This window comes from Phragmites australis, chromosome 6, assembly GCF_958298935.1.
Source record: "Phragmites australis chromosome 6, lpPhrAust1.1, whole genome shotgun sequence".
NCBI lineage: Eukaryota > Viridiplantae > Streptophyta > Magnoliopsida > Poales > Poaceae > Phragmites > Phragmites australis.
Window position 1 is genome coordinate 41,794,417 of NC_084926.1, and position 69,764 is coordinate 41,864,180.

Here is a 69,764-nt window from a genome sequence, read left to right on the forward strand (position 1 = left end):
CGGACGCTGTCCTTGGCGAACTCCCTGAGCGGGTCCACCACCGAGTCCATGGCGTCCATGGCTGCGCTTCAAGGCGGCGGCGAGGGAGGGAGATCTCGACGAGGTCTCTCTTCCGCTACTTAGAGACGAAGACAACGGCGGCGCGGAGGTGGCTTTGCGCGTGCTGTGCTTGACGAGGAAGTGGGCCGCTTGTTCTTTTTTAGAGGAAGTGGACTGCTTGGGCTTTTTAGAGTAAGTGGGCCGATTGGGCTTTTTAGAGTAAGTGGGCCGATTGGTCTATGAGAGCGGTAATGATATATGGGCCGTATTGGGCTGAAAAAGACTTTCTGGTTCTGCCTATTGGGCTATCAGCCCAGATTTGTGCGTCAGTCTAGCTCACTTGGTTCGGAAAGCCAAAACTCAGAACTCAGAAGCACCACTTGTGATTAATCGCACAATAACCTTGAGTAGTTAGCACGTGACGGCCGAGATCAAAACTAACGGTATGTAGCCGATGACCTTGAGTACTACACAGTAGAAGATGATGATTTGTGCTTGATTTCAATGGCCTTCACCTGACAGAATGATGAGATGATTGGTCGATCGTGATTCCTGAAGTGGCACACAAGTCAAAAAAAAAAGTTCAGATAGTTCGATATCTTTAGCCCACAGAAATTTATTTATTTACTTGTTAAACCTGCAAGTGCTAGTGTCACCAAAGAAGGTTAACTAAGGCGATGCAATGAATCATGCCTCCCCACTTGCAGATTAGTGCTGTAGTTTCTAAGTTAGTCCACAATTATTCAGACGGCTTCAGAGTGTTCAGAATTTCAGACACGGGAGCAGATGGTGGAGACGAGGATCACACCTTCATACTTGAGCCCGTTTGGTTCAAATGTTGCAGCAACAACATGGCGACATGTTCTTTCTGAATTTGTGCCAGTTGCCGTCATGTAATTGAAGCCGGCAACTTTTATTTTTCTTCTTACTAACAACCACATACGTATTTCACGTATATAAAATCAATAATAGAAAAAAATTATAGAAAAATAGTTAAAAAATAAAAATCTTATATGCACCTATATAGATGGAAGAAAATAATTATGTGTTAATGCTTTTTAATACTGATAGTGTCTATTAATTATGGATTTTTAAATTGATTGAAAGTTTCCAAATAATTGAGAGGCAAGGAGAAGAGAGATCAATTTTGATTGTAGAATGTTTGATCGTGTAAAATATATATGAAGATTGTTCGAATCTACTACAACTTGTCTATTTTATAGAAGTATAGATATAGATATAAATATAGATTATTATTGTAAGGATTTTCAGCGTGGCAAATATTCTTTGTACCTCCAGAGAACCGTGGACTTGGTTGATCACTCTGACTTGTGGTTTATGAAACAGTGTCAAGATTGATATCTTGAGGAGGAGCATCAGATCATGTGCCTAGTTTATTTCATTCATCAAAAGGTTGCTAAGAAGCACACAAATGTCCTGTTTGGTACAGCTAAAATTTATAGATTTTTGCTGAAAAGTGACTTTTGCTGAAAGCTGCTTATGACTTTTGACTTTTGGTTTTTGGTTTTTACGAGAAATTTTTAGATTCTCAGCATACCAAAAGTCAGAAAAGCCACTCTCAATCAGCTTATCAGCTTTTAGTTCAGTTCATCAGAAATCAGCTTTTCAAAAGCCAACAATAAGCTAACGTGTTTGTTTCAGCTTTTAATTTCTAAGAAATAAAAGCCAACAATAAATTAAAACAAATAGGGCCAAAGAAGCAAGAACAAACAGACAATATATGAACATTTCAGATTCCTCGTGTCTTTCTCCAGACTTTGCACTTTTCAGCAACAGTTCCCATATATAGCACCTCTATGCGGGAAAATTAAGGAAATACCACTCCAAAGAGTAGTGGTTTCAGAAACACCACTTCAAAGATTGCAATTTAGGAAATACCATTATATCTAGTGTGTTGTCTATAAAATACCATAATCTCTACTTTTTAATGTTTTCCTCACTTTTATAACTAAATGGACTATTTTACCCTTACATCCATCTCATCCACAACACAGACATATATTTGTTGCTCCCACCACCTATTTAAACAGGATGCAATATGTCATATATGATCATATAGAAAGTGCACCACATAATTAAACATATAGGATCATAATTTTGTCTCCATTCACACATATATTTGCATAAAACTTGACATACATAAGCAAACAAAAGAGGGGTCTTTAAATTGTTTGTAACCCACGAATACACCACACCCATTAATAAGTACATCACAAATGTACACAAAATAGGGTATCGCATCACAATATACCCACTACTAGATACAACACATCACTTCGCTAGGGAGGAGGATCGAGGGGAGGAACATCCGCCTCCGCCTGCATGCACGGCTGCTACAACTCCGCCATGGAGGAGGATCGAGAGGGTGTAGTATCTAGGATACTGACTAGAGAGGGGTGAATAGGTGATTTTAAAACTATATGCTAAGCGATCAAGAAAACTTGCCGAAACAAATTAAATATCACTAGAGTAATATGAAAACAACTAAAAGCTATGTCAAAATTTGCAATCCTAAGGTGACATGCAACAATTTATATTCTAGAAAGATAAATTGCATAAAGTAAATTTGCTCAAAGTAAATTACTCAAGGATGACACAAATTTTTTTTCCCGTGGTATCGGTAATTTTCCGATCACTCCTAATCCACGTTGAGGTGGGTTTAAACTACTAACCGCTTTTCTACCAAGTGTTCAATTCTCACAAGAGAAATGGCTCACACCGAGCAACTTGATCTTAAGTCGGAATAGAACAAGAACTACTAAATATCTCGATTCCACTAGAGTAGCATTTTGCCTCTCCGGCAAGGCGTGCTCAAAGTTTATCACAATCACCGACGTGGCTCCTTCATAATCTTGTTTGAATGGCTCAACAGCGCAACAACCTTCAAACCATCTAGGAGGCGGCAACCTCCAAGAGTAACAAGTCGATGACGCTTGCTTGAAGGATCACTAGTGTCGTAATGCTCAAACTCTTCAAAGTTATGCACTATATGCTCTCACACTCTCAAAAATGTAATCACTAAGCCAAGAGAAGGAGAGGAGGAAGGCAAGAGCTAAAAAGGGTTGTAATAAAATGCTAGAGATTCCTTGAACCAGCCAAACTGTTATTTATAGACCACACTCAAGAATGTGACCGTTGCTATTGATTTGACACATCTACGCACTGGGCGGTCAGAACGTAGCTCAATCGACAGTCGGACCTCCACAATTACAATGGCTACAAAAGGCGTGATGATGACACTAACACACGTCTGGCGGTCAGACCGCGACCCCTCACGGTCAGACCGTGAGTAGGGAACAGAGTGCCAAAAACTCTCTGTTCACAGGGCGGTCAGACCGGCCATGCCAGCGGTCAGACCGCCAGCCAAACCAGAGGGTCCAATCCCCTCTGTTCATTTGGCAGTTAGACTGGCACACTCCTCGATCAAACCGGGACTGAGATCTACTAAGCATTGACTAAGTTTATACAGCGGTCAGACCGGCCATGCCAGGCGGTCTGACCGCCACACATGAAACTCGAACAGTACTGTCTTTCCTTGATTTCTCTCAAACTAAATTTCCCACTCTATATGAAATGTAAGTTTGAATAATTATGGCACTATAGATATCTCAAGTAAACGCACATCACCCCTCTTAATAGTACGGCACTTATCCTATCAATCCGGTTAATTTCTATTCTCTAATCTCCTTTGACAGCAAAATAGAATGCCCTACAATTAGACCTTTGCAGCCATTTTCATGTTTTCTACTCATACATCTTCTAACTTCGCAACATCTTCGTGACTAACCTTTTCATAATTCATTCAAACATGTTAGTCCATAAAATACATATTATCATTAATTACCAAAACACGAATTAGGGGCCTAGATGCTTTAGAGGGGCCCGACTGCTGCAGCTACGCTCGCTTGCGCCGATGACGAGGACCCAACCGCTGCAGCTACGCCCGCCTGCGCCACCAATGACGGCCCGACTGCCGCTGATAAGGCTGCTTGCGCCACCAACAAGGACCCGACCGCCGCAGCTACGGTCGCCTGCGCCACCAACGAGGGCCCAACTACCGCTGATATGGCCACCTGCACCACCAACGAGGACCTGACCGTCGCAGCTACGACTGCCTGTACCACCGACGGGGACTTGACTGTCGCAGCTACGACTGCCTGTGCTCCCGACGGGGACTCGACCACCGTAGGTACGGTCGCTTGCACCGTCGACAGGGACCCTGCCGCCGTACCTATAGTAGGGTTCATCAAATCGATTTGGAAAGTTTGATCCATAGCCACGGGTCCTTGTTTGCCTACAAGCTTTTTAACTTTGGATCTAGAGGTAAAAACGTCTGTTCAAATGGTAAAAACCGGAAAAAGAAAGAAAAACAATGAAATATAGAGATCATAGTTTGTAGATAACACTTCGGATATAATTGTATTTTCTGAATTGTTGTATTTGAATTACTGTTTATGGAGCCACCACTCTTTAGGGTGGTGTTTCCTGAATTTCCCCACTGAGGACAGCACGGGCGCAGATGCATTCATTGCATTGAGACCAACCTGCATGTTGGGCAGAATCGGCAGCCCACAAGATACCTATTAAGCCTAAAGGAGTCTGAATTCCTTTTCTTGTGCACCGAATTGGATTGGACAAGTGAATAGTGGATGCAGATCAGTTCAATCCACTCCTGCTGTAACTGCTATTCGATTGCGGCTTGCATTAATCAGTTCGTCAGCTGCCTGCATGCATTGCAAGGTTCTTGTACCGTACATTATAACTGAAGACTGTTCGGAAGCAGGAAGTATAGGAAAATTATTCTGTTTCCTACAAAATTTCTGTAAACGATGGTCTGGTGGAATAAAGGAAAATTATTCTGTTTCCTACAAAATTTGTGTAAACAATGGTCTGGTAGAATATAATAGAATGTTTTTTTTTAAGAAAACAGGGGACTAGCCTACTTATATTTCTTCAAAAGGTTAGAGCATTGATTGGCAGGAACAATGATCCACATCTCTAAAACATCATTTTCAAAAGGGGATGTAAAATCAATGAAACCCGGACATGGGTCCTCAATCCTGCTGCCGCGGATGCATGATGGACTGTTGCATGGCATCTAGTACAATTACTTGTGTGATTAAGATTGATTCTTCGGTGTTGAGTCCTCCAGTGTCCCATCCATTCGCCGTTTACAGTGATGCTACAGCGCGTGCCTCGTCGGCAAGCTAACTGAGCATCACAAATAAGCCTTTTCCCTTTGTCTCCTCTCTCCGTTTTGGGTTTGGCATCTTGCTGCGACCTTTTCGGCTTTGAGCTTATCCCAGGCAGTGAGAGAGAGCAGCCGGTAAGCCTTCTGCCCTGTGGGGCACACCGTCAGCTCTGTTGGCCGGCACACTCATGGCAGTGGGACACGCACGCTTCGTCACCAATCCCGCATCGACGAGCTAACCAACTGTTAAAAACCATCTCCAACAGATACTAGATTACTATTAAAGATATATTAAATATTATATTATTATCGATTGAAAATTTTGATAGCTATAACTCATAGAAAGTTGCAGGTTACTTAGATTCATTATGTTAAGTCATATCATCCTTATTATCTAGCTCATAGATCACAGATATTGAGAAAATAAGGGACACGATTCTTAATTTTAAAATATCGTTTACTTTACTAAAGATAAGTTATGTAAATATAAAATCCTCCCTCACGCTCTCTCCTTTGTCTGAAAGCCGTCGTCCAAACTATACAAAATATTTAAAAATAACTAAAATAAACTAACATAAATACGTCGAAGACAGTCGAGACGTGCAACCTAATACTTCTAATTCTATTACTGATACAGGCTAGCAGAGGCAGCATCCGTGCTGCTACTTGACGTTTGCCAGCTCTACTGCTGGAGATGACCTAACGCCACTACGGCCTAAAATGAACTGCTAATAATGCTACAACAAGTCAAAGATAAGCTTGCTCTATGTAACCCAAATGGCTGATCATGGGATGTGCCTCTACTACTAGGCTACTACTAGTATTCTTTCAAATGCAGACTGTGTAATCTGTCTGTACAGTTCCGTTATCTAGTTGTGCGACTATATCTTCCGTGCATCGATACGTACTTCTTCGAGATCACACCGCTTATGGTTCGGTGTGATTTCTTGCCACTGAAATAACTTCGTATGTTTGCAATATGACCCATCTAACTAGTTAGCTACTCAAGCGGGTAACGTTCCCTTTTCTAAACCAACATGTATGCATGTTCACTTTTTCTATTATATTAGCAATTGGTCAACAAAAGAAATATGCTCTCTCGGTCTAAAAATTACTACATTAATTAAAGAAAAAATAAATCAAATATTCCTATACATATTTATAAATTACCCACAACTACTATTATAAAAACATAAACCCAAAATATCCATCTCAATGCTTCTCTATTACACACCTATGCCGTTATTAAAAAAATGAAGCCAAAGGCCATCCAAAAAAGATAATATAATTTGATTAGTGCATAAGTTTGTTGCACCCTATATGTATTTAAAAGTTCAAAGTTGCAGTTCAAATGATCTTATGATGTAAAATGTAATAGAAAAAAAATGAAACATAGCTCAATACGAGAGATGTAAAAAGAAACAAAAGGAGATAAGATATGATACAAGAGGATAGCTCGTCTATTAAGATCATGGAAAAAAAAATAAGCGTCCACTCAAAGAAAAAAAACAATGTAACATTTTCTTTCCCTCCCGGACAGCATATATGAGCTGGCAGTTTAACTAGTCAAGCTGGAAGATGTTGATGCTAAGGATGTCACAAATCCTAGCGGTGTTGAAGCATGAGACAAGCTTAGACCGTGTATCTGATGCCGAATGATCGAGGCGGATGCAGTGAAAAAGAGAGCAAGACATAGTCCGTAGATCGCTAATGGTGGAATCTTAACCTCTTGCAATGATAAGGAACGCCGACGAAACCATTGATCTATAGAGCAGCACACGAGAGTGAAACAGTATAGAAGGATATAGGGCAACGCTGCACTAGGTTTGAATAGTGTAGCTCAAGGTCGTGGCATTAGGAAGACAACAGGGAAAGACGTAGTCTACATGCACAGATTATGGAGTATGACCTTCTATCACAAACAAAATTATTTGATTGGTATAACAAAGAGATAACGATATAGTGCATGAATAGATAAAAACATTATTATAGTGGATCCAGATTCGAATTAGATCTATCAATAGTAGGTATAGTAGTGACATAAAGAAATACGATGGTAAACCAAATCACAAAGCAATGATAAAGCTAAGATGATACAGCGATACAGTTATGAGTCATCATACTAATTTTCCATTTAAACCGCCTATCGACGTCCACTCGTCACTTTGCTAGTTCTAAATAGGGAAAAATGCAAACCTCCCCTAAAAGTCACTTAGATTTTGACTTTCCTACTAAAAATTATTTTGTTGCAAAAAAATCCCCCCAAAAGTTTGATTTTGTTGCAAAAACACCCCTAAAAATTCAAAAAATATTAAAATATCACAAAAATTCTAAAAAAAACTAGATACAATTGTAAGATCTTTTGTGAATTTTTTTTTTCAAACATAATATCCTTTGCATCATATTTCATGGAGAGAAAGTTTGAAAAAAAGAAAAACGTGCAACTCATTTATTAATTCGAGTTAAATACATAGTTAATTATTTACTAATAAAAAAATCATGAAACCAATTTTTTAGTCTTCTTACATGATCCTATATCTTCTAAAAATACATAAAATCTTGAAATAGTTATTGTTACGTGCAGGATTGAGTAAATGTGTTGCAGATAGATTAATTCATAACTAATCCATAACACCCAAAATTAGTGAAACCACTTTTATTAGTTTATTTAAAAAATTATTTTTTAGGAGAAATAATGGTAGACATGATAAAGTTAAAATAACATAAGTTAATAAATGAGTACACATTTTTCTTTTTTTTTCCAAACTTGCTTTCCATGAAATATGATGTAAAAGATATTATTTTTGAAAACAAATTTCACAGCATGTCTTAGAATTATCTCTAGTTTTCTTTAGAATTTTAGTGTGATTTTTTTTATTTTTTTAAATTTTTGGTGTTTTTTCAACAAAGTTAAACTTTTAAGGGTTTTTTTCAACAATACAACTTCTGACGGGGAAGTCAAAATACAAGTGATTTTTGAGGGATTTTTTTTTATTTTTCCCTTCTAAATAAGAGACAAATGTCAAACACGTTAAAAAAAGGACCTAGCTAGTTGATCTGACACCAGACGACATTTCCCAAGTCAAACATGGTTGGTTGGCCCTAACGGTAATCCGATCAGAGTGTGACACGCTCGGTGTCCCTTGCAGCACCTGTACCAAGCCGAAGAGCTGCACGTGATCCGTTCGATCAGCCCAAAGCCCCAAACCAGGTAGGCAATCAAAGGAGGCCGACCAAATTAATCCCGTGTCAATTAAGCTAGGAGAGGCCATCAATTGCATTTGCTAGCCCTAATGAAGCCAGTCGAGCAGAGGGGACACGACCAACTGGGATGAATTGTGATCGCCCAACCAAGTGGACTGTCTTCAATCAGAGTCAGAGAGGCTCCAATTCAGCCGTGTCCGCTTCAGAATGGTGCAAAGGTGGATTGGGCAGGCAGATAGATTCCGTCTTCACCTTTTGTCACTGTTTTTCTTTGTTTTTTTAGATGCACTATTCTTCTTTTGAGAGAAAGAATGCTCCTGAATTTTTAAAATTAGAAATCCAATCCTGGATCGAACCCACTATCGATCGTCCTTTTATCCTTTTGTGTGTTTGTGTTGTGTAAGGTAATTGACCTTTCGAAATACTCTGTATTTTTTTAAGATGAGTAAATTTCATAAATTTACAACTATTTATATTAAAGTATTATAAAACTATAATTTTTGAGTCACCTAGGCCCATCCACTGAAAATATTGTAGCTTTGCAAAAATGTGTGGCTGATGGGTGAGCCCGAAGCAAAAGGTTATAGTTTTACGTTACTCGGGATATAAATAGTTGTAGTTTTGTGAAATATGACTTAAAAGTTATAATTTTATGATACTTTAGTATAAATAGTTGTAGGTTTATGAAATTTACTTTTAAAAGAGAAATTGTGCACTATGATTATTATTGTGACTTTATTTATGAAGGGATGTATCATATTGACAGCTGATAAAATAAAAATCTTCCCCTTCTTAATTGGGATTTTTTATTTAGAATGTTTTGCTTTGCTCACACAGATTATGCCTCTATTTATGCACATGGCAAATTTGATAAAAGCAGTGGGAGTGGGAACCCTTTGCCTGCCTGCATGCATGTGATGTTCAAGTTGTCATCATCAACAGTGGCCAAACACACTTCTACTTGCAAGAGTTGCTCCAAATGTGTGTAGGTGTCCCAAAGCTCACGGTATCCAAAAGCTCGAAAACTTCAAAAAAGAAGGCTCATCAGCTCATGCCTTTGTCTGAAAAACGATAGCTCGTCGCCTTTAAGAAAAAAAGTATTGGAGTAGGGAGAAGTAGAACAGGGGAAGTAACACAATTATTAAAGCATTTCTACTGGTCACATTCTGTAACTTTTTTAAGTTTGCTGTATGAATTCCATCAAATACCTTTCATGTAGTTTTCATCTTTCGAGTGGTACAGACGTTTACGAAAAAAACATTCGTCTGATTTTCTTGCAGTAATTGCAATGCATTTTCATGTTCCTAATGATGTTTGATCAAAACATTTGGTTATCCATTAATTATGAGTTCACTTTAGTCGGCTTGTGTTTGTGTACATCCATGTTGCATGAATAATCAATGTCATTTTAATTTGTGTGGTATATACTTTCATTTCAAAATACTTGTCACTTTTGATTTTCATATTGTAACTTTGACAACTATTTTTTTAGCAAATGAATATGAAAACAATTAAAGTGTATAACATGCTTAAAATACTTTGTGACAAATCTAATGATATTGTTTGTACTTTGCTTAACTAGATATTTTAAGAATTATAATCAAAGTTTAAACTGTAAAGTCAAAAGTAACAAGTATTGTGAAATGAAAGGAGTACTTTTTTAAAAAGGCAGAGAATATACATTAGCATGATAATAATTTTTGCAAAAGATATTGGTGAACATATTGAGAATACATGGATTAGTCGTTGTTTTTACCGTTTCCTAAAAACTAAATTAAACATATATAATACATATTATAAAACATTATGCTGCAGGTGGTTGCGCAGGAAAGCTCAAAAAGATATGCTATTGGATTAGTCTATTCAATCTGAGTTCTTCGTACTTACGAAATGGGCCAATTGTAGGCTAAAGTTTGCCGACGTATGCAAAAAGCCAAATAATGCTCGATCCACTTATGGAGATAATCTTCATGTTGCTTGCTGGATAATAACATGGCTGTAATTTATTTGAATTCTAAACAAGTCAGACTGCCCATAGATATGCTATAGTACCAAGCAAAGCTAAACACTGGTTGCTTTCCTAACTGATCGCCAGGCAGAATATCAGGTTAACATGCCAATGAAGCAAACCAAGGTGCCCTTGGAATATCTTTGCCGTAGGATCGATGGCAAATCATACTGTACTTTAGGAAAGGAATTGAATTCAGCTGCTTTACCAAAAACTCGCCAAATTAGATTTATCGATATGAATTAAAAATCTCACTTTGGCCGCCTTCTTTTTTCCTTTTCGATTTACAGCACTAAAATTAAATTCTTTTCTGCCGTATTTGTTATCAACTTATCATGTTTGTACCTTTACTTAATGAAACTCTATAAATAGGGGCCTAAACAAGTACATCCATTGCCTCATATTGCCATTTCTTCACCAGCCTAAAAAACTCCTCACCATCTCTCTCTCTCCGAGACAGGAAAAACGCAAGCAACAGAGACACTGAGCCTCGTGTCATTGGCATGCACTAAACTAAAAAAACATGTGGCCTGCCGGCGCCGAGCACCCCATGGCCATGGGCCACGGCCCGGCGGCATCGTCGCCGAGCTCGAGCGCGACGTTTCGGGCGCCGCACTCTCCGTGGCAGTCGCCGGTGCCGTACCTCTTCGGCGGGCTCGCCGCGATGCTGGGGCTCATCGCGCTGTCGCTGCTCGCCCTGGCCTGCTCCTACTGGAAGCTCTCCGGCAGCCTCGCCACCGGAGAGCCGGACGACCTCGACCACCAGGCAGGCACGGGGAGCCGGAGCGGCGACGGCGGCGAGAAGGGCTCGGCGGCAGGCAAGGCCGGGCGGGCCGGGGATCAGTGGCGGGAGCACGTGGTGGTCATCATGGCCGGCGACGAGAGGCCGACGTTCCTGGCCACGCCGGCTTCTGGCCGAGCCGACGAAGCGGCTTCGAGGTGCGGTGGCATCTCAGAGGAGGGGGTGTGCGTGGAGTGCGGGGCGAGCGCGCCGTCGGCTAGCTCGGTCGACGACGAGCTGCGCCGAAGTGAGCGCGGTGGTCTTAGTGGTAGTTCTGTAATTAGTAGGACATGAAAGCTAGTGAGAAGAACTGGTTAGCTCCTTTTCTTGCATTTTTTTTCTTTTTAAAATTATAGGTAACCTTATACATACACATATCACTACTCACGTACACCATATTTATATATAAGTACATATTTATCACATAATTATAGATAATAGTACTAAAAACACTCGTATATATATAAATTGTAAACATCTGAACTCTCACTTCTCCAACCCTCCACCACCACAAGAGTTGGTTCCCTCTTGCATCTTTTCTTCGTTGTGTGATTGCGCCTTCTCTGTGTATTCTTTTTCCTGATCGGTTGGTGTAGATTATTGAGACCATTAGTTGAACACATGATTCATAGACTGGGAACTAATAAGGGCCGAAAGACAGAAACGAGAAGGGTATGAAGTGAGATTGATCGGTGATATTTTAGACCTTTCAGCTGCCTGTTTGGACAAATACTGGAGTATTTTTTTTACCGGAAACAGTTCAATTCTAACGTGAATTCATCAAAAATCCCATGTTCCAAATATAGCCTGATTGTACTGTCTTACAGTCAGTGCTTATGAAGTCTTTTAAAAAAGCAAACTTCCGAAGGAATTTGATCATCACTCTTGAGCGCATTAATTGCTTATCTTTCCTTGTTCGTATTTACTATACTCCCTGCGACTGAAATCGCAATTTCTGCGGTCGACACTCTCCACGCCGCCAGGTTTGGGCCGTCAGGGTTGGGAGGTTCCATGATTGCCGGCCTTAGATGAGGCGGAGGAGTTGGATATGGGTAGTGATATAAGTTTTGTATTTTTTAATCATTTGATCGATTTCAAATTTAAAAAGCCAAGTTAAAGATTCACACTTACCCAATTAAATTAAAAAAATAAATTAAATAGTAATGTAGAATTACTCATTAAATACTCACTTGTATATTTAGATATGAGTGATCTTAGATAAGCCTATCTACGAGTAAACGTGTGAAAGCCACCAAAGCATGTGTCAGTGCCACACAAATGGCCAGACCATCTGACCATGAACAGATATACAGTGTTGCAGATGGATTGATACGTGGATAGAGGCAGACCTGGTCAACTGAGGTTAACGGGTCGGCTTAGCACGGACCCAACTAAGTACGTAAGGCACCATCCGTCAGCTTTAGATAACTAAATAAATAAGTCATATTGTGTCAGAGGTGTGGTTATAGCTAAAGATGTTTAAATAGGTTGTATTTATTGGGTTGGTCTGAGACACGATACTGTAGTTACGGTTTAGTTATGATATTAGGCCATGGGCCGTGCCTGAGTTGAGCACGTGGCACGGCACGACCCGGCTGAGTCGGGCCGGCACGGGCACGGCTCAGCCCAGGCGGCATAAGCACGGTACAGCCAGACACGTATGGGCTCGGCTATTTTCTATTTTGTATATTTTTTAGCTATGTTATCTATTTTCTATATTTTTTATCTCATTTTTATATATTTTATATATTTTTTAATTTTTAGCTATTTTTTATTTTATTGGGCTGGCTGTGCCGACAGGTCGCCCATGTTGCCTTGCTCGTCGTGCCTGTCGTGCCCACCAGGCTGGTCGTGCCGCTGGGCCACAATCGTGCCTAAGCCGGCCCGTCACGGCACGGTGACTGACGAGTCGTGCTGTGGGTCAAGAGGAAGCACGCGGGTCGACACGGTACGACCTATTACAGTAGCCGAGCCGTTCGGACCGTACTGTAGCCGGACCGTTCGAGTCGTGCCATAGTTAAACTGTATCAAGCTAGACCCGTGTCGGACCGTTTTAAGTGACCCATTTGACCATCTCTAACTATAGCATGACCTTGACACGGTTATAACACGTCGTGCTGTGACAAGCGATAGGGCGACGACAGCGAGGCGTAACTAGACCGGGCCATGCTGGCACCATACCGAGACATAACTTATTGTGTCGTGTCTAGCTCGTATCTACAGTACTAGCCACGTGAGAATTCATTTGTACAGCTTTAAACAGAGGTAGCTATCATCATGGAGGAGCATTATCATGGCCGTACGGACTAAAGCCGAGGGAAGTGGGTCTGACCTGGGACATCTTCTCAGTGAGCCGTCAGGTCAATTTTTGGCCACATCGATCGGTCAGTCGCGCGCGACATGCATCATGCATGCAGCTAGCTCTAGCATGTCGCACCCATATAGAATCTCCTGCACGTACATGCGCACCGGCACGTTTAAGTCTTTTTTGGAACAGAAGAATTGTACCGGCATGTTCCAAATGGGCCCTTAGGGAGGGAACCAGATGTTTCGGCCTGGCCAGGCCCTATACTGAATTCCACTGTTGTTCCCTGTTCTCTAGTACAGTGGAAGAGCACCCGAATCGTTGAGAATTCGTTAGTAGACCCACAGCTTGGATTAGATGCCTGTGCGCCCTGTCAACGCAGTGTAAGATTTTATTCTTGACAGAACCATCTCTCTATTCGGAGTATGAATACACCATCTGAGTGTTTTCTAGGCAAAGAAAATCACTATAACTCACAACACTTGGATGATTTTTAAGCGTCTTAATTGTAAGATTAAGAATGTAATTAGTTTCAGGAGAGTAGCTAGTGTGCATCCAATAATCTCTTTAGCTTAAATTAGATCAAATGACGTTCTTATCTTGTTATTCTTGATTATTCGTGTCACCTAGACGGTTTGGTGGCGTTTGGTCTTGATAAACTTCATAGTGAAGTGGTTATTGAAGCTCCAAGATGATCATATTCTAGTTTGGAGTCTACCAATCTGGAGTGGATAATGACAATCAATAGAGAGGGCTTGATCCCTTACGCGGGATCAAAAGGGAGCTATACCATTACACGAGTGTTCCAACAAGAACTATAGAGAGTACCAACTTCTCGATGCCTAGGAAAAAAATAGAGCCTCAATATCCATTCTTTTTACTTTGAGCAATTTAATTTCCTCATTTACATTCTTCTAATTTCCTTTACTTATGGTTTCTAGTGCTTGATCGAGCTTGCATGTTTTCTACCTATAAGCTAGTACACATTTATATTAAGGTTGTTATTTTTCTTACAATAGTTTTTAGAGGTAGAAAAGTTTTAGAACCTAATTCATCCTCTCTGGGCATGTTGATCCTTCAGCCTATAAACTACTTATTCATAAGGGAGTTGCTAATTTTTAATCATTGAAAACAAGAGTATGTTTCACTCGACACCAACAACTGTTGGATGAAGATCTCATGACTAATAAAAAATTAATTCATAAGTGAACAATATTTTTTTTAGCAGTGATATAGACAATTTCGTGGTGCGTACTAGACAAATTGGTGACTAAGTATAGATCAAAGGACAAACACGTGATCGGAAGATTGGACGGATAACGCGTCGAGTAAAACAAAACTACGATTTTAATCGATTGAAACATAATAAATCTGCATTCATAATACGAAGAGTAACCCTGATAAAGAATGGGAACTGACACATTCGGGGAGTGGGAGAGAGAGCGGAGAGAGGGAGAGAAAGATTGAGACGGCCGGGTATCCAGTGAAGATTGTCAATCTATTAGAATCGTATAATCATAACTACTAGATCGTACAATCTAGATTCTACTGACTATCTAGATTCTACTGACTGAAACTGTAAAATCGGTCAAATCTATCTAGATCGAAAACCGTAGAATCGCACAATAGAATCTAGTTACAGGATGGGTATCGATCCGGACGATGACAATCTACATCGTAGGGATCGATCGATCGGAACAATCAAAACCAAAGGCAACAGTTCGATCAAGGTTTTGACTATCCAACCGAGAACTGGGGTAGATGATTTTATATTCATCCTGAACCATTGGATCAAAGGCTGGAATGACAAGTTGAATTGCGTGACTGGCGAGCGGCTTGTTTCTAGTTTTAGTGCAGTCCGCTGTACGGAGCTTCGATTTTCCATGTACAGCACCTGCATGCAACTTGCAAGAGATCGAGGACTTTCCAAATATAGCATAATGCATCATTTAAAGAGACCGTCAGATGCTAAGCATCCTTCCGGTCCAAAGTCCACAGAACACGAGGCAGTACACGCTAGCCTTCTATTTTCACCAAGGCTAGCCCAAAACGGGTCATAATCACCCGCCAGAACTCGCCGTTCTAGCAAACACGCGCCCATGCAGCATGGCACGCACGCACGTACGGGCGCGCGCGCGCTACACACCAGCCGAACCAGTCGACCAGCTCAAAAACATGGCATGCAACGCAACAATCAGACAGCGCGACACGAAAGAGGCGAGCGCGCGCGGCGAAGAGCGCGTCAGAAGGTGGGCACGACGCGGTAGCCGGCGAAGTCGAGCATGTAGGCGTAGGGCGGCGGCGGCGGCGCGGCGGCCGCGCTGATGATGTCGGTGGCATCGGCGTCGGCGTCGTGGTCGTCCGCGCGCCTGGCGAAGCGGCCCTTGACGCGCGGCCGCGATTCGGCGTACGCCTTCCGGGACGCGTACCGGATGGTCTTCTCGAACCGCCGGTTCTTCCGCTTCTCGCGGTACCGCATCAGCCGCGCCTCCCTGCTCTCCGCGGTCGCCGGCGTCGCGACCCTGCCGCTCATGAAGCCGTCGCTGCGCTCCGGCACCGCCCCCGCATCCACAGACGACACCTGTTCATACCAAAATCAGGTTATGACCGGTGCATATCCTAGCTAGCACGTGCTCCACGTCTCGCCTATGAAGAGTAGGTTCTTGCAGCTAGCGCAGGGCACAGGGTCTTACGCTGTGGCTAGGAGTTGCGGCGTACGGCAGGTAGGCCGCCTTGGACTGTGCGAAGTCGAGCTCGATGACGCCGCAGGTCACGCTCCCGGCGCGGCCGCAGATCGCGTCCGGCACCAGGCCGATCTCCGACGACGAGCCCTGATCAACCAAATGCAAAGCGAAAGGAAAATTAGCTTCTAGGAAGGCACGCACGAGGTGGAAGCAGGACTCCTTGAAGCAGACAGGACAAGGTAACTAAGTAAGCACTTACGCTGTGGCCGAGCGACGACGCCGTGTAGGAGCCGTAGGACGGCTTGGCGGCGACGGCGCCATCGAAGTCCAGCTCCACTGCGCCGCCGCTGGATCCGTTGTTGGGCACCACGCTGTCAGCGTGCGGGAAGCGCGCAAGCTCGGGGCCGAGGAAAGGGTCCATGAAGTCAGCGAACAGGAAGTCCAGCTTCGCGTCCTTGGCGTCGACCGCGCTAAGCATCCCGGCCGTGGCGTCCTTCCCGCCGACGCCATCATCCCCCGCCGCGGCGCCGAACAGCAGCGCATCGGCCGCGGCAGGCACGGCGCCGATGGGCTGCACGGGCACCCGCTCGTGGCGCCGCGCCAGCGGGTTGGCGTCGTGGATGTCGGCGTCGCACGCGGCGCAGAGCGCAGCGGCGTCGGCCCGGCACGTGACCGCGGCCGGCGCGCGCTCGCACACCTCGCAGACCCACACCCTCTCGTGCCCCGCCCGCGCGTGGCCCGCTTCGCACCCCGTGCACAGGTACGCCCCTGCCCCACCAGCGCACGTCCGGCAGTGCACCGCCGCCGGCGACCCCGCGCACGCCCCGCACCGCCGCCCCCCGACCCCCCAGTACTGCCCCAGCCCCACCTCCATCATCTCACCTCACCGAGCTGCAGCCGTGCTGCTACTTACTTACCACTAATGGCAGTGTTACCAGCAAGCGAAGCGAAGCTGGATCAAGCTGCGACTATTGCTTGCTTTATAGAGGAAGGCGGAAGCGCTGGTCGTGCTTGGTTTCGCGGGTGGGCGCGTTTGTTTAGTCCTGGGGGATGATATCGGTAGGTGGGGCAGGGGCGGCGACGGTGACGGTGACGTGGTGGGGCGGGACACGTGGGTGGACACGACCAAACGAAAAAATGGAAAATGTTCGTCTCGTGGATTTTTGGGAGGAGCTGATGGTGGTGGGTGGGGGGGGGGGGGCGTCGATGCCGGTCATGTGAGGCGTGGGGCCCGCGCAAAGATGGAGAAGACGCCAAAATATTTTTTTTCATATCTCTTCCTATTTTAACAACTACATATACTTCACATTTTATATTCTACTCTTTTATATTTTAGTAATATCTTATCCACTCTTATGAAAATATTCTACAATTCAGATTTTTCGCAAAATTGACATTATAAATGGAGTGGACGCATAAAGAGGTGTGTTCCTTCAGAGTCATTTGGTCTGAGTCTGAGTTCTAACCAACGGCGAGCATGTAATTTCCCAACGACGACATCAGCCTCTCACTTCTCGATGATCCTCTTGGACGACGCCCTGATGGCCGCCATGGCCTAATGCTCGCTACTAACTATGACAGACGTGGAGTGTAGTCTTGGTCTGGTTCTTGGAACAGTGGAACAGCTTTCAACGGCCGTATGGCCGTGGCCGCTCCTAGCCTAGAGCATATGAACGTTTTTTTGTCAGAACTCAGACTGGATCGAGATAGCGCACCAATTAAAATGGCATGCATCGGTTGATACAAAATGTTGGAACCTTGTTCTTTAAAAAAAAAATCAAAATGGCATGCACGATGAGGCTCTCCTGGTGACATTTTTTTTTTGTCATTATGACTATTCGCTTGGACAAAGGGTGTAATGGCTATGCTATTAAACATGCTCTTATAAGTCCTTCAAAGCTCTTCGACGATATACTTAAATGTTAGCTATAAAATAAATTCATATCATCTACAGATAATACAATAAATAATTTTTTCAATAAACTAGCTATGGAATTTCTCTAATTTAATAGGGATCCACATATAACAAGATATTAAAAATCTGATGTATCTCAAAATGCGTTATAGATTGACTACACATTAGTATCTAGCTTTTTTATTCCCTCACATTAAATCTCCTCCCTGTAGACACAAATATGATGTGGACATCTTATACATAGCTGACATAGATGGTTAAAAATGCCACATCGATATCGTCTGGGAATTATCCCTGACAATAAATCCAGGGTATATCGGACGATAGGCATATTAATCTATATTTCTTGTGGGTGTATATTGAACTGGATCTAAGAACACAAGGATTTATCTAGGTTCAAACTCTCGTAGAATAATATCCTTATATTATATGTATTATTTTATGAATTAGGTGAACTTGTTACAAAGTATGTTTTGTTGTCCTACGAGCACAGTCTTCATCATTTTATATACTAGGGAAAAAGATGTTCATACAAATTGTCTATGCCAAAACAGGAGACAAATATACTCCTTACGAAGCCTAGCTATTCATAGCTCATCACGACGGTGGGTAAGCACGCTCACCCCACTTTGGTCGTCATGCACACACTATACCATCATCGAACGCCATCATGCTCACTGTAGCGAAAACGATCATATTAGGCCATGATTACGATTTGGGTGATTAATGATAATATAGTTATTGGGACTAACATTTTGTAAAGAATATATGTGAGTAGGTCTTATGTATGCAATACATCAAGAAGCCACCGCAGCCGGGATAAAATTTGATTGAATTGGATAAGTCACAGGTGAATTGACCTCATCGGATAGTCCGGTGCAGTAGAGTTTGTACACACCGGAGTATTGTATATAGAGACTGATAGCCTCGTCAGATAGTCTGGTGCTATGTGTGTTGAACTCACTGGAGCATTTTTTGACAAATGGGAGAAAGCTGAGGACCTCACCGAATAGTACAGTGATCTACACAGGATAACACGGGAGCATCTTGCAGAGAAGAATACAAGTGCAGAAGACTTAAGATCAACCCATTAGAAATCTGGTGCTTGGTTTGTACACACTAGAGTATAGCACATGAGCATTTCTTACAGAGGCGACTGCAAGTGTTGTAAAATAAAGATTAACTCACTGAATAGTCTGATGATTACAGAGATAGTTGCATCGGAGTATTTACAAGGAAATGAAGAGAAAATTTAACTCACTGGATGGTTCGGTGTGAATAGAATGAACACCAAATGAGTGCACCAGAGCATTTTACAAAGAGACACTGCAAAGGCTCGAATGACTCAAGATAACTCACTGGAAGGTCCGGTTATGAATTCGAAGGCACGCCAGAGTGTCCGGTGTTCACATAGGATTTTGAGTGGAGTTCCAACGGCTAGCTTCTGAGTTTGTACTCACTGAATGATCCGGTGTTGGTACTACTATTCTCACTGGATCATCCGGTGTTAATAGCTTTTCTGAGCTGTTGGAAAATGGCTAGTTAGCGGGTTTGAGGCTATAAATACCCACCCACTCAGTCATTTGATGTGGGACATGCTGCTGGAGTCTAGAGGAAGTTTATACACACTTGAGAAGATATTCAAGCCATCAAAGTGCTTAAAGTGATTATCTAAGGTAATTAAGCACAAGATTAGATAGTGTTTAGTGCTTATAGGTCTAGAGTGAGTTGTATTTAGGTACTGCAGCTTGAGAATGGGATCAAGGAGTGATCCTAGCTTGTACGGAGTCGTGTGTTGGTGCCTTGAAGTCTTAGTGACTCGATGGCATCTTGGGCCTTGGTGGTTCAAACTTGTTGACGCTCTGACTTGGTATGGAGTGACGGTAAGACATGTGTACAAGAACGTGAAGACCCTTATCTTGGTGGCTCAAGCTCTGAAGTGATCACGACGGCAAGGGACCGGAAGAGAGGCTTGTGGTGAGGTCTTGCTTTGGTGGCTTAGTGGCTCATCTGGGTTGAAGTCTTGCCTTTGTGACTTGATGACTCAATAGCTGTGATTGGGTGACGATCGAGAGCATATCCTTGGTGAAGCTCCAACGTGAACTAGGGGTGGTATTCATGCCATCGATATCACGGAATAAAATTTTTTTGTGTCAAGTTTGTCTCTCTACCTTATTTACGTTTCTGTATTTACTTATTTGCAATTTACCTTGGTAGAGTAGGTTGCAATCCTCTTAAATGGGAGAGTAGACACACTAGATAAACCTAGAGTATATTTAGATAGAATTTAGATAGGTTTATATTGTGAAGTTTTTGGAGTCAAATAGTTTTCAAGTGTCCTAATTTACCCCCTCTTAGGACGTCACCGTTTTTTACAATTGGTATCAGAGTTTCGTGCTCTTGATAGGCTTAACATTCTAGAGTTGTAACGTCTGAGATTGGGATGGATACCCATAGGACTCTACTTTTCAATGATACAAATTTCCCTCATTGAAAAATTCTAATATCTTGTTTTTTGCAAGTCTGAGTCTGGATATTTGGAGGATCACCGAGGAGGGATGGGACCTCGCATTACCAATAAGGAGAGACAATTAGATGCATTGGCTAAGAATATCATTTATCATCTTTAAATATTGGTGCATTTAATCGTGCTTATTCTCTCACCAAGACACATGGTATTTGGAGTAGTCTCATTGAAGTACATGAAGACACAAAGGATGTGCGCAATGAGAAATATCATGTGATTGTTACTAAACTCAATAGCATCGAACAATTTACCCATAAAAGTGCTAATGGCATGTACTCACATTTGAATATTCTTGTCAGTGAGATATATGGATTAGGTTTAACACCAATTGACGAGGATCAAGTGGTGAGAAGAATACTTCAAGCTCTTCTTCTAAAATACAAATTGATAGTTTTCATTATCTACAACAATAACGACATCAAGAAGATAACTTGAAGTTAAATGCTCGGTAAGATCACCGCCCATAAGATGACCATAAATATAGGGGTGGAAGCCTCTTTCTCATTTGACACCGAAAACTTTGCTCTCACAAACAAGCAAGCATCATGCTCACACATAAAGACGAAGATGAGGAGACAAGAGAAGAGTCAAGCTCAAGCGAAGATGATGAAAATGAAGATGAAGATGAAGATGATGAGCAAAGCACATCAAGTATGAAGAGATAGATCTTGAAGTCATGAAACTCATCTCTCAAGTGGAGAAGAACATCAAGAAAATCAATACCAAGATTGATCATCGAATCTCCATGAAAGACTTGGTCAAAATAATTGATCACATCAAGAAGGAGAAGAAAACCAAGAGCAAAAGGGAGACAAGGGGAAGAGCTAAAGCATTTGCAAGTGTGAGAAGATGGGTGAGTAAAAGTAAAGATTCAACCCTAAGTGATGAGAGCTTCACCACCCACTCCTCCAAGAAAAGTTCTTACTCAAGTTCGTCATCACGTAAGCCATCATTACACAAAAAGCTTATGACCAATGGTGTGGAAAACGATGTAAGTGATGATGAATCCGATGAGAATTCTCTCTCCTATGATGAACTCCTTCATTTAATCAAAGAGTAACTACTACAAACTCAAGAAAACAGGAATATAGCAAGGTAGTTGCATAAATAGTTGAGAGAAATGACCGGAGGTGGAACCAACCTATTTAGGTACCTAAGGAAGTCATCACCAATATGAAGGGACCATAATCGGTTTGGGTTCTAAAGAAGACTTTAAGCCCGAGGCGGCTATGGGGATTTGGAGACTTAGCTCACAAGATAAAGTGAAGGTTCAATCGAAGAAGCCAAGTACATACGTTTGGGTGCTTTGATGAAGATCGTGATCATCATATACCCAAATCTCTATCCAAAGGTAAAGAAGGTAAATATTAGTTAGACTTTAGTTCATTTTTTTGCATCTAGTATATTTACCTTGTCTAGGATTATATGTGCATATTTCAATTTATTATAATGTCTAGTGTAGATTTTCATATGGTAGGTTGTTTGTGCTTGTCTCTAACATATGAGCAACATACATGATTTTTTAGTTGTATGTCTCTTTAATGGTATTAGTTTCACAATTGATATCTTTTATGTTCTATGAATCAATCCGTAGTGTACCCTCCTCATAGTTATTAATAACAAGTGCATATATCTCGTAAGTATTCAAAACTTATATGCACACATTTAGGGGGAGTATATCCTATGGATTATGATTTTAAGACTAACATGTGTTGCTAGATATATCTTTTGTAGTCTCATGGAGAAATCAACATGTCCCTGGAGGTATGCAATGCTTAAATGCTTCAATTGTTATCATTATCAATTCATTTTTATTTTTAAGCTACCTCCATGAATGATACGATTTAAACTGCCTACATCTACTTATTGTCTAGATGTGCATATATTACTACATTCCTACAAGTGGTATTCACAAGTGGGTCTAATTATATGTATACACACATAAAGGAGAGTTTAGATTATATCATATGAGTTTCAGAAATTATGATCCTTATTCATTCTTTTTTATTGGTATCAATACTTTATATCCTTACAATTGGTATCATGAATTATATCCTTACAATTGGTATATATTTTTAATTGGTAACATTTTTTTGGATAATAATTTATGAAGCTCTCTCACATGTGCTCTAACGCTCTTCCTCGAGTTCAACATAGTTTGTAGCCTTTTTTGAGATTATTGACAAAGGAGGAGAAGTTTCATAAGTCGATCAAGGGAGATAGTGGCAATGGAGAAAGGGAGAGCCATAATAAAAGGGGGATAAATGGTAAGAACATGCATTCATATGTTAAGGTTTTGTCCTCTTTACGATTGATATTATTTATTATTTGTCACTTACTTTGGTTGTATTGTCATCAATAAAAAAAAAGGAGAGATTGTAGCAAAAATAGATCTATTAGATCATGATTGTGATTTTGATAATTAATGATAATATAGTCATTGGGACTAACATGTTTATCAAGAATATATGTTAGTAGGTCTCATGGATGCAATACATCAAGAAGGCACCGCAGCCGGGATAAAATTTGATTGAACTAAAAAAAGTCTCAGATGAATTGACCTTATCGGATAGTCCAGTGCAATAGAGTTTGCACTCACCAGAGCATTGTGCACAAAGGCTGATAACCTCATCGGTTAGTCCAATGCTGTGTATTAAACTCACCGGAGCATTTCTGACAAAGGGGAAGGCTGATGACCTCACCGGATAGTTCGGTGATGTGCACAGGGTAACACCGAAGCATTTCTTGCAGAGAAGAATGCAAGTGCAGAAGATTGAAGATCAACCCACTGAAAGGCCTTGTGCTTGGTTTGTGCACACCGAAGTATAGCACAGGAGCATTTCTTGCAGAGGCGACTGTAAGTTCTATAGAATGAAGATCAACTCACCGGATAGTTCGATGATTACAAAGATAAAATGCTCCAGAAAAGAAGAGAAGGTTCAACTCATCAGATGGTCCGGTGTAAATAGAATGAACATTGAAAGAATGCACCGTATCATTTTACACAGAGAGGCTGCAAAGGCTCGGATGGCTCAAGATAACTCACCGGAAGGTTCGATGATGGATTTGAAGGCACATCAGAGTGTCCGGTGTTCACAGAGGCTTTTGAGTGGAGTTCCAACGGCTATTTTCCGAGTTTGTACGCACCAGATGATCCGGTGTTAATAGCTTTTCTGAGACGTTGAAAAATAGCTAGTTGGTGGGTTTGAGCCTATAAATATCTTTTTCACTCAGTCATTTGACGTGGGGCATGCTGCTGGAGTCTAGAGAAAGCTCATACACACTTGAGAAGGTATCTAAACCACTAAAGTGCTAAAAGTGATCATTCAAAGTGATTAAGCATAAGATTAGAGAGTGTTTAGTGCTTATAGGTCTAAAGTGAGTTGTAGTTAGGTGCTGCAGCTTGAGGAAGGGATCAATGAGTGATACTAGCTTGTACTGAGTGGTACGTCGGCGCCTTGGAGTCTTGGTGACTCGCCGTCATTTTGGACCTTTGTGGTTCAAACTTGTTGATCCTCCGACTTGGTATGGGGCGGTGACAAGACACGTGTATGCGGACGCAGAGACCTTTATTTTGGTGGCTCAAGCTCCAAAGTGATCATGTCGGTAAAGGACCGGAAGAGAGGCTTGTTTGCCTTGGTGGCTTGACCTTATTTTTGTGACTTGGTGACTCAATAGCCATGACTGAGTGCCGATCGAAAGCATATCCTTGGTGGAGCTCTAACATAGACTAGGGATGGCATTCATGCCATCGATATCACAGAATAAAAATCCCCTATACCGAGTTTATCTCTCTACCTTATTTACGTTTTCGTATTTACTTATTTGTAATTTACCTTGCTAAAGTATGTTGCAATCCTCTTAAGTGGTAAAGTAGACACACTAAATAAACTTAGAGCATATTTAGATAGAATTTAAGATAGATTTATCTTGTGAAGTTTTTGGAGTCGAATAGTTTCTAGGTGTCATAATTCACCCCGTCCTAGGACTTCACCGTTCCTTACACTCACCCGTTATACCATCCCGCCATATTCAATGCTACAGGACGGATCACTGTAATACCACGCCACCTCGCGACCATGCCTCGTCGAAAGTGAGTGCCTGAGGAAGGAAAATATTCAAATATGTAACTTTAAATGAGATTTAGTTAGTTAGGTGATTATCTGCCCTGCTCGTAGGATTTTGCTATGAGATCAAGGGGCTAGTCACACGAGCCTCACTCTGGTCACGCGATGAGGCCGCAGTCTTGACAATACCTATTACCAGCTGATATTTGACGGTGCGGGACTCCCCTCGCGGGTCACCCTTTATCTATTACACTGAAAGATACAGTCTCTAATATGACACTTTAACTGCTAATATCTATAAACTGTATTATTTCAAATAGAAAAAGTTATATATTATGATTGTATTTTTTATGATTTATCTATTAACATGGACCTTATGTTGTTAATCTATATATTGTTTTTAGCAATTGATAGTCAAAGATAAAATAAAAACTTTTGACTTAGAAAAAACCTAAATAAACTTATATTTAGGATCAGTGAGTACCATCTTAGAGCTGAGTTAACAAGGTGATCACTGGTCATGGGCCAGAGATTAGATTAGTAGACAGACAAGATTCGGATAATCACTATACAGATATGTTATTTAATCATGGTGCTACTGCATCTTATCGCCGCGTGTATGAGCCAGATCAGCTCATCTCACTTTGCTTGGTTTAAACTTCTTGTGTAGACGACGATTTTGCCTGCTTTTCGCGGCATGATGAAGAGTACCTTAAGCTTAACCACGAGCTTCTGAATTTCCCAAAGATTTGCTCAACTGATAAACGACCATGAATGAATGTGTGGGTCGATGATAAGATCGGGCATGGAGATACCACGAAAGCGGCAACTCGAGCGCGTCAATTTCACTGGGTTTTCCCAAAGGTGGAAGAGACAAAGATGAGCTTTATGGCGGGCGGTTTGACGTCGCCGGTCCAGCTCGTGCACTGACAGTGCTGAAAAAATAACTACACACAGGTATACTGCTATACTACTAATAACCACCTCTCGTCTTCATCATTAACCTGTGATCGCTGCCATCAACGTCAGTCCAGCTAGCTACCTTTCTCACTTCGGAGACAACTAGCAGAGGCATACATCGTGCGAAAGTTCGTAAATAACCTCGATGACCCTGCTAAATCACCAAATGACCAGCAGATATCAACGTGAGCTTGCGGCATTATGTCTCACTCTTCTTTAATGAGCTCAAACGTACATCCACTTCGAAGACTGAAAGACTTGTCTATAAACTATTCTCTCCATTCGCAAATAAGTGACGTCCTATAATACAGGGAGTCAAACAGTATTTCCTTGGATCATAGGTAGATAGTACCAATAAATTTGCGGACATATACAGAGCACGTTGGTAAAACTTCACGGAAGGAGTTGAGCCGGCGGAGTTCGAGCCCCGTTTCGCACTACTTGATCTCTCGAAGATAGTACACTTTGGAGAGGCACAGTAAAAAAATACCAGTAAATTTGATCGTTCAACAAAAAAATAGCACGAGTAAATTTGCAGCCAAAATTTTCTCATATACTTACTTTCTAAACGTTTAGGATTAGGAATTTTGCATACAAGTTTATGCGTCCGTCCCTCTGAGACAACCACTAATAAAATCAGTGATAAAAATATCAGAACGGTCACACCATAGAAGTCGCTAATTGCAATTCAGACACCTATGGATTTTTCTAAAATAAAGAAGAAAGGGATGATTTATTGGACATATCTTAAATGTGCACATACATGCTTTACACTTATAGCATGCACATATATTTTTTAGTAAATTTTTTTTGAACATGAGCATTTAATTCCATTTTTGGATCTTTATTTTGCATTTGGACTTGCAACACGTATCTGTGATCCACTTCAACATACGGCAAAACAAAGAAATCATGTGATAAAAATCCATATGTTCGTCTACTCTTAAGTGCAGTTTTATAAGTATTTTTGTGAAAAATCATAAGCAAATTAGAATAGATTTATGGCAATTTAAAAAATAGGTTAAGACAATTTAGATTGGATGTTCAATAAATTTTATAAACAAATCAGAACAATTTAAAGATAATATCAAACCTAGCTCCTATATATTTTCACTAAAAAATAAGAACAATTTGTGAACAATTTTTTTGCAAGCAAATTTCAAAAAGCAAATTGGTTCAAACTCGTAGATAATTTTGTATATTTTTAGAAGCAAAATAAGTGTGCATATCATAAGACTAAAACATACACGCATAGTTTTTAAATTTTACATAATTTATTTTTATCTACTATAATTTTATATATTTTCTTATTTATCATCGTCAGTTCTATAGGTGAGTCTCACGTGTCATTGGTACGTCACGGATAGACGCCTAACATGGCAAGAATCGTGCGAGGTCGAAGCGTTGGGAAGCCGGCGCCGATCGACGAACAAGTTTATGGGCAAATCTCCCGTGATGATGTGGATTGCGATGCACGAAAAAAAAAAAAGAACGTCAAAAACTTGTCTTTCTAGGCAAAAATCTCCCTCGAAAAGAACAAATCCACCGCATCTCGCCGTACGTGCCCCGGCGGGATCCGCGCGCGCGCGTCGGCTCGGCCGGCGGCGTTCTCCGCGGCCCTACACGGCGAAACCGGCGGCGTTTCGAGACGCGCGCGCGCGGGCAGAGCGGGCTCGAGTCGTCGAGCGCCTGCGAGCTGACGACGCGGACGCGCGCCGTATGTCGCCGCCCGCCCGCCCGCCCGCCGAGGGAACCCAGCGCGGACGCGGGGGGCAGATCCGTCATTTGGGTTGGGCGAGAGGGTGACGAACCGGATGCCGTCATATCGCGAGGAGGGACAGCGACAGCGGGGGCGCGATCCGGTGCGGCAATCCCGCGGCACGGCGCGCCGTGTGGCCGTGTCGCACTGTCGCCTCGTCGCCACCGGGTGCCAACCGCCAAGCCTAGAGCGTCTCTGAGAGGCATCTCCACGTACTGATTACAGATTTGGCAATGATCTCCTCTGTTCCTGGTGTTAATAAAACCGTTTTATATGAGATCCTTACCTCCGTTGTAACTGTAGTTAATAAAACCGAATTATATGAATCTCTGCGTTCCAAACTAGATGGGTAGATCGTGTGGATATGAAAATCAGGTTCGGCGGTCATTGGAGGAAAATAAAATAAACTAGATGGGCTTGTGATTACGGGTTATTTACTATGAGTAAACCGTCAATCTTAAATAAGATAGTGAATACTCCCTCTGGCTGAATTAAAGATTTATACATGTTCGAGATTCTTAAAAGATAATAATTATATGTTCTATGTTCTTATATTGTTCTCGAGAGATAAGTTATCAAACAGATCGTAACTAATCGATGCGATCTAAAACTAATTAAAGACTCCTGGTATATAGTCTTGGTGAGTTATCAATATAGATCACGATTGAAGTTGTAAATGTCGATTTCTTCCATAGGTTCTCTGACTTGTATATATATTGGTTCCTCAGTAGATTCTTTGACTTTGTATATATATCTTAGTCAGAATGTTTCCATCGATGCATAGCTCCTCATCTTTTTGAAGTTACGATCGTTAGTCATTAATAGTGATGATGGCTCCAGATGTGACAGAGCTAGGTACTTTTACAGAAAAAAATTACCTATCAGAAACACGCTACATCTACAATTCTACATCCACATATATGTATGTTCTAGCACACATCTAAAAAAAAATTAAAGATATAGTCATAGTATGGACACACACTTTGATCACTTAATATAACCATATATGCATGCATTACCCCTCAAAAGATTAAATCTGGAGAAAATACTAGCACTTGTGTTGAATTAGAACTCGAACCTGAACCTGGCATGGGCGGCACAATCAGATGGATCGGGTGACCCGATCGACACGGCTGTGGTGATGGCGGCGACGGCTGCGGCGTCTATCTATCCTACAGCTGATCGAGTTGGGTGGTGTGGGCCCAGGAAAGAGCGGGTTGACGACACGATATGATTGGCCGTGCCGCGCCAACCCCAAGCGCGGGGCCCACCTCACCGGCGCCGCCGCCTCGTTCAGCTCCTCCTCCTGTTTCGCTTCGTCTCGTGACGGGGAGATTCGATTCGGCCGAGATCGCACGCCGTGGATGCGAAGTCACGCGATCATCGTTGTCCTGGCCATGTGATGCGTCGCAGTACAGTCTATACTACAGTTCCGGGTGGTGACCGACCGTTCCAGATGTTTCCACGCATGCATGTGCCCATGTTCTAAGATCTTGGACGTGATCCATCATGCTTTGTTCGATCAAAAGTTTGTACGAGTATGCTGGATGCATCGTTCGTTTGCTACACGTCGCATCACGTACTGCGCTTGATTCTACAGTTTAGAGTGATGGCAGATCGATCGATCAGAATTCAGAAAGCCATGCGCATATATATATATATATATATATATATATATATATATATATATATATATATATATATATATATATATATAGGAAAACTAGTATGTACTCCTGGGTGTATGTACTTCCACCTCTCATATACCATTTTTACACATGAGTTATACTTCTTTATCACTTTAAATATACTTCATTAGTAATTATAAGATACTACAATATAAATTCCACGAAAATTTTTATGAAATTCCATGATTTTATATATATATATATATTGCGCATGTAGGGCTGCTCCGCCACCACGCAAACACGTATATTGGCAGAATTAAACAATCCATATATCGTGTACGTGCCCACGGCTTTCGACACCGACTGATCGTCTGATCGTGCGGTGGTTGAGCTGCCCTGCAGAGCCGGCGAACACAAGGCAACTCGCGCGCTCGCACCGCTCGCCTGATCGTTTCGTTTTCTTTGGGGCTGGTCGATCGCATGACGACGATGCATCTGAGCTTACGAGGCCGAAAGGGCCAGCTTATGGATCAGTACGTGATAGGCTTCCACGGGCCATTTCTGGGCGCGCAAAACTAGGCCCAGCTACGCATAGCCGTGGCCTCGCCAGTCGCCAGTTTTGCATGGCTTCAAGTGCGCGCCGGCGACGGGAGGGCAGACTGCGACCGGCAGTTGCACTGGAATCACGCTCCCTGCTAGCCTCCTCTCTCCTCCCAACTAACCTTCCCCTTTTCCAATCCTCATCCGTCTCGTCTCGTCGTTCGGGAGGAGGGATGGGTTCGTGGAGAGCGTCGAGAAGTACAGGCTCGGCCGGACCATCGGCGAGGGGCACGCGCGTTCGCCAAGGTCAAGCTGGCGACGAACGCCGAGACTGGCGGGACCGCCGCCGTGAAGATCATCGACAAGGGGGACGGTGCTCGGGAACAACTTCATGTACCAAGTGAAGAGGGAGATCAGCGTGATGAAACTCCTCAACCACCCTAACATAGTCAAGATATACGAGGTAATCCCACATACAAAGCACGTACGGTCTACCATTTCGATCCGCATGGTAACCACGCATAGAAAGCATCTTAAGTTCATCATCACCAGGATGTTCTTGCATGTACAGGTGATCGCGACGAAGATGAAGGTATGCCTGGTGATGGAGTATGTTTCGGGAGGACAGCTCGCTGACAAGCTAGTAAGACATCTTAATCAAAGTAGCCATCCTTCACTCTTACTTACTAGTATTTTAGCCTCATTTAAGGCAGGTGTTTTGTTTATGATTCCTGGCTTTATGTCCCGTTAAAGATATTGGATGAGAGGGAAGCGAAGAAGTACTTCTACAGCTGATTGATGCTGTGGACTACTGCCATCGGAGAGGCTTCTACCACAGAGGTCTCAAGGTATCCTTATTCTTGTAGTCTCGCTTAGTTGCATGTCCAGACACAAGCCATCTTATCACCAAAATGACTAGGAGGAAGTTATACTTTATGATGATGGGAGCAGCCTCAGAACTTGCTGCTAGACAACCAGAGCAATCTCAAGGTATCTGATTTTGGCCTCAGTGTGCTAACAAAGGTTAGGAATTGCAAACATTATGAGCACAACTTACTTTACTGTCATCCTCCAATTAGATCAATGATTCAGATCCAACACTGAAGCTTTGACCTCAAATTTGTTGGTTCAGCCAGGACAGTTGCTAACCACATGCTGCGGCTAGCTAGCCATGCTACATAGCTCCTGAGGTAGTATGACAGAAAACTTACACAAATTTTGTTATAGCCCACAGATAAGAGCATGGAATGGCCTGTCTATAGCTGCAAGTTGCAAATTTTCAATAATTTAGAGCATGTGACAGTTGATTCTCCACAAGAGTTACGATGGCGCGGCCCCGGACGTCTGGTCTTGTGGCATGATCCTCTTTGAACTCCTTTCTGGTTATTTACCGTTTCAAGACCGCAGCTTGACAAACTTGTACAGAAGGATAAACATCTGCATCTGATAATTCCGCTTGCTCTGCTCTTGATTTGAGACGATGCTAACTGGGGTTACAAAAGATATCTCGCGCGCAGTTCAGTTTCCCGCTATGGTTCACTCCCCTTCAGAAAAGGCTCGTTTCCAGGATACTGGATCCATCTCCCATGAGGGTACTCCATTTGAATGTTAACCATATAGCTGTGTGCAAGTATTAGACCTAGCGCACCGCTATGGTTCCTAGTGCCGTTGCTTCTATTCTACTCTCTCAAGCTTCATGCGATGATGATCTGCTGCAATGTCTAGGCCATCTCTGAGCATGGTGCGAAGGTGTGTCTTTATTTGGGGTTTGGCGTTGCTCTGCTTGGCGGCAATGCAGGTTCAAGAACATAGGCGAAACCCAGATCGGCGTCCCACCGATGCCAGCGCCGACGACGCCATCGGACGCCGTTCACTTCTTGTAGGCGGTGCTATTGTGTTCCTGCCAAATCCTAGGATGATCTATGGGTGAAAACCCCTTTTCCGATGTTTCAGATTGGTCGATGGCGACGTTTTTCACATCGTGCTCTCCTTAGAGGCGTATCTAGGAGTGACCCTCCCCGTGATTTTGGCTTTCTTCTGTCTTGCGGCGTTGTTAAACATCTTAGGCTTAGTCTAGCTAGGTAGATGGTCATGTATTCAGGTCATCTCTGCGGTGTGCTAGGTCTAGTTTAGTTAGGTGGTTCGTTCGATTTTTTCTAATTAACCGAGTATTTCTCCCCGTCGGGCTTTCTTCTAAATTAATGTAATAGATAGTTCTCCAGGCAGTTCCTGGTAAAAAAAAGTATTAGACAAATGCATGGTCTTAGGTTACTAATATGGTCATCTTTGAAATGTGGTGCAGAAATTAAAGATAAGAGACATTTTCGATGATAAGTGGTTCCAAGAAGACTACAGTCCATTAATAACTCACTGAGGATGAGATTGATGATTCTTCTGACTCTGAAGATGTCAGCTCAGACAGCAATAGTTGTCGCAGAATAGAGGTAAGTGCTGCACTGCTTTGGAAAATACATTTTAGTTCTTTCCTTGCTTATGTACCACTCTTTTCCTCTCTCAAATTACTGGATTGCCGTTGTATGTAGGTAAGCGAAGCTGAGGAACTGAAGGCGGAGCCCGAGCGGTTCATCAACGCGTTCCAATTTATCGCGACATGCATTGATCTCGACTTGTCAGGTCTCTTCCAGGAGCAGGTGCACTAATTTTCAGAACAACCTGATCTCATTTTTTTCACCTACATCAACACACAGTTGTAATCTCATTCAGTGGTCCACGGATGTCAGCAGAAAAGAAAGCTGAGCTCGCCGCACCCGGTGCAGGCAGCACTGGAGATCATCAAGGTTGCAGCTCAGGATGTGAGCCTGTCAGTGTGGAGAATAGAGAGCTCTGTGGTAATTTGATTCTTTAAAAAAAGATCATTTCGGTTTCCTGAAAGCTCGTTCCATATTTCACAATTTAAGATTGAAGTAGCAGTTAAGTCTGAATAATCAATTGGACACAGGTGAAGCTTCAGGGCAGCAGATTGCTTGCAAGAAACATACCTGATCTGGCTCTTTCGGCCGAGGTGAAGTCCCAAAAACCCTGAACTTTGGGGTCCAAAATGTATAGTTGCTTCAAAGATACGATTAAATTATGAGAAATAATGCAGGTGATCCAGGTGACACCGGTACACTGCGTCGTCGAATTGTCCCAGTCTACTGGGGATCTGAAAGCATATAGAGATGTAGGTTCATGTCATGCCATTGTTTCAGTTCAGTTCGACTTCACCACAAGAATATAGGATGCACATTTCACTGACGAGCAATGCAATCCTTGTATATAAGCAGTTCTGTAGAAGCTTATCAAGCTTGCTCATTGGCGAGCAGCAGCCTGGCAGTTCATTTGATTTGGAAGTGAACATATCTGAGTAGAGGAAGATCAATAAACCTCCAACAGGTAGCTGAACCAGTAAACCTCCATTGGCTTAAGCAAAGGGTAAGATTATGAATCCACGGAGGGACAAAAGAATTACGATAAAATGAGCAGGGTCTAAAGTCAGCGTCCTCGGTCTCGTATGGTCAACGCTGATTATGTTGTAGCTTGCGACAAAAATGGCACATAGAATGAAAATGCGAACTTTTCCATATGCACTTTAATCACAAGAGACATCTTTATTGATTCCAGAACCTCCAATGTACATGTCGTGCTTTTATCAACCTTTTTTTATTAACATAGCACAAGCTTGTGGTACTCTCATTCCTGTGCAAAGGATCATCTTCCCCTGCTTTCTACTATTTATAACGGCATTTTATTAACGCTTCTATCACTAGAGGTGATATTGGTTACATCTAAATAACTTAAGGAAACATGGCGATAAAACCCAGGGTTTCAAAGCCAAGAATAAAGTCCCAAGTGGTCATATAGCCCTACTGCAATGCCTGTGCCATGGTTGAGCGATGAGAGAGTTGTTGCTCATACAGGGATCTGAATATCTGATATTTTGCATCATGGTATTTCTTCACCCTAGGATCTGAAGACGGATTTACAACCTGCAAAAGAATATACCCGAGTTATTACAAGCAGCGAAGACAGAAGATCCAAGTTAGGAATATACGCATGTTTAATGAGCAGCATGTATGCTAAGGCTGCTTAAGAATACTACCGAAAAAATATAGACGTTGCTGTATGACTCCCTTTTTTATGAATATAGTAGGGGAGGACCCTATTGAGAGTATATTATCAGTAATAATGGATTAGCTGTATGGCTCTTTGTTTCTCCGAGTGAGGAACCAGGGAAGTGGCCCTTCTATCTAAAAACAAGAAAAAAAAATGGAGCCCAGTTGAAGAAAATAATGGGATATACCTTTCCTGCTGCATTAAGCGCTTTCATTGCATCACGAACACCGGGAAACTTCTTGCCAGCAACAGCACCCAGAACAGCAGCACCCAAAAGCACAGACTCGTTCTCTCTAGGAAGTATTATTGGACATCCTGCAAAGTACATGCAAAGGATGATGCATCAGAGAGGGAAGAAGCTGTAGAGGGCTAAGGCATGACTGCTGGAAGATGGGACTTGCCGATAATATCTGCATGTTCTTGGATATACACAGAGTTCTTTGCAAGTCCACCACAGGCAAGAAGAGTGTCGATCTATTATATAAAAAGGAAACATAAATAATCTAGGCATTAAAGTGCTGTCCAACAAAGTTAATAATTAAACCCTGAGAGCAAATAAGTACCTTGTGTCCATGAGCATTACAGTGTTCCACAATATGGCGAGTACCATAAGCAATGCCCTGAATTGTTGCTAGGTACAGAAGAGCCAAATGCTTCTCGCTTGTATCGAGTGTCAAGCCACAAATCACTCCTTTGGATTTTGGATCAGCCATGGGAGACCTAAAATAGTTTGCATTCAAGTCAAAGAGTGTTCAACTTGGTGTAAAGTAAATATTAAATCAAACTATAGAGAACACTTAAGGTTAATTCTCAACAATTTTCACTTGCACTTAACGGGAAATCGCAAATAACATGAACCAACAAAATAGTATGTTATGGTGTGATGTTTAGTCTCATAGGAATAATTTAATTGTTCATTGCCTCACTGATTGTGTTCTTTGTAGAAAAATATATTTCTGCAAATTTGGAAACTAAATTTGTACCGGAACTAATCTAATGCACGAGTTGTAGCCGCCAAAGGCCACACAGCTGGTTGCGTTAAAGAAAAAAAAGGGGGGCGCTGACCTTTATATGTCCCACAGAGAAAAAGAAAATGCGAAGGAGGGAGACCTATATAACCAACATTCTTGCTTAGCATTAAGCACTAAATATGTAATGTTATTTCTTACCGATTTCCATGAAAATCCGGAAGGACATGGGTGTCTTGAGTCAATGCAGAAAGAAAGGGACTATTTTGCTCATGTGACATTGAAACCAACATCTTGTTCAGTAGCTCATATATGGATATACCTGGATAAATTGAGCAGAAAATTATGTTCCTTTTACTGGTTACAGGTAGCTACAAAGACAATGTGCTTCAGAAGACATGAAACATACTTTGAGAAGCAGCACGATTAGAAAGAAGAGGAGCAGCGACATGGTATTCCACAATGTAATCAAGCAGAGCACCAGTTGCACTTTGGCCACCTTCTGTGAGCCAAAACTCAGGTACCATTGCTGAATTTGGAAGCGCGATGCAATATTAGCCAAGATGACCCACAAACGATTGAAAAGAACTAGGTATAAAAGAAACTAAAAGAGACGCTGGTAAGAAATTGTTGGAAATAAATATGTGTTCTAGAGGAAGTTAAAAAAAGAACATTTGAGAAGGCAACCGTACCAGACCAAAACGGGCCCCAGACACCAGGGATAAACAATTTGTTCTTTGAGACAGCCATGTGGCATGTAGATGTCCCACAGACCAATACCATCCGGTGGCATATTGCTTCTTCATCAGACACTGTAAAAGAATTGTCAGAATAAATATAATACAAATATATTTTCAAAGATAGTTTCTCTAGCAAAACACGAAGTGACTTGTCACTAACAATTAGCTTTAGATTCTGCATCTGGGACACTTTCCATAACTCCAACTCCACCAGCGTGAGCATCAATAAGTGAAGTTCCAACAGGAGTACCAGGAAGTAAGCCTAACTCCTGAGATTTAGAGGTAACCAACATCAAAATGATGAACAATGAAAACTAACGGCACAGGAATTTCTTGCTTACACACATTGTAGAGAAGGCATCTATATAACAGGATTGCATTGTATCTCGTACATGATACAGTTTATCACAAAGTATACTTAAACAACAACGCCTCAAAAATACTGTGAGCATACTAAGTTGCTTGCCTTTGCAGCAGTAGGTGTTAAACCAGACCCAAGAGGATGACCAGGAAAAGCAACACTGCGTCCTGTTTACATTGCATAAAAACTTAATGCTGTATTAGAAATAAATAAATAAATAAATGATACACCAACAAATTCACCAATTTCAGCACAAAAAGGAAAGAACAACTATTATTCACCTATTTTTGCACAATTTCCTTCGACAAGGTCTCTCAACCCAATTTCTTCCCAAAAAACATTGTCCCATCCACATGCCTCCATATCACGTGAATCAGATTCCGTCCACTGTTCCATGTGTGCATGTCCAAGATATGTCCATTTGCAGACAGTTGTGCATAAGCTGCGGGTGTCATCACCGGTTGCTCTACAAAAGAAAGCCCCAGAGCAAAGAATATTATGAAAGCAACTCACAGCTTCTGGGTTATAGCAAAATCAAACAAAGATAGGGATTCACCTATATGCTAACCAGTCACTGAGGTCCATCCACCTACAAACCATAGACCAAGACTCTTGCAGATTTTCCTTCACCCATAAGAGCTGCAAATACCCAAAGTCTAAATATGAGACTAGCAATGGAGATACTCAGATACAGCACGGTAAAAATTAGTTCACCACTTCTCAATACAAGATAAAAAATCAAAAGTAAAACCTATGGATTTGATCAAAACAACATTATTATAGTGAATATCCCTAAACCATTATCCACATGCATCGCTTTCTGAACACCATTTCCACTCAGTGAATCTAATGTGAATAATTCAGAATATTGATGCCATCGCAACGAGTGACTATTGTGGTGTTTAGCACTTCAGCTTTCTAAATACTAGAACTTTGACTTTCTGAGACATTCACCTAACTTTTAGGATTGCAGTGTGACAAGATAATAATTATCCGAGAATGAGCACAATGGCTAGCATTTCCGGCAGCATGATTAGTGTTGTCTACTGCCTACCAATGAGCCGGGAAGCCAAAAGTTTGCATACATGCATGGTATGAACCATACACATGAAAAAACACAAATCTTATACTCTTACCTTTGGAGCCTGCATTTCTGGGGAAACACCCCCGCCACAGTATTGCAGTACCGGCGAATTGCTAGCATTTATTCGCTCCGCCTGGTTCACAGCTCTATGGTCCATCCACACAATGATGTTCCTCCTCGTATCACCACTCCAAGAAACCGAAATAGGGGAGCCATCAGCATCAACAGCAACTGCAAGCAGAATCAATTTTATAAGTTGGTGAAATCCTAGATATCACAGACACAAGATCTCCCATTTAAATATCAACTTTTCCCTCTACAAATTAGAATGCAAGAGCTAATATGGAGTCAGGGCAAACCAAGGGAGCAAGTAGCGGCGAAGCCAAGTCCGACAACTTCCTCAGGAGAAACATTTGCCAGCGAGCATGCAGATTTCACCACAGCACACACCGCGTGCCAGATATCCGTTGATGATTGCTGGACATGGAAACAACCCGGAAGTAACAAAACAGTACTTACAGCATATACCAATCATGCAACACATTGCTCGGGTAAGAAAGAACAGGTCTCGACCTCAATGCAGTCTTTCTCTTTCCATATCTGTATAGGACTGCTCGCCGACCCCAGCAACTTGCCCTTCTCATCAAAGAGACCTGCAAACAGTAGACGAAGAACATTTTACAACACTAACCCAGTTGCCTACTACGCCTACACGTACTGTACTTGCATTTTTTTATAAAAAGTTTCTAAGTATCGAGCGTGTCAAGACGCAGGAGAGTTCTCTATACACCTATCGAAAATTACTGTCCAACAAAGTTTTTCAGATACCTCTCCTAAATTACTCCCCATCGGAGCAAACACGAACAAACTTCTCATAAAAACTACCATTTTGTTAATCACTGCACAGCGAAAACCTTCTCCGAGTCCAAATACTCCAAGGAAAAATGGTAATTTTCTCAGACTTTAACGGTTAACTTGCGGTAAAAGCAGTTCTTCTAGCCTACTGAATAACTGAATCAAGAAACCGGCGAGGTTTCTACTGCTACGAGACAAGAAAAGGTGGATGATTTCTTTTCCAAGAAGAAGGGATGGGAGAGGAAGGGATCTCTAGAGGAGTATAGTAGGGCGAGCCTGCGCGAGCGCTGCCGGTGCCGACGTCGACGCCAAGGAATACGGAGGCGGCGCTGCCGCGGGACATAGTGACGGCCGCGGGCTGGTGGGGCGGCGGCGGCGGAGCTGAGCAGGGGAGCGGTCGGAGCTCGTGGACAAGGGTGTCCGCGTGGGCGTGGCGCGGCCTGCATCGCGTGTGGTTGGATGGATCGGCTTGATCTGATCCGTCTGGGTGGGCCCACCTGGCAGAGTACCTGGTGTGGAGAGAATAATCGTCTACACCGTTTTTTTTCTTTTCTTTTGATCGGATCGTCAACACCGGTTGGTTAAACCGATAATGAGTCCAGTTCTATTTTAGAATTTCTTTCAAGTAAAAGAATTGTCTGTTATATTAATTAGTAGAAGAGTCTGATAAGCTAAAGTATAGATTTAAAGCAAAATCGCTAAAGGAAAAAAATCAAACCGGAAGAAAACAATTCAGCCCTTAACACAGCGAAAAGGGCCGCTGACCCGACGTAGACGCCCCCCCTCAGGAGTTTTTTTTATTTTAGCTATTTTAAAACTAATATTAAAAAAATATATAAGACACTAAATTTTTAAAAATTAGTTTTTTTATCGTATCAAAGTACATAACGTGACTCACAACTTAATCACGTTAATGCATCTGGCGTAATCAAGTGACTGTGCTGGCGTTCCGTTCTGGCACCTTGCTACTTTGCTATGGTGGAAGAGAGATATTAATAACACATATTGAGTAGCCGTCACTAATATGATGTCTTATCTATTGGTTTCTTATGGTTATAGGGAAATGATCAAATATAAAGAAAATGATTCAGCCATTAACAGAGAAAAAAATGGCCTATTCTTGCACCAAAAAACACCCTAAATAATGTGCCCTCGCGAAGGTCTATATTCGGCCTCGGCAGTGATGTGTTTTACAATGGCAATCACCGACCGCTCTTTGTGCACCAAGATGCATCTATTTCACTCTTTCTAAATTTTCGAGGTCACTAGCATGATGATGATTTTTTAAGAACATTTGACGAATTTTTACGTAGAACTTTACACCGTTACATTTATAAGTTATTTAATTTCCTTCCGCACCACCCGTTGCATTGCCGATTTAGAACGCTTTTCTCCAAATTCATGTCACAAACTTGTTGCTGCGAATGGGATTGGACACCCTTCAAGCCATGATAAAAAATATTGAACTCTCGCAACACGTTTTGGACACTTGCGCCCTGAGAGATCTTCGAAAAATCTATTCCTATAGGTTTGCATTTCCCATCTTTCTTCTGAGTATGGTGGAGGACTGCCATATATCTTCGTATTAATATAGCGTTTGCATCGTTTCTAGAAAGGGCTTCACTCCTAGGATCTGTAATCGCGCGCTTTCTTGCAGCAGTGCCATCTTGTTGCAAGATCTTCAAGTTCATGCAACCGGTCGCCTCAAGTTTTTTTAAGAACAGGATATTTTACCCGGTCTTCTTTAGAGATCTTTTTACGAGGAGGTGTGACACCTGAGTTCGAACCTGGATGGAGTCGGCTGCAACCGGCAGCTTTGCCATCACGCTCCTTACGTGTTCACCTCAAGTTGGTGGTCTACAACTGAACACCTTGAAATATCCAATTAGAAAAATTTCAAGATTGTCGTGGTTCAACTTACAATATGTTTCTATTGTAGTGCTATCGACACATGAACCTTCGGACACATGAGGTATAAATGTTTTGAGAAGCCAACTAGAATTTTGGGCCAACAAAAATTATTCTTGTCATATATATCCATTTTAAGTCTTATAGCTAATAGGTAATGCCCTCATTCCGAAAACAAACAAATGACGGTGCAAGAGGTTGATCAACGAAGGCGAACGTTCATGTTAAAAGTAGTAATCCATCATAATTGTGTATGACCTCTCTAATTTTTTATGAGTATTGTCTAGTGTGCGCACCTTATAACCAAAACTTTCCTTCTCCTTAACTGAAGGAGCAGAGCTCACACTATTTTCGTTCAAAAAAAAATGACTTTATTCATCTACTAGATCACATGAAATATGTTAATATAGCTTTCACATCATTAACATCTGCCGGTTAGAAGAATCCGCAAAAAAAAACCTATAATTTACCTTTTTTAAGCATAACTTACCATTTACCTTCTTCAAAGAGAAATACTTTAGTACAATTCACTTGTATAACTTTATTACAACCAGATGTTTTAGGTTTCTTCATTTATCAGTGATCCACCATCAAGTGATTTAAGCCATTAAATCTCTAGTCGTCAAGGAGAATAGGCTGAGTGTATTACGACACTCTTTTTTGAGAAAAAGTAACCTAAAATTTACTTATTTTTAATGAAGTAACTTATAACCTACTGATAATTTTTTTTAAAAATATTTTGATGCACATGCTTCGTAGTAATAATACGGGAACGCGCTGCCAACGAAAAGCAGCACGCGGGAAGCAAGCCCACACGGTAGTACAGAGCGCGCACGACAGCGAGCAGTAGCACGAGGGCGCGAGAGCGTGTGACACGGGGCTACATGGGGAGCGGAACGCAAGGACGAGGAGAGACGTTTTTTAAGTAGTACACTTAATTACTCAATAAGTTGATAAACAATTTACGAGTTGGTCAATCGGGCCAGGAGATGGGCCCACTCACGTGTTTATTATTCTCTTGAGTTACTCCACATGGGACTAATCATTATCCTATCCCGGCCCTGCGAAAGGATCACGCCGCCCTGCCGTGGACCCTCGTGTGCTTGGCGTAGGATATTTGCGTGGGCCGAGGCCACGTCACGCAGCCAGAGGGCGACGTCACTGTCGCCGCGGGGCCCGCATGTGCGCCTCCCCTCGCTTTCTGATTTGCACTAACGCCACATTATGCTCACACCTATGTAGGGTGGGACCATAGTGCCAAAACCCTTGGTCGGGCCCATATGTCAGGGACGTTTTAAGTGTGTGCGTAGCGAGAGGTCAGATGCGAAATTTCGCCCCCAGGAATATTATAACGTTCAGCCCGCCTACTACGTTGCACTGTCTGCGCGTTCGCTCCCTCCCTGCTCCCTTGCCGGCGATCTCGTCGCCTCGTCTCCGATTCCGGCGTCCAGCATAGGTAGTCAAATCTCCCTCTCAGTTGATCCTTTGCGCGTGCCGGATTGCGAAAAGGCGCGGAAAACCGGCGAAATCTGACGCGAATTTCGCTCAATTCGGCGCAGATTTGGCGGGGGTATCGGCTCAGGGTTCCGCGCCGGCGATGAAGGAGAAGCGCGGGCTCGAGGACGCCGGCGGTGGCGGAGACGGCCGCCCTGAGGCCAAGCGGGCGCGCCCCCCGGCTCTGGCCAGGTTAGGAATTCCCGGGATTTCATTTCACCCTTCTGTTTATTTAGCTTCGTGATGTGCTGTTGTTTGACTAGCTGTGGAATTAGTTGCACGAATGTGGGAATGCTAGCCAGAGCACGTTGTAGTGATTCGGTGGTGCTTTACAGAAGTATACAATTGAGATTTGGGGATTTCTTGATCAAAATTACCGCCGGCGACCTGGTGCTGTGTAATTTGAGTATCTGTAGAAATGGTCCCGTGTTTTTTTCTTGGGGATAAGTGGCTATAAGCTCATATGTAAATGATTAAAGACCCAAGTGGTTTCTGTGCTGAACCATAAAGCTTGGGATTTAAATTTTCATTTCATTTTGGGTGTTCTGAAGCCAGTGATTACTGATTAGTGAGCGAAGCTTAAAATGCGAATTGGTGTGGTGTGTGGTCTGTCCGGAAATTGGCTGCAGGAGTTGCAAATTGGTACACTGCCCGTGGAATTCGGATTTTTACCTAGTCTTGGTGCCTACTTCAGGTTTGCTATGCAGTAAGCGTGAGAATATGCATGCTAGTATGCCAGTATTATTATTATTTTTGAACTGAGTATTATTATTGTTACCTTATCCAAAAAAAGTAGGTATTTTCATTGTTAACGTCTGTCTTCTTGTTCCATGTTGGATATGAGTAGTAATGCTTTGACGGTTCGCTTTTTGGGGATAAATTAGGTATTTCTTTCCCCCATTTATTTCAATAGTTGTAGCAACTTGCTATCTAATGGATTTTATTCCCCAAATAATATATAATGAATAGTTGCAAAATGGTACCCTATCAGCTATGAGAAGAATCACAAAAATAGTATACTGTCGGTATTAGAAATACCGATTACCTCCTGCTGCTACTTTAACTACTGATTTGCTGACATGCCACCATGCCACCTTCGATGCTCATTTAAAATACCTATCGTATTAGGATGACCGATAGAATGCTATCGGTATTTCATGTACCGATAGGAAAAAAACAATACGATTCATATCGGTATGTGAAATACCGATAGCATACTATCGGTCACCCTAATACAGATAGCTCTCAGTTGGTATTTTAATTGTGCATCCTATTGGTAGTTGAAGTATTGACAGGGAGGTAATCGGTATTTCTAATACTAAAATGCTATTATTTTTGCGATTCTTATAAACAGGGTACCACTTTTTGGGATTATTCATTGAAATAATACTATTTTGAAAGAAAAAAATCGTGTCTAGTGTGCCCCTAGAAGGTATGCAAAGATCTTAAGTGAACTGAGGTTGAGCACATGGCACCTTCACTATTCATAGCCTATGAAAACATGTAATGTTAAATTTGATGAGTTTAGGCAGAATAGGGGATCCATGGATTGTTGTAGAACAATTAGTGAGAATAGAGTTTTGGTATCTTTTTAATAACTGAGGTTATAATTCAGTTGCATATACATGTACTCATGGTTCTGTTTGCAAATCCTAGTTACTGTGAGCGTGCACCAACTTCTCCATCTTAATAGATTTGGTGAATAGCTTTTGTTATGGTTTGCCATTGAGTCAATCAGGATTAGAACACTTAGTTATTACACTTGTTGATTTTATTATTGTGTTGCTGCCAAAACTGGTTATCTTGCTGGTGTACTTGTTTCTGTAAGCTCGTCACATTATTTTGGCATATGAATAACAGAATAAGTCGTGACCTATCACATTCCAGTTGTAGTAAATAGTCTCTCTTTTACTATGCAGTGTTATTGTCGAAGCGTTGAAGATGGATAGTCTGCAGAGGCTCTGCTCATCATTGGAACCAATTCTTCGTAGAGTAGTAAGAACAATCTGTACAAATTATCCATCAAGCAGATATACCATCTTCTGTTTATTGAATTTTTAAATGTTTGTACGGCATTTTATGCTCCTTTCTGTTTGGGTGTTTGATTTTTTACGATTTGCCTTTAACTGTATTCTTCTGTACTTGCTAGGTCAGTGAAGAAGTCGAGCGCGCACTGGGCAGACTTGGCCCTGCAACAATCAGTGGAAGGTTCTCTATTCTATATTCCCTAGTTGCGTATTCTCCACTCTTCCTAATGTGTTAGAATCTAGCAGTATTTATTACGTGTAACTTTGAATTCTACACATTACCTTCACTCCTGTATTCTAGCTGTAAATACACAAAACTGTTAGATGTATATGTAGCTTCATGTATTTCCCCAATTGTATAAGGGGTTTTGTGCATTTATCCCACACATGTACCGTATATATGACCTAGAGTCCTCAGATGAATACAAGTGCTATTCATAACAAAAACATCCTTTGTCTTTCTCTATTTAATTTATCCCACACATGTACCGTGTATATATATACGGATCTAGAGTCCTCAGATGAATACAATGCTATTCATAACAACAACATCCTTTGTCTTGTTCTATTTAATATTATAAGTAGTGAGCAGTTATTTCATCAATGTCCTATTTCTGCAACCTATTTAAGAATAGTCATTTGACTTCACTTACCATGCTGGGTTGCACTTAAAAGCTTGCAAACCAAGCATGGAATTATGTTGACGCTAACAATTGTTTTGCTATATATTGAAATAAAACAGGTCTCCTCCAAAGCGGATTGAAGGTCCTGATGGAAGAAATCTTCAACTCCAGTTCAGAACAAGGCTGTCACTTCCCCTTTTTACTGGAGGAAAAGTTGAAGGGGAGCAGGGAGCTGCAATTCATGTTGCTTTGCTTGATGTTGGCACTGGTTGTGTCGTATCCTCTGGACCAGAGTCATCTGCCAAACTTGATATTGTTGTTCTCGAAGGTGATTTCAACAATGAAGATGAGGAGGGCTGGACAGGAGAAGAGTTTGACAGTCACAGGGTGAAGGAGCGTGAGGGGAAGCGGCCTATTTTAACTGGTGATCTACAAGTTACACTAAAAGAAGGTGTCGGCACAATTGGGGAGCTTACGTTCACAGATAACTCTAGCTGGATAAGGAGTAGGAAATTCAGGCTTGGTTTGAGGATTGCCTCAGGGTTTTGTGAGGGTGTTCACATTCGTGAGGCAAAAACTGAAGCTTTTATGGTTAAGGACCATAGAGGAGAACGTAAGTTCCCAAAAGTAATCACCCTTTGTTTCTTCTTGATATATATCCAAACTATTTCAATTTAATTTCTTCAGTGTACAAGAAGCACTATCCACCTACACTGAAAGATGAGGTCTGGAGGTTGGAAAAAATAGGGAAGGATGGGTCATTCCATAAGAGGCTGAACAAAGCTGGAATATCTATAGTTGAGGATTTCCTTAGGCTTGTGGTTCGGGACCCACAGAAGCTGCGCAGAGTAAGTTCTTTTATTTTGTTTGTTTATTTATTTATTCATCGGGGGTGGGGGGGGGGGGGGTGGACACTTCATTTTGTGAGTTTTGGGTTCTAACTTTTATATGCTGTTCTATGATAGATACTCGGAAGTGGTATGTCAAACAAGATGTGGGAAACCCTTGTGGAACATGCAAAGACTTGTGTCTTAAGCGGAAAATATTACATATACTATTCTGATGATAGCAGAACTGTTGGTGTTATTTTCAACAACATCTATGCATTCTGTGGGTTGATTTCTGGCGAGCAATTCTATTCATCTGAGAGTCTTGATGATAGCCAAAAGGTTAGTATTGTTAGCATATATTCAGGATATTGACTAAAATTATGCATGTTTAATTGTCTTCCAAAATCAAACTATTTTTTTTTTCATTAAGGTCAGCATGGGCTCATGAAAGTCAATGCTATTTTTTTTAAACTTATGCAACTTAATGCTATTAGAATTGTCAAGCTGTGAAGCTTTGCGAACTGAGCTATGTTGGTTAGTGCCTCCAGTAGAGGGGACGACCACCCGGGCTCGAACCCGGGGCACATCGGTTTGTGGATACCTCCATGAGAAACTAGTTTCAACGAGTTTCCTGGCTAGCCATGGTTCGGTACTCCCCTACCTTAAATTTTTAAAAAAATGCCCGGGGCGAGTCTCTCCTCATGGTCGAGAAAGAAAGAAAAAAGCTGTGGAGCTTTGAAATGCTAATAATTTGTACTTTCAACTTCATGTTATGCTACATTGGTCTAGAATCTTGATTTCTTTACACTCCATTCTACATATTCAAGGATCTTGAACGTTGAAAATGTGTATTAAGTGTCTACAACTGCCCAAGTATTCGGTATGGAAGGCATCTTCAAATCATTGAGAAGTTTATAACCACTTCGCTCAATGTGTCAGCACTCTTATATCCTTCTATTGATTCCAGCTGTTCTTGAGATGTATGACCTTGTCGTAATTGCCTACTACGTTGAAGTATTCTGTTTGACAAACTCCTGTATGAGGCTATGAGCTCTCTTTGCATTGCTCAGATGAGCAGTAGGAGCGATTTTTTCCTTTTAAAACCCCCAGGCTGATTAAAACCTCATTCCCCATTTTTCTTTACAGCTCTTTGCTGATGCAATGGTGAAGAAAGCATATGATAATTGGATGTATGTCATTGAATATGATGGTAAAGCTCTCTCGAACCCCAAACCAAAGAAAAGGGTTGCTTCCTCTGTTCAAGCTGAGACACATCCTCCTCCTGTGAGTTGTCCTGCTTCATATCAACAGCACATCTCTTCGACGAGCATGCCAGGACCATCACCAGCAGGTGAGCAGCATCCGAGGCTTAGATACTGCTACCTAAGTCTAACTTCTCTTTTTTTTGGCTGTTTCTGTTTGTAGCATAGGGTAATTGGAAAGCCTGAATGAAAGGCTGTTATACATAAGCTAGGGATATTGCATTTGATATGGAACTGTAGGGAATGTAAAATATGTTATGTCTCTTTAGACGAGTCTTAAACACCACTCTTCTTTAATTTATTTCAGGCACAACTGATTCTATAGGGTATAGTGTTGACCAATCAGCAATGCATCCAGCTCAGCTTCAGAGTACATCCGCCAATATCCATCCACCGCAATATGATGATACGTTTTCATTCTTACCGCCTAGCATGCTGTCGGGGTCTGTTCATGAAGAAACTGCAAATGATGCCATGGGGCTGGAACTTGGCCAGTTGCAGCAAATAATTTCTCAGAATCAGTTGATTCAGCCAGCAAATGTTGGATATGTTGATTGGCCCAGAAACCGTGATAGTCAGTATGCTGATGACTTCACCGAAGATATTCGCATCAAAAGCCACGAAATGCTTGAGAGCGAAGACATGCAGCAGCTGCTCAGGGTCTTCAGCATGGGTGGAGCTTCTAGCAGCTTGCCAGAAGTTCCGTACAACGCCCAGTCGTACATGCCATCTCCCTTACCAAACTTAGGTTTCGAAGGTGAGCGCAGCCATTCCTCTGGCAAAGCTGTGGTTGGGTGGCTCAAGATCAAGGCAGCTATGAGATGGGGAATTTTCATCAGGAAGAAAGCCGCTGAGAGAAGGGCGCAGCTTGTTGAGCTGGAGGATTAGCATCGTGGCCTACGTTGGTCACAGTTACATGTTAATGCTGTAAATTAGTTCGTTGGCTCTCATACCACCCTGATTTTCATTGAAACAAATTTCTAAAAACGTACAACGACTAGTTCTGCTATCTTGTAAAAAGGTGTATCTCGCTTGCTTGTGTAACATAGCCCAGCTAATTCCAACATCAGACTCGACCTTATGCCTGTGTATCTTATATTTCATGCTCTTTTGTGCAGAATATTATGACACTGTGAATCGACTCCCCCAACTTGCTTGGGACTAAAGGCTTTGCTGTCGTTGTATTATAACAATGTGAATTTATCCAAAGGGTAGTGCGTGTGCATGCTATGTACCTGGAAGTATGTTTCGCAAGGGGTTACTGTTTTTGTTGTACTGTTATGCTGGCAATGCTCAGTGACCATCACAGATGATCATATCTTGCGTTGGAGGTTGGATTATCAACTAGTTATCGCTTAGCTTGCTTGTTGTGCCCTTTCCTCCCTGGCATCTTGGCAATCCTGAGTTCCTGATTCCTGTGCGTCATTAACGGAACCAGGTGGATCTCCCAGACTCCCAATCTAGGACGTGATCCTCTAATATTGTTTCACAAAGTCACCGGAATGCACAGTAAAATGAGACTGAGTGAACAGTATCCTGATATTATTCTACTGTTCTAATTTACTGTATCTAAATACTGTAGCAATTCTACTGTTTACAGAGTCACGGTAGCAGGTAATCTGTTGCATCTATTCCAGATCTAACTGTTAAAAAAAAATTAATGTCACGACACTGTTCATTCTCTGACTTTGCAGAAGTAAAATCAGAGGGTACGATTCCCCAATCGAACATGGAGTACCCATAACCAGGAGTCGTGTACCTGTTCATTGGTGAGGTCAACCGTCACAGTTAGCATCACTCACATGTTAGTGATCTTTCTCAATAAAATTATAACAGTGATCACGCACCTGTTAGATGGATTCAGTGGACTTGTTGACTAAAACAATTGTGTCCAGATTTTAGGCTTTTGATCAGTGGTTCACATTTCCATTTATCAAATCAACAATTCGCATTTCTCCATTTTATTTTCAAACATGTTTTGTTTCAACAAACTATAAGCAAATGACCAGACCATGTGGATCCCTGAAAGAAAAGGACGAACTATCTGAAATGACCTCCTGCGAAACGATGAAACCAAAATCTCCGAAAATTCGACAGATCAATAGAGATCGACTCGATGAATCGACTGTGTGTTTCTCGGTTAGCAGCTGCAAATGAAATTCATTACACGTGCTGGTCGAACTGGTTTTCTTTTCTTTTTGATGTCAGATCAGAACATTTGTAAATTGGATTGAAGTTAGACTGATGACCCATCGCACTCCATGCGGTTGAGGCTTTTATACGCATTGACGCTCAACGCTGCAGCTGTAGCGAATCTAACGTTATTGTTCATTCGAAGAGCTGCAAGGCAATTATACTACAGAATTTTGATGGCTACATTGCCTTACACGACATGCTTACATCCCCCAATCAGCATGGCAAATAATTCTTTTTTCGACAGGTACATGGCCAATAATGCTTGTACTAATTCATGAATAATACAGTTTTCAAAAAGAGGAATTGCAGAGAAAAAAAATTAAAGCGCTCTAGAAAATTTGATTACATTTATTTTTGAAAAATTTAGACATTGGGAAAGATGTCCATGTAGTCTGGACAAACATTCAGGGTTCTAGGAGAGAAAAAAAATTGAGTGTTTGTTTATAATCTGATTGGGTTGTAGGAATTCAAGGAGGCAGCACAAAAATATCTAGGTGCTGATGTACTAGCAGTTTACTTTTTTTTATTTGAGATTACATTGTAGGCTAAAAGCAAGTAATAATAATATTATCGAGACCACGTAAAGGTCAATATATGCAACGGTGTAACTGTTAGGCAAAATATGCCCTGACACATAAATGACTTTCGTTTATTACCTCTATTCTCTTTTACTTGTCGATTATAACATATTTTAACATTAATTTTTATACTTATTTTTTAGTAAAATTTGCTAAATGTATATGAAAGTATTTTTCGTAGCAGATCAATACATATCATTTGTATGTGTCGGATTCTAATAATTTTATGTATATTAATAATTAAAGTTTTCTAAGATTAACTGCATGTATTCTAAACTTGCAAGTTTTTTAAGACTAACTGTACGTATTAATGGTCAAAGTTGGAACAATTGGGTGGACAGTGCCATTCCGAGTCTCCAGACCTTTGTGCCTATAAGAACAGAGCGACTCGTTTCGCCGAGGAGAAGAAAGCTTCAAGTTTAGTAAAAGAGAGCAGCTGGCAAGAAGGGTCATCAGAGACCGATCGGTCGAGGCGACGAGGAGCAATGGCAGGAAAGGGGCCGCCGTCGTGGATGAGGGCGGAGAGCCTCCTGCGCGGCGCGTGCGCGGCGATGGCGGCGGCGGGGGCTCTGCTGCTGGGGCTCAGCACGGAGACCAAGACGGTGCTCTTCGTCCAGAAGAAGGCCGTCCCCAAGGACGTCCAGGCCCTCTGGTGCGTACGTACAACTCTACTGAGTACTGACCTTCTTCCAAGATGGAGCTTCTTTTCCTGACCTCCGTGGAAGAGTTTGTACAACAAACAGTCAAACACATAGCATGTCCGCCGTGTGCCAGGGTGCTGATCGTGGCGGCCGCGGCCGCGGCGGGGTACCACGTCGTCCAGCTCGCCAGCAGGTGCCTCTACTCGCACCGCTTCCCCGGCGGCGGCTGCCGGCGTCTCAGGAGAGGGCTGGCATGCGTCTCCTTCCTCCTCGACAAGGTACGATGAGACGCAACGCACGCTGTTGCTCTTTACGGCCGATTTTCCCAGGCACCGAAGCAGGGGAGCATGTGCTCTCCCCAACCGCTTCCCCATTGAAACGCGTCACTCTCGTCTAGCTTTCTCAATCAAATACGCTCCACCAGCTTGCGAAGTTTGCACGAGTGCCTGTCGTGCTCGTGCACGCGCTAATGGCCGGCCAGGCAGCGCTGCAACATGTGGCGATCATGGCTGCATCATCGTGGCACGTCGCGTGTTCCGGGCGCCCGTTGCGTCAGGGGACCAAACCAGACAGGAGGGGAAATGCAAGTCCGCATCCGGTCTATTTCAGATATTATTGATTCTCTTTATGGTTTTAGACTTCCTCTGTTTTTCAATACTTGTCACTTTTGATCATTTTATTTGTTTTTAAATACTTATCACTTTACCTTTTTTTGACGTAATTTTTAATTTTCTTCCTATAAAATATCTCTTATTCATTTATTTACGGTAGATTATAGAATATTTTAGCTAGTTTCTAAGAGTATTTTTGTCATTTCATATTTAAAATTTATATTATCTTTAATATATCTTGGTATGCGTGTTTGGTAAAAAATAACAAGTATTGAAAAACGGAGTTAGTATTTTTTTTCACTTACATCCTATACGAATATAAACATAAATAAATAGTAATGATAAAATATGTCCAAAAGACTGGAATTTTCGTGTTAATGAGGACAGGAACCGTATTGAACTAATGCAGTTGCAACTGCACCGGATGCTACATATCAGCTGCCCTGCACCTTTGGCTGTCACCGTTATCGTGTCATGTGGTGCTGTTGCTCCGGTTTTTACCGAGACGAGCTGGTAAATTTTTCGTTGTTCTTGGTGTTTGCGAATTTCCTTGCAGGGGTGCGCGTACATGGTGTTTGCGACCACGGCGGCGGCGCTGCAGGCGTGCGTGGTGGGGCTGACCGGCGTGGAGGCCCTGCAGTGGAGCAAGCTCTGCAACATCTACACCAGCTTCTGCGTGCAGGGCGCCGCCGGCATGCTCTGCAGCCTGCTCGCCGCCGCAGGCATGGCCGTCCTCTCCGTCTTCTCGGCCCGCGACCTCTTCCGCCGCCCCTGCTCCTCGGCGGCCGGGCAGTGCGCGCAGATCTAAGGACAGACTGGTCGCAGGCGAGCTCGGTCGAGATGGGGTGTGTCGCACAGGCAGATTCTGAGCGGGAAAAAGAATAGCAACTAGATAGTAGAGAGAGTGTCTAGCTTCGCTTGTAAGGTACTAGAATTGCTTGGCCAAGGTCTGACGTTTCATCTTGATCAAGTTTATATGAGAAATGATGTGAAGTTTGCAGTTTTTTATGGAAAATCGTGTCCAAATTTCGTCTTCACGGAGGCAATTCTCTACTATTGTACTTGTAGAGAATATTTGCAAACTTGAGGTGACTTTCAAGGCAATACTTACAATTTTCTGAAAAAAAAAGTTCTCATGAATCTATAAAGTTTCATTTTTCTGAAGAACGAACCTTTGCATCAAATTGTGCAAACGACCCTATACCCATGTTCCAAATTCATCCATGCGTGTGCGCGTGGTCGGTTAACTAAAACAATTAAATTGCCAAAACAATTAATATTATTACATGAATATCACAATCATTAAAGAAACGAGTTCTTACATCAGAGTCTTCAAGCTAGAACAGAAACAGAAGTAACAGTAAATACTTTTTTTTTTTTTGAAACACTGAGCAGGAGCACTGCTCTTTCATTTAAGCAGGAAGAGTATTCGATGAATTACATTGGTTTTGTTTACATAAGAGAACAGGAAAAACGCCTCAGAAAGAAAAATACCATAGCGGCAGCTATGTAAGCACCAGCTGGCCATGGGCCAACATCCGCATACTCATCTCCTCCTTGATGAAGCTGAACACCTGTATTGGCAGCGCCGTTTTTTGTTCAAAAATTCTTCGGTTTCGCTCCTTCCAGATATTCCAAGCTGTGTAAATGATGATCTCCGTTGCCGATCGCCTTCGATTCCTTGAGTGCTTTTCCATGTTGGCATTCCACCATTGGCTGATAGTTTGGTTTGTTGCCGGTGCGATAATCAAATCTTGCGTCCAAACACGAACGAGCTCCCAAACCTCTTTCGCATAGCTACAGAAGAGGCAAAAATGTTCCTGATCACATAATTGGCACACAGGGTTGCAAGGCCAATTCCGGCGTTGGAGCTTGTCTGCCGTCAATAGCTTTGCCTGTATCATCAACCAAGCGAAGAACCTGTGTTTTCCTTCCGCATTTGCATGCCAGACAGCCGTAGCATCAAAGGTTGTGAAAGATCCCTGGAATTGAACTAGATATGCTGACCGAGCGCTATACTGACCGTCAGCAGTCCATCTCCAAACGATTGTGTCTGGTTGATCCACAAGGTGTACTTGCTCGGTCGCTTGCCATAAATTGATGAATTCAGCCATTTCTTCTGCTGTTGTCATTCGCATCAGTCCCCTGGTCCATCTGTGGTCTTTTAGGTCTTGTTGCACTGTCATGTTCTTTCTCCATGCTAGCTTGTAACATCTTGGTGCTATGTCCATTGGTGCTCGGCCGTCAGCCCAAGCTGATTGCCAGAATTTTGCATTTCGGCCGTTTCCCAGTTGAACTTGCGTGCTCAACCTGAATAATTGTCTGTCTGTATTATCGCAAGGCGCATCAGTGCCCACCCATGGCCTCTCAAAGTCAGTCCATTCGAACCATAGCCATCGCAGGTGCAGGGCTCTACTGAAGAAATCCAGATCCTTGATCCCGAGGCCTCCTTTATTCTTCGGTCTACAGACTCTCTTCCAGTTTACCAAACAATGGCCACCATTTGCCTCCTCTGTTCCTTTCCGTAAGAAGTTTCGTCTGATGCGGTCAATTTTCTTTATTGCCCACTTCTTAATAGCAAACACCGTCAGGTGGTATACCGGGATAGAAGACAACACGCTGTTAACAAGTGTAAGACGTCCTGCTTTGTTTAGCATACGTCCCTTCCAACCTGGCAACTTTGCTGAAATCTTATGAATCAAAGGCTGAACCTCTCTTCTGGTTAGTTTCTTTATGTTGAGCGGCAACCCCAGGTATTGGCATGGGAACTGCATGATCGAGCAGGGGAAAAACTGTATTATATCTTTGATGTCCAGACCCTCACATCTGATTGGGTATACGGCGCATTTGTTTAAATTTGTGATGAGTCCAGAAGCAACTCCAAAAGACTCCAAAAGCTCACGGACTGCTTTTACTTCTTCCTTTGTCGGATTGACAAAAACTGCAGCGTCGTCTGCATACATGCTTACCCTCAACTTGGCTGCTCTGTGCTGAATTGGCTGAAGGATATCGGCATCAGTGGCTAGTTGGAGCAAACGCTGCAAGGGGTCAATTGCCAGAATGAATAACATTGGCGACAAGGGGTCACCTTGGCGTAAGCCGGTGCCATGCTTGAAACTTTTACCCCTGGAACCATTTAACAGCACTGAAGAGGAAGCCGAGGAAAGAAGTGCTGAAATCCACTCTCTCCATTTGACCCCAAAGCCCATCTGTTGAAGAACTTCCAGGAGGTAATCCCATCTCAGAGTGTCAAAAGCCTTGGCAAAGTCGAGCTTGAGGAAAAGGGTAGGTTTCTTGGCTCTGTGCAGTTCTCTGATCAGATTTTGTGTGAACAAGAAATTGTCATGAATGCTTCTTTTTTTAATGAAGGCACTTTGGCTTCTTGAGACTAGCTGATCCAAGGTTCCTGCCAACCTTGTTGCAAGCACTTTAGATATAAGTTTTGCTGCACTATGAGTCAAACTTATAGGCCTGTAGTCATTTATAAACTGGGCATCAGACTTCTTAGGGATGAGCACAACATGCCCTGTGTTAAGGAGATTTAAGTGATGCCGGTGTTGATTGAAGAACATATCTGCCATTTTCATAACATCCTCGTTTACTATAGACCAACAAGACTTGAAAAACACTTCAATAAATCCATCTGGTCCTGGGGCCTTCTCGGATGGTAGATTTTTAATGGCTGTGTGAAGTTCTTCTTCAGTGAAAGGTTCTTCCAAATGTTGTAAGTTGTGCCTTGGCAGCTCAAATTTCTCCCAATCCAGAGTCATATCTCGGTGTAGAGGTTTTCCAAGAAAATTGCTGAAATGGTCATAGATGGCTTTCTCCTTTGCTGCATGAGTGTGCACCTGCCCAGTAGGGGTGTGTAAGCTCTGTATAAAGTTTTTCCTTTTGCGGCCATTAACCCTTAGAAAGAAGAGCTTTGAGTTGGCATCGCAAGCCTTTATCCAAGTCAATCTAGACTGTTGTCTTGCTCTTGATTTTTCAATGGCAGTCATGCCAATGTATCTTTGCTTGAGACCTCTCTTTAGACTGATCTCCTCTTCACTTAACTCCCTGTACTCTTGGACCACATCCAGTATCCAAATAAGCTGCTTGGCTGCCCTTAGCAGCAGCCTGTTTCTTCCAATTACTTTCTTTGCCCATAACCGGAGACGATTAGCTGTGCGTTGGAGTTTAATATGTAGGCTTATAAAGCAGTTTCTCACCCCACTTGGTTTATTCCAAACCTCCTGTACAATATCAAAGAACCCTGATAACCTAGGCCAAAAGGCCTCAAATCTGAAACCGTGATATTTCTTTCGATTCACATCGCCAATCAAGAGCATGGAGCAATGGTCTGAGGTAAGGGACGATTGTGCTTGCAACAAGCAATTTGGAAGCATGAGATCCCATTCCCCGGTGCAGAAAGCGCGATCAATTCTTGTGTGAGTCCTATCATTTGTCCAGGTGTACTTTCGGCCTTTGAGGTAAATCTCTTTCAAATCCAAATCTTCAATTGCAGCTCTGAAGGCCCCCATAATCCGTCTGTTCAAAATATCTGTGCTCTTGTCTTGTGGATTGAGAATTATATTGAAGTCTCCAATTATCAGCCATCTCTCTGACACTATATGCCTCAGTTGTCTTAGTTCTCTGAGAAATGACAATTTGTCTTCATCTTCCTGTGGTCCATAAACAACTGTGATCCACCAATCTATAGGGGAAGTAGTGGCCTCTAGATGAGTTGACACCGTGTGTCCTGCAGTAACAGTTTGCTTGATTTTGTAGTAGTCTTCATGGACCGCTACCAATACCCCTCCTCTTGTTCCCTCGGCCGGCAAGGACGCAAAATTATTCTTGAATTTTGTCCCCGCTGTCTCCTCAATAATTTTCTCATTTATATCAGCAATCTTGGTTTCCTGGAGGCATACTATGGTGCTCCCAACTTCATTAACCGTGTTCTTGACCACCTTGCGCCGAGCTGGATTGTTCAGGCCCCGAGCATTCCAATTGAGGATGATACAATGTTGTTCACTCATTTGGGAGACAAAGATGCACACCACCATGGGCAGAAAACACCACCATAGACATAAACCCCCTCCATACAGGACAACAAAAACTCGCCCCTCTGACCACCTGCCCTAAACACGTAATCTCACATCTTGTCCAATTCATGAACTTCTTACTACCCTTACAAAGACACAAACTGGAAACACAGCTACTGCAAACAGCTAGCATACTGAACACGCCCATCTGCCGGAAAGGCCACATTACAAGGTAGCTTGACATTAGAAACACTAGACTCAAGATGACAGGCTGATAAAGATCAGGCGTCGGCTTCAACAGCTAGGGTGTTGAAAGACCCCCCCCCCCATCTGTTCCATCAATGTTAAACATGGTCCGGAAATTGGAGATGACTTCGGTTGCCAGTGGCTTTGTGAACTGACAATGAAATCTCCCCTTTGCCTCTTCATCTGGCTCATCTTCCTTCTCCCAGATTCCACACTTCTTCATTAGCAGAATGGTGGCCTGCTGCTCTATTGACAATCCTGTCTTTGGCATGTTGGCCAGCCGTTGGCTTCGCCTCCTTGTGTCTTCCCCTTCAGTCGTCAGTTCTTGTCTTGATTTTTTCTTGCAGGTTCTTTTCATCACAGGTGTTCGCAGCAAAGGTGGATCAACCTTCCGAGTGAGGGAAACAGCCTACGGCAAAGAAATGTATCCTTCCCCATTGTTTAAAGGAAGAACAATGGCTTGGTCGGTCAGCTCCTCCTCAAAGTCTGCTGACAGTAGCGAGTCTTACTTGACCTGCTACAACACTTGGCAACAGCGAGAAAAGAGAAGACTCCAAAAGGGGCACACACGTGCGCGAAAACGTTCTGCTATGAGAAACTGACAACATCAAGCCTGCTTCTTCTTGATCAAGCGTCAATGCATGTCTTGGAGTCTTGGACAATAGCCGCCCTGAATTCCTGCCGCTCCTGGGCAAGCTTCTCGGCGCAGCTTGGATCCTTCTTGCACTGTGTGAGAACGTGATCTTGGATCGAGCCCGATCGGCGGTTCTGGGGCCTGATCTTGTACCACGGGAGCTCAGATCAGAAGTTGTCTCCGTCGGCCTGGCAAGCGAATCCGTCAGCCCAGTCCACGAGCGTGCTCTCGTCGTCTCGTCTCCGTGTCTTCGGTAGTCGCCGGCTCGTGCGTTCCTTCAACGTGATCTTGGAACGATCGTGCTGGATCGGCTGTTCTTGGGCCGGCTGGAGATCAGGAGGTGCCACAGGTTGCCCGGCAAGCGAAGCCGTCACTTGTGGAGCGAATTCTCGGCGCGCTCCATTGATTAGTTTCATGCCACACGGCGGTCGGATCCGCTCGTGCACGACGCCACGGCGGTCGTCCTCCGCCTTCTCCCACACGGCGTAGGAGGGGACGGGCCCGTCGATCCGCACATTCCACACCATCGGGCACCGGTACGCCTCCCGGCACAGCGTGTCGGCCACCTGGTTGCCCTCGCGGAAGATGTGCCGCACCTCGAAGCCCCCGCGGAAACGGCCGAGGAGCTCCAAGATTTCCTCCTTCATGGCCCGCGTGATGCGCCTCAGCCGCGACTCCCCGCGCAGCAGCCGCACCAGAGTCCGGTCGTAGCCCTCGACGAGCAGCGGCCGGTGGCCGTCGCAGCACCCGCTCTCCAGCGCGAGGTGGAGGCCGCGGATGAGCGCACAGCCCTCGATCATACCGATCGAGGCAAGCTCGGTCCGCTCAGCAAAACAGAGGAAGAGGTGGCCGGTGCAGTCGCGGATGACGCCGCCAATGCTCGCGCGACCGGTCTCGTCGTGGTAAACGGAGCCGTCGAAGTTGAGTTTGTACCACCCCAGCGGCGGCGGAGTCCAGCTCACGAGGATGACGGAAGGAGCTCGCGGGAGGGCGTAGTGCTCTGCCGGGCGTCGCGAAGTGGTCTCAACTAGCACGTCCACCATCTCACGCTGCGTGCACATCTCATCCAGCCTTTCCCTCTCAAGATTCGCCTGCCATTGTCCATGTAACATGAAGAAACATCACAAGAAGAGAGCACAATGAAATGGGCAATGTTTGAGAACCGAGAGTAGGAGAAAGTGAGGGCTGCACACCAGTCTGAGCTTCAGGAGCTGCCTCCTCGCAATGTTTCGCCTCAGAGCACACTGACAGATCAGGGTGGCTCTCTTCGTCATCAGGTAGCTCCACACAGCAATGTGAGCACGCCATTGCGCCTTTTTTTCGACACGACGAGAAATTAAAATCCACTGTAAGAGAGCTGAAGCCTGCAACCACACGCTGCCATAAAAGAGTTGATCACTGTCTGCTACCTGGATGCGCGTGGCTGCCCTGGCCTGCCTCCGGAGCGAGAGCTCGCGGCGAGCCGCTATCGCCCTGACGGCCGCCTGCACGGTGACCGCGGCGGCCCGCAGCCGCAGCTCCGACGACTCCTTCCATGACAGGTACCGGCGGCGCAGGCTCCTCTGGAGCAAGAACACCGCGAAGAGGACGAACACGGGGCGCCCCGCCGCGTCCCATCTCGCGAGCTTGCCGCACCTATGAACAAACGCCTCTGCATAGGGAGACGATCGAGAACCGATGCATCGGTGGATCACGAGCGAGCTCGTCTGATTCTTCTAGGATGGATTGAACCGGCGCAAGAACGAGGCCACTCACTGAAACGAAGCTGCAGCCAGGCGATCAGGCGCCGCGCCGGGCTGTCCTGCACGCGTGCCCGTGTGACCGCGGCGGCTTGCCTCCTCTGATCTCCATCCATAGGCGACCTTGATCTTGACGGGGCTTCTGCTCGGCGCACTGCAGGCAAAAATACGTGAGTTCTTGGGATCGGATTAGTGGAGAAACAAGTTAGAATTAGGCAAGTGAAACATGATCACCGGTAAGACGCAAGCGCACTTCTTCACCGATCCGGGGTTTGAACTCTAGGTTTGCATCCCGTTAAAAGATAGGCAAGGAGATCTCCGATGCTAAAAAAACATGATCAAGCTCATTATCGATCTGCTAGGTGATCTCATGAGCAGATATCACAGCATCTTGCGGTTGGCATCTCTGCTTCCTTCCTAGCTACTTTCCCCTCTGTTGCCCTGCCTTTTCCTTTTTCTCCCTTTTGATTTTCGGTGTAAGAGCATCTCCAAAAAATACCCAATACAACTCCCTATAGTGAAATTTAGAGATTTTACCTTAAAAACTCTCTCCAACAGATGCCCTATATGATTCCCAATATTTAGAGGCTCCCAATATCTCCCTCCATCCTCTCTAAAAATAGGGAACCAACTAGACTCCTAATCCCATCCGGACCCACCTCCACGGGCACCATGCTCACGTACAACGGCCCACGTTGGGCGAACATCGCCCATCCCTGCATCACCGTCGACGACTTCATGCCCAATGCCGAGGTGGTTCCCATCTCCATCTTGCCTCGCCTACCGCCACCATGAGGCCTCCTGGAGCACGTCTGACGTCTCTGACATGGTGTGTTCTCCCTGCTCGCCCACCTCTACACACCACCGTTGACGACTTTATGCCCATGCGTCTGGGCATGGGCATGTCAGAGACGAATCGGGTGAACAGTTGCACAAGATATTCAAGCTTGGTGGTTCACCATCAGAGGAGTTTTGCACAAGATATCAGCAGGGCCCCGAAGCTGCTCATCTCTTTTCTACTCTTCCCTTCCCTTCTGAGTTAAGCCACTGCTGATGCGTCATGGCGTCTAGCGTCTCCAACATGGAGCGCGTCTGGCGTCTTCGACATGGCGTGTTCTCCTTGCTCGCCCACCTCTACCACAAGCCTGCAGTCCCGGCCGGGCTCCTACTACCTGACCCCGACGACGATGACCTCGTCTGTTGCACCCGCACGTCGGAGGGAGGAAGGAGGGAGATGAAGGGTGGGGTCCACACGTCGGTGACATAGGAGAGGGAAGGGATTGAGGATTCTGTTAGAATATAGGGATTAAGTATAGGGAGTCTGTTGGAGATGGAGGAGATTTAAGGGGTGAATTTTATTGGGAATGCTCCCTATATGGGAATATAGGGTGTAAGTTTTAGGGAAGCTCTTGGAGATGCTCTAACAATGACATGCCACCCTCAGAATATTAGAAGTGACAGAAAAAATTGTGGAAAAAAAATCTGATGGCCATTTCCATCAACGAAATGTAATTTAATGGTACCGACAGCGAAATCTGCAGGTCAAGAGGCGCGGATTCTGAATATTAAAATGGGGATGCTTTTTTTTCAGATACCATTTTTTTTTAATTTTCAGATAACGGCTCACAGCTATCTTCAATCTTACACTCTCATAGCCATCTTCAACCTCACGCTGGATCTGTGGCCGCCGCCCCTTCCTCGCTAACCTCTTGTTTCCGCTCGCCCAAGCCCCGACCTCGGCCTTGCCCACTAGTCGTCCTCCGCCGCCTGCAGTCGATGACGGGACCCGCCACCTCACCCCCACGGCCGCCTCCTCCGTTGAGCTGGCCTGCCTCTCCCGAAGCTTCCTCTAAACCTGTCGCCGCCGGCAATCCGTCGCCAGGGACCCGAATCCTAACCCTGCCGCTGCTAATATGTCGCTTGAAACACTTACCAAATTTCAGGCATCTGAAATTTAGAAAGTGTGTATTAAAATACACATTGGTTGCAATACAGAAAAAGAATAGGGTCGAACTAGAGAAGGTTTGGTTTGGTAGCCAATGGTTAGTCGATGTGACGATAAATAATGAATAGTTACTATATTCAGGTATCTCAGGGTTTCTCATAATTCATAGGGCATATCTTTATCTCTGTGAAGGGATTCTCTAGAATAAAGAAAATCACCCGTAGATACCCAAAGTGTCCCGTAACCGAAAATGTTTATCTCCAAGAATAGGAATGAGGAGTTCAGAGAACGTACGACACTCCATATATATACAGAGCCAAGAGGATCTGTGGAGGACAAGCCAAAACAAGTCAAAGAAGCTAACATAAGCCAATGAAGAAGTTGCCGACTAGGTTTAGATCCATCTAGGCTAGCTACACCCATCTTGTAACAGACTTAGATCAATATAAGATAAATATGAAGTAGAGTTATTATCCTCTGGGAGGCTCGAACTTGTCTTAAAACCCCTGTGTGTTCTCTTATGATTCGTCTACTTCAAGCATCCCCTATTTCTTCAACAAGTTCATTAGAACCCCTGTATGTTCACCGGCTCCAATCTTGCAAGCACCGGCTTCGACCTGGCAAGCGCATCCGCGACAAATGCCGCCTCCGGAAGCACCACGGCAAGCGGATCCAGAGCTGGAGGTGACCCCGCCTCCGTTGAGTCATCCAAGATCATCGACCCCTCCGACGATGAAGGAGGGGAGTACGCCATGGCCTCAGGGCCTGCCTACACTATGAAGCAGAACGTGAGACAAGATAGAGACGAATGGACTCTAGGCACTAAAGGCCTAAATGTAAGAAGGAAGTTGACGGGGTGGATCGAAAGGCCATTGTCGAGGGTAAATTCCTGACAGTGATTCCGGGGTGTATCAGACTACAGATGCGTAATCTTTGTTCGCGGAGTGCCTACTGCATTTGTTTTTGTATGTGCAACTCAAGAACACCGAGAATTATCCAGGTTTAGGCCCCCCTTAGGGTAATAGCCCTACATCTTGTGTATTCTTTTCTTGTGGGCTAAGTTGGTTGTAGATGTTGTTTTTACCCAGCATTCTTCTCCTCGAGCCCATTCCCTTTACAAACCTGGTACTCCTCCCTTTATATATCAGAAAGAGATAGAATTTACACGTGAGTTAAGACATAGACCCAGGCCTAGCTAGAGCTTCCCACCTAGGACCATCATTACTAAGAGCAGACATATCCCATTTGCTTTACGATGTTACAAAGCCTGTCCCACCGCTCCACCGCCTGCGTCATCCCGGTCGCCTGGACTGCCCTGTCCCGTCCCCACGTGCCGCCTGCGCACCTGCAAAAGAGCTCCTGCCATGCCTGTTAGGCCGTCCCGTAGCATTAACGGGACACGACAGCTCTGCGCCGACCACGCCTTGGTCGACCAGAAAGAGGACTTGGTCGACCAGAAAGAGGAGCTGGGGAAGGAAAATTCTCGAGTGAAAAAGCATTTATTGTGATTAGACTGTTTAGACACATACCTACCCCGCGACCAGAGGAGATTGGTCGTGGGGTTTGCTCCTGCAACCTGGTGACTGGTTGCGAAGCTTGGTCGGAGAGCCTGGTTACGTGGTCGCTGGTTGGTCGCACGGTCGCTGACTGGTCGCGTGGGATGGCCATGGTTCCGGACAAACGTGGCATACAACACTTGCTGATATCTTACCGGTGTGGCTCCGCCCGCGAGGGGACCCCACTATTCTTTACACCGACAGTAGTCCCCAAGCTCCCTCGCGGATGCGATAGACTGATCAGTTTGTCAAATGGTTGTGGCTGAACCACTTGGATCCAATGTGAACATGAGTTCACCCGGGGAGTGGTCAGCAATACAGTCCACTTTCATGGTTAGCCCAGAAAACCGCATCCCGAGGGGAGGTTAATCATCTATAGAAAAAGGATAGTGGGAGAGAGAAACCTTAATATACACTATATTTCAAGGGAATTTTGGTTCCCCAGATGGATCCTCGGGAGCCAGGGCAGCGGAACCGAGTCGATCCTATAAATGGGAGGACAAAAAGCCCTAGAGATCTCTCCGCCACCCAAGCTCTTGCGCTAGCGACCTTCGCCTTCAGCCCCCACCAGAGTCTTTCAAACAACCACCATAGCATCCCCATGGCGCTGCACACCGGAAAGGAGGCCGACTTCCCCAAGTCCAAGTGCACCATTGCGAAGCTGAAGCAGATGTACGAGAATCGACTGCTTCCACGTCGCCTGTCCTCCGGGTACCACCCTGGGAGAGATGTTCCTGCTCCCCGCCAGGGGGATATAGTAATCTTCACTTCATTTTTCTTAGCGGGTCTCGTCCCCTCTTTCTCCAAATTCTTCCGCACCGTCATTTCTTTCTATGACATCTGCTATCTTCATCTGAACTACAACTCCATCATCATGCTGAGCATCTTCACTCACATGTGTGAGAACTTTATTGGGGTCGAGCCATGTCTCGATCTCTTCAGATTTTTTCTACGTGGCCCGACTGTAGCTAGGTCCGACCACCGGGAGCTGTGGTTTCCGTCTCCGAGACAATGTCGCCAGCTCCTACTTGGAGATGAACCTAAAATTGCCGTGGTCAGGCTGGAGGGAGGAGTGGTTCTACCTCATGACCGACGACTCCCTCGACAACCTTCGTGTGCCCGAAGCGCCAGCGCGCCTTGCGGAGAGTTAGGTGAGCTCTCCCACACAGACCGTCGAGCTACTTTCCCTTGCCGACCAGGTCCGGGCGCTAGCTAAAGCCTGTCTGTCGGGGTCGGATGTCGTGCGTGACTTCATCAAGCGCCGGCTCTGCTCCTTACGGTGAAGGGCGCACTCGGCCTATCTGTACAACGAAAGCAATGATGATACCCGGGAGAGCTCCACAGGTAATGTTATAGACGTCCCCTTGCCTCGAGAGGCTTGATCAAGTGGTGTTTTACTATTATTGTTTTCAGATCTTGCCGACGAGGTCATCGACCTGCGAGTTAGGTTGCTGATGGCGGCGGCCGCCAGGAAAGGAGGCCCTCCTGTGTCCCTCTATGCGAACTCCCTCTGGCGGAGAGGGCCCGAGTTAGGCTGGTATGTTTGGTATTTTCCCAGAATTTCCTATTCTAAGTTTTTTTCTTGGTCAGAGTTTTATTTTTCGCGCTATCTTCAGCATCTACCTAAGGTCGATGCCTTGAGGCCAACAATCAACGAGGTCGATGAGGCCCTTCGGGAGATCGATCAGGAAGCGTCTGCCCTCGCCCCGGACATCCCATGTCCTGGTTGCACTTCACACCCAACTGGGGCGGGAGGCAGCCAACCTCCGCAAGGTCCGGTGGTGGCCGAGGGCGGCGGCCCCGTGAGTGATGCCGGTCAGTGGGAGGCCAACCAGGCACCCCCTGACCGTTCCAAGACCGACCCAGTGTCCCACGACCAGACTGGGACCGACCCGGCGTCCCGCGACCAGTCCGGGATCGACCCGACACCCTGCGACCAGATCGGTACCGACCCGACGTCCCGCGACCAGTCCAGAACCGACCCGGTGCCCCACGGCCAGATCCGCCCTGGCCAAGCGTGGTCCGACCCTGCCGCCGTGGACCTAGCATCTGTACAGCGCGGGAAGAGGGTGGCAGAAGGATTGTTGGAGGTGAAGGCATCAAAAAGTCCCTGCGAGACCCCGAGCACCGGTAGCCTACTCGTGGGGTTGTCCTCACCGACCGGCCGATCTGGCGATTTTGTGAGGACCAAGCTGGTGCTCCGTCCTCCATCGCAGATGTAAGCTTTTCTAGGCAGGTGTAGGTACTTTGAATTGCTCTTTTCTTCTTGATTCTGTAACTTTGTTCGTTTGTCGTAGGCCCTCGGCGACCACCGTGACCCCCCCCCCCCCCGACAATGCCCCGGCCCGATACCCCGGCGCCTCTGCCAGCGTTGGCTTTGCCCCTCGGCATATCGATGGTGGCTCCAAGCCCCACGGGCTCGGTCAAGGAGTCCGTTTCGACTCCTGACTTGCTCTCATGGGTCGGCCGTTTCCTGCCTGCCATTCGCAAGCTGGTCAAAGAGAAGGAGACGGCGACTAGCAGATGCGTTGAGTTGGAGAAGCAGCTGGCCAAGATGTAGAGGAGGTGCGGCGAGCTCTCCCAAGAGAAAGCCGTGCTGGCCGCCGAGTGCTCCCAACTCAAGGAGGATGAGCGCACTACTCTCAACATTCTCCAGGAAGCCTTCGGAGCGTTGGCGAATCCCCTGGGTAGCCTCGGGTTGGGGGTGATCGAGTCGAAGGACGACCGCACTGCCCGAGCCTAGGCCTACGCCTTCTGGGTCCTTGCGGAGCACTTCTTTGAGCTCTCTGCCACCCTGGCTTTGAGGAGCGCGGAGGACGTCTCGTAGGAGGTGAGGGCGACCGCAGAGTATATCTTTCGGTGCTACCGTAGCCGTGACCCCAACTTCAACCTGGACTTGGTCCGGGAAGGGGGCGCGGTTGTCAGACCAGAAGCCGAGGAGAGACTCCAGCGGGAGCGCCTGGGGCGGTGGACTATGTGGTGTCCATCTTCTGGGTAGAGGCCACCGAGGAGTAAAAAACTCGATTGTAACCTTTGTTATGTAACATTTTTTGAATGGAGCCCCCACGCCTTTATTTCCTAACAAGATTGTGTCGTTGTGTTTGTAGAGTTCCTGGAGTGTCCGAGTCTTCCGCCTACGCTGATTGGCCCCCCAGCCCTCATCGAATCCCCGACCATCCCCGTCAACCACCCTTCCGACCGATAATCCTTGGAGGCGGCGGCCGGATGTGTGCAGGGGTCTGTGGTGAGCGGGCGAGTACATCGAGTGACCTTCAAGGTGCGTTGCACCGACCACTCGCATCACATGATGGTCCTAGGTTACACATGTAGGATTTGATCGACTGCCACTGGTGTGGCTTACGCTCTGTTTTCTGACTAGCCTACCGGGAAGAGTTACTCGGGGCGCAGAGGGACCTTGTCGGAGGATGAACTCCTGTCGCAGGGATCCCGAGAGACCCCTTTTTAGAGATTCGGCCGGGGGGATGATCCTGAATGAGTTCGTCGGAGAAATAAATGGAAGTGGAAATAAATGTAGCGGCCGGTGGTGGGGGATGATCGACCTAGTGCAAAGAGAAATAAATGCACCGGAGTTTAGACAGGTTCGAGCCGCACGGGGGCGTAATACCCTACTCCTGTGTGGATGCAATATCCTTCCCTGAAGGGGATCCCTCAGGATGTCTGGTTACAAGAATATATTGTCTAACTGAGAGCTTGAGGCTCCCTTGTTCTGGCTCTGCTCAAGCTTGCTTACGGTGTTCTTCGGCTAAGTGTGGCACGATCGATTGCTTCGAGTCAATCCGGTGTCTTCGTCTCTCTCTGTCTATGTCTCTTCGATCTACCTTCGGATGTTCTTTTTTATTGTCTCGATCTACCTTGTCCGTGTGTTTCTTCGGATGTGTTCGATCGTCTCCGGATGATCTTCTTCTTTCTGTACGCCCATCCTTTTATGCACTCGCCGGCCACGACATACCCCAAACGGGAAAGAAGGGGCACATGTTCCAAGACGCCACGACTGAGAAAAATGTCATCATTTCCTCTGGGCGAAGTGACAGGGGCGGTGGAAAAACGCGGCGTGCATCCGACCACCCGTCACTGTGGACGCCCTGGCGCCGGGCGCCGTTGAGACGGCCCACCGGGCAGCCACAGAGGCACCCGGCACGCCCACCCTGTCTTGTTCCTCTGTCAGGCAGGGTGGCAGGCGGAACGTTTTGATCCTGGCAACGTTATCCGGAGATACACCGGATGATACGGGACGGGACCCGTGCAATTAATGGCCCCACGCCCCTCTGCCAAAGCATGGCAGGGACTGACACTGCGACAGGAGCAGTTGGGGATGTCAGGATGTCAGGCCGCGCATGCCCATTAAATGCGGCCTTGGACCTCTGACTGGTTGACACCTCATCGGCGGGCCCCTCGGGGGCCCTTCTGGGTCGTCGGGGCATCGGGTGCTCTCGCGCGAACCTTCGGGGAACCGAGTGCTCGGGGGCTGCCACGTGCAGCCCCGAGCACTCTCTCCCGAGCACTTCTGTAGAACCTTCGGGGAACCGAGCGCTCGGGGGCTGCCACGTGCAGCCCCGAGCACTCTCTCCCGAGCACTTCTGTAGAACCTTCGGGGAACCGAGCGCTCGGGGGCTGCCACGTGCAGCCCCGAGCACTTCTGTAGAACCTTCGGGGAACCGAGCGCTCGAGGGCTGCCACGTGCAGCCCCGAGCACTCTCTCCCGAGCACTTCTGTAGAACCTTCGGGGAACCGAGCGCTCGGGGGCTGCCACGTGCAGCCCCGAGCACTCTCTCCCGAGCACTTCTGTAGAACCTTCGGGGAACCGAGCTCTCGGGGGCTGCCACGTGCAGCCCCGAGCACTCTCTCCCGGTACTTAGCTCTTCTGCCCATCGGGGGACTAGGGTACTCGGAGGCGAGCGGGCACCTCTCCGAGCACTTTCTTCCCGGTACTTGGACTCTGCGGGTCATCGGGGAACTGGGGTGCTCGGGGAACAGAGGTTGTGGCCCCGAGCATCTTCTCCCGGAACTTAGATTTTCCTCATCCCGCGGGAGGGACCTCGCAGGATGGTGACGCGTGGCGGACGGCTGGCCTGGCCTCGGGACTCAGGGACCCCCGGTTCCTGATACACCGACAGACCTGGAACGGGTGACCAGGCAAAGCGCCCAGCAGAGGGAGGAGTTCTACGACCGCCTTTGCTGCTGCCGGGAAGATCTCCATGCGGTGCGAAAAGAACTCGAGCGGCTGACCAATGAGAGGGACAAGTGACGAGTGGTATTCTACGACCAACTCAGCCGAGTTTTTACCCCTTTTTACTCGTTGCTTCGGTCCGCCAGTGTCTAGGTTCGTCCGACCCCCGGGAACACTATGGCCGGTCATGTCGAGTGGTTTCTGGCAGCCTCCGAGGAGGCAGGTGGCCTCGAGCAAAGGATTTGCAAGACCGTCAAAGACCATCTTTTCGAGGTCAAAGTCTCCGGTGCCTACCTGGCCCTTGCTTGTGTCAACGACCACTTCCCCAACATGGACCTCTAGCCGGCAATCGGGGCTAGTTTTGAGGGTACTCGGATGACCACGAAGGAACTCGGTGCTCAGGCTGATTCATTTTTGTATGCCGTTCATTCCTGTCTTTGGACCGTCCGGTTCGACCCTCTCAAGGGTATTTTTGGGTCCTGGAGGAATATCGTAGGTCTGTCTGGAACCAGCCCCCGGGCTTTGTAATGACAGGCATTGACCTTTATGTGGGTCTTCCCCGTGTTTGGATGATGAATAGCCTTCGGAGTGCCTGTATCGCTTAGGGAGGATCGCATCAAGCCGCTCGCGAGCAACATTTCTGGTGTTGAGAGAGACCCTTAGCACGACGAGTCTTTCGGTCACGACCAGCGCTCGACCCGATTTAGGACTTGCGCCCTTGTGGTCACTAACCCTTGGGCGCCTTTACCCTGTCATCATGCGAGCGGGTTAGCTTTGGATCTTATCCCATCAACATGAGCGAGCGAGCTAAACAAATCTCAAAATTTGGCAAGAGACCGCGTTTGTCCATGGAGTCCTGCAACATAAAGAGTTTGATTACTTGGATTTGAAAAAACTTACAAGTTATGTCCATGCTCGTCCAAAAGGTCCTGCAAAATAGACAAACAGGCTCATCTCCGAGCAGCCTCATACATAGAGCTGGAGCTCCATGAGCTGTATGATCGGCGGCCGACCACCCCGAAAAACCTAACCATGTGAGGCTGGGAAACTGGAGGTCGCCAATGACTTGAGACCAGTTTCGCGCGTGGTGGTCACGGCCGTGCCTGAGGTTAGGAATTTAGGACTGCCTGGTGCTTTAGAGAACGGTCCCACGGTGTCCAACCCCTAGATAGTGAAAAGCTGAGAGAGTGGTATGGTTTGCAGAGCCCGGGCTGGTAGGTTGGTATTCCGGTCGTGGTGCTGGCACGACTCACACCTTTTAGCCTGCTAGCGAGCATCCTGGAGGACGGTGGGAAGTTCGGCCTCCACGTGTACCTCCGAGGATGTTAGGGAGCGTTGTGCTCCCTCGTCCTGAGCAATATATTTCAGTAAAGGGTCGTTTCTCCCTTGGTGGTCGAGGCGTCCCTCTTCCAAGGAGGATTCTCGCGGTTAACCCGCGTGACATTTTCTGCTGACACATCGCCATCAGGGGTTGCTTGATTCTGAAGGTAGTCCGAGATCTAATCCATCCAGGTCGTACCCGAATCGAGCAGGGCGACCACATGATAGCCACCCGAGGTCGACGGCACCGAGGGAGGCGTTGCCTCCAAAGGTGTTGCCTCTGGTGTTCCATTTTCAAGCAGAGCATCCCTTCTGCGTCGGCCCGAGACCGCAATGGGTGGTTGTGTGAGTCTTTTTCTCAAAGAATCCGACCGGGACAGGTTCGCAAGAAGAGGCTAGATGGACTAGCCCATCATCCAGGGAAGAAATCCTTGCGAGGGACATGTGTGACTTCCCGGTCGGTGGAGCGTTACTCTAGCTTTCTCACTTCGGAGAGGTATGTCGCCATCATCCGATCCGAGTACTAAAAACCCCTTGACGACAAGGTTACACCTAGTAGCGCGTCCCTCATCACTAGTAGGCATTTTTCCCGCGCGGGTGATGCTCGTGTTCTGGTTAAGAAGCCCTCATACTTCGCTTCATATTTAATAACTGGAAAAAATAGAATTGAACCATGTACCTGACGATGCATGGTCCTATGCTTGCTCCTTCCTGGTCGGGGGAGAGCAGTGTCTCGCTTAGCAACCAGTACTGCGTTCGTGACCCTTTGAAATCCTGCAAAGCAGGACAAGCATTCCCCTAGTGCCCAACGGGGAGTCGTTGTTACTCATGCCAAAAGTTTGAGGTGTAGACCCCTCTGTTCGTCCTTGGGTTGAACCTGCTCGGAGAAAGGACACACGCGATTAGTTCCCCGATATTCTTTTGCTGAATTGAATCATACCTGCCTGATGGTTTCGGTTCACGTCACGGGGCTGGGGGGTGGCAGTCCCGGTGCGGTGAGGACTCCTCCGGGTGGGGTTGCCACTGTAGAAGCCTGTTCCCCCAAAGCTTGCGGTCCATGAGCTCTCCTTGGCGTCTGGAGCTTGGATGCCTCTGCTGCCTCCCGGAGCCTTCGGATCCTGATCCGATGTCCTGAGTTTGGGAGATATTGGCTCCTTCTGGGTCGTACCCAACGAAGAACACCTTACAGCAACTCGGATCCCGAACTTGAAAATGCGCCCCCTACCTAGTGCGCCAAATGTCGGGGGTAAATCTCTGATAGTGATTCCAGGGGTATATCGGACGACGGGTGCGTGATCTTTGTTCACGGAGTGCCTACTGCATTTGTTTTTTTATGTGCAACTCAAGAACACCCAGAATTATCCAGGTTCAGACCCCCCTTAGGGTAATAGCCCTACATCCTGTGTATTCTTTTCTTCTGGGCTAAGTTGGTTACAAATGTTGTTCTTACCCAGCCTTCTTCTCCTCGGGCCCAATCCCTTTACAAGCCTGGTACTCCTCCTTTTATATATTAGAGGGAGAGAGAATTTACACGTGAGTCAAGACATAGACCCAGGCCTAGCTAGAGCTTCCCACCTAGGCCCATCATTACTAAGAGCAGACATATCCTATTTGCTCTACGGTGCTACAGAGCCTGTCTCATCGCTCCATCTCCTGCGTCATCCCGATTTCCTGGATTGCCCTGTCCCTTCCCCACGCGCCGCCTGCACACCTGCAAAAGACCTCATGCCACGCCTGTCAGGCTGTCCCGTAGCATTTAATGCTACGGGATGGGACACAGCAGCTCTGCGCTGACCAAGCCTTAGTCGACCATAAAGAGGAGTTGGGGAAGGAAAATACTCGAGTGAAAAAGCATTTATTGTGATTAGAATGTTTAGACACATACCTATCCCATGACCAGATGAGATTGGTCGTGGGGTTTGCTCCTGCGACCTGGTGACTGGCCGCGGAGCTTGGTCGGAGAGCCTGATTGCGTGGTCGCTGACTGGTCACGCGGTCGCTGACTGGTCGCGCGAGGTGGCCACAGTTCCGGACAAACGTGACATACAACACCTGCTAATATCTTACCGACGTGGGTCCGCCCGCGAGGGGACCCCACTATTCTTTACATCGACAGCCATCAAACACTTGTCTTTTAAAAGACCACAATGGCGCCCCAACCAGCACGACATTCAAACCGCTCGAAACCCGAG

General features: G+C 44.9%; 6 protein-coding genes and 1 pseudogene across 7 annotated transcripts; 4 read left to right on the forward strand and 3 right to left on the reverse strand.

Moving 5' to 3' along the window:
• The first annotated feature begins 10,874 nt into the window (after positions 1–10,874).
• LOC133920687 (protein GLUTAMINE DUMPER 2-like) lies at positions 10,875–11,712 on the forward strand. The gene has a single exon (XM_062365284.1). It carries the CDS (start codon positions 10,987–10,989, stop codon positions 11,536–11,538), a length of 552 nt encoding a protein of 183 aa, XP_062221268.1. The 5' UTR covers positions 10,875–10,986; the 3' UTR covers positions 11,539–11,712.
• A 3,760-nt stretch (positions 11,713–15,472) lies between these two features.
• LOC133922558 (zinc finger protein CONSTANS-LIKE 5-like) lies at positions 15,473–17,223 on the reverse strand. Its single transcript, XM_062367935.1, has 3 exons — positions 16,493–17,223; positions 16,243–16,380; positions 15,473–16,130 (listed from the first exon to the last, which is right to left on the reverse strand). The coding sequence occupies exons 1-3, from the start codon at positions 17,108–17,110 to the stop codon at positions 15,792–15,794; spliced, it is 1,095 nt and encodes a 364-aa protein (XP_062223919.1). The 5' UTR covers positions 17,111–17,223; the 3' UTR covers positions 15,473–15,791.
• Positions 17,224–29,813: 12,590 nt separating this feature from the next.
• On the forward strand, positions 29,814–33,065 carry LOC133923238 (CBL-interacting serine/threonine-protein kinase 21-like; annotated as a pseudogene).
• A 147-nt stretch (positions 33,066–33,212) lies between these two features.
• Positions 33,213–38,212, reverse strand: LOC133922559 (uncharacterized). The gene is made up of 15 exons (XM_062367936.1): positions 38,027–38,212; positions 37,469–37,548; positions 37,255–37,372; positions 36,948–37,126; positions 36,368–36,450; positions 36,093–36,277; positions 35,917–35,978; positions 35,611–35,719; positions 35,403–35,522; positions 35,120–35,239; positions 34,912–35,032; positions 34,306–34,462; positions 34,144–34,216; positions 33,930–34,057; positions 33,213–33,615 (listed from the first exon to the last, which is right to left on the reverse strand). Exons 1-15 carry the CDS (start codon positions 38,091–38,093, stop codon positions 33,493–33,495), a joined length of 1,725 nt encoding a protein of 574 aa, XP_062223920.1. The 5' UTR covers positions 38,094–38,212; the 3' UTR covers positions 33,213–33,492.
• Positions 38,213–40,976: 2,764 nt separating this feature from the next.
• LOC133922560 (calmodulin-binding protein 60 B-like) lies at positions 40,977–47,014 on the forward strand. Its single transcript, XM_062367937.1, has 9 exons — positions 40,977–41,114; positions 41,218–41,344; positions 43,072–43,147; positions 43,302–43,360; positions 43,922–44,415; positions 44,490–44,650; positions 44,768–44,971; positions 45,779–45,983; positions 46,202–47,014. The coding sequence occupies exons 2-9, from the start codon at positions 41,256–41,258 to the stop codon at positions 46,780–46,782; spliced, it is 1,869 nt and encodes a 622-aa protein (XP_062223921.1). The 5' UTR covers positions 40,977–41,114; positions 41,218–41,255; the 3' UTR covers positions 46,783–47,014.
• Positions 47,015–49,017: 2,003 nt separating this feature from the next.
• On the forward strand, positions 49,018–51,203 carry LOC133922561 (CASP-like protein 2C4). 2 transcript variants are annotated; one of them, XM_062367938.1, is made up of 3 exons: positions 49,018–49,320; positions 49,424–49,587; positions 50,477–51,203. In XM_062367938.1, exons 1-3 carry the CDS (start codon positions 49,154–49,156, stop codon positions 50,803–50,805), a joined length of 660 nt encoding a protein of 219 aa, XP_062223922.1. In that variant the 5' UTR covers positions 49,018–49,153; the 3' UTR covers positions 50,806–51,203. The 2 variants fall into 2 exon arrangements, with proteins under 2 accessions (XP_062223922.1, XP_062223923.1); XM_062367939.1 differs by having other exon boundaries at positions 49,029–49,320; positions 49,443–49,587; positions 50,477–51,192.
• A 4,444-nt stretch (positions 51,204–55,647) lies between these two features.
• On the reverse strand, positions 55,648–58,061 carry LOC133922562 (uncharacterized). Its single transcript, XM_062367941.1, has 5 exons — positions 57,798–58,061; positions 57,580–57,717; positions 57,234–57,475; positions 57,018–57,137; positions 55,648–56,915 (listed from the first exon to the last, which is right to left on the reverse strand). The coding sequence occupies exons 2-5, from the start codon at positions 57,677–57,679 to the stop codon at positions 55,992–55,994; spliced, it is 1,386 nt and encodes a 461-aa protein (XP_062223925.1). The 5' UTR covers positions 57,680–57,717; positions 57,798–58,061; the 3' UTR covers positions 55,648–55,991.
• Between the last annotated feature and the right edge of the window lie 11,703 nt (positions 58,062–69,764).

What these genes read in the sequence shown, in the direction of transcription:
- LOC133922561 (XM_062367938.1), top strand. Translation starts at nt 49,154, where the DNA reads ATGGCAGGAAAGGGGCCGCCGTCGTGGATGAGGGCGGAGAGCCTCCTG. An exon ending in AAGGACGTCCAGGCCCTCTG is followed by an intron (nt 49,321 to 49,423) that starts GTGCGTACGTAC and finishes TCAAACACATAG; the next exon opens with CATGTCCGCCGTGTGCCAGG. An exon ending in TCTCCTTCCTCCTCGACAAG is followed by an intron (nt 49,588 to 50,476) that starts GTACGATGAGAC and finishes ATTTCCTTGCAG; the next exon opens with GGGTGCGCGTACATGGTGTT.
- LOC133922562 (XM_062367941.1), bottom strand. Translation starts at nt 57,679, where the DNA reads ATGGATGGAGATCAGAGGAGGCAAGCCGCCGCGGTCACACGGGCACGC. An exon ending in GGGCAGCCACGCGCATCCAG is followed by an intron (nt 57,138 to 57,233) that starts GTAGCAGACAGT and finishes GTCGAAAAAAAG; the next exon opens with GCGCAATGGCGTGCTCACAT. An exon ending in AGCTCCTGAAGCTCAGACTG is followed by an intron (nt 56,916 to 57,017) that starts GTGTGCAGCCCT and finishes GGACAATGGCAG; the next exon opens with GCGAATCTTGAGAGGGAAAG.
- LOC133922558 (XM_062367935.1), bottom strand. Translation starts at nt 17,110, where the DNA reads ATGATGGAGGTGGGGCTGGGGCAGTACTGGGGGGTCGGGGGGCGGCGG. An exon ending in CGTCGTCGCTCGGCCACAGC is followed by an intron (nt 16,381 to 16,492) that starts GTAAGTGCTTAC and finishes TTGGTTGATCAG; the next exon opens with GGCTCGTCGTCGGAGATCGG. An exon ending in CCGCAACTCCTAGCCACAGC is followed by an intron (nt 16,131 to 16,242) that starts GTAAGACCCTGT and finishes TGGTATGAACAG; the next exon opens with GTGTCGTCTGTGGATGCGGG.
- LOC133920687 (XM_062365284.1), top strand. Translation starts at nt 10,987, where the DNA reads ATGTGGCCTGCCGGCGCCGAGCACCCCATGGCCATGGGCCACGGCCCG.
- LOC133922560 (XM_062367937.1), top strand. Translation starts at nt 41,256, where the DNA reads ATGAAGGAGAAGCGCGGGCTCGAGGACGCCGGCGGTGGCGGAGACGGC. An exon ending in CCTGCAACAATCAGTGGAAG is followed by an intron (nt 43,361 to 43,921) that starts GTTCTCTATTCT and finishes GAAATAAAACAG; the next exon opens with GTCTCCTCCAAAGCGGATTG. An exon ending in GTCTTGATGATAGCCAAAAG is followed by an intron (nt 44,972 to 45,778) that starts GTTAGTATTGTT and finishes TTTTCTTTACAG; the next exon opens with CTCTTTGCTGATGCAATGGT.
- LOC133922559 (XM_062367936.1), bottom strand. Translation starts at nt 38,093, where the DNA reads ATGTCCCGCGGCAGCGCCGCCTCCGTATTCCTTGGCGTCGACGTCGGC. An exon ending in AGGAAATTGTGCAAAAATAG is followed by an intron (nt 35,979 to 36,092) that starts GTGAATAATAGT and finishes CAATGTAAACAG; the next exon opens with GACGCAGTGTTGCTTTTCCT. An exon ending in CTGGGGCCCGTTTTGGTCTG is followed by an intron (nt 35,240 to 35,402) that starts GTACGGTTGCCT and finishes TTCCAAATTCAG; the next exon opens with CAATGGTACCTGAGTTTTGG.